The sequence below is a fragment of the Culex pipiens genome, chromosome 2 (assembly GCF_016801865.2).
Source record: "Culex pipiens pallens isolate TS chromosome 2, TS_CPP_V2, whole genome shotgun sequence".
In the NCBI taxonomy this organism is placed as follows: domain Eukaryota; kingdom Metazoa; phylum Arthropoda; class Insecta; order Diptera; family Culicidae; genus Culex; species Culex pipiens.
In genome coordinates, this window is record NC_068938.1 from 22,929,998 (window position 1) to 23,002,086 (window position 72,089).

Consider the following 72,089-nt stretch of genomic DNA (forward strand, 5'->3'; position numbering starts at 1 on the left):
AATAACATAATGGAGACGCATTGTGTTAACGCTAGATTAAGCTTTACACCGAGTTAGTTGAATTGCATAAATATCTTTATTAAATGGTGAACATTTAAATACATTGGCTACTTACATGTTTTACAACTTTTGAGTCAATTTTACCACATATAAATACTATATTCGTTTACAAACCTGCTAAACCCTATTTAGCAATAAGACAAATTTCTTCAAACTAGTACTCAAACATCTAACGGTACAGACTTGTGATAACAAGCAACATAAATGCAGGACTATTTCGGTAAAAAAATAAAATTTATTTATACATAAATTTATCGGCTATAATTTGGATTTATCGTAAGGAAGCTTTACAATTTTTGAACAGAAACTCAAAACAACTCAGCTATTCTTTCTCTATGTACACACAAAAAAGCGTCATTCTATCGCGTATAAATCGCATATAATAAATGATAACAAGGCACGTTCGTTGCTATATTAATCTATCTCTCCACTTGAAATGCACTAATCGTCTAGGTAACGAAAGCCCCTTCTTAGTCGTGGTTATGGCCAAAGTGCAGCGGTCCCGGTCGGTGCTTCCGGCTTTTGCGCGCCACCAGGTCGGACAGCGTATCGCGGTGCTGCTGGTGGCTGATGTATCCGAGGGAACCGGATCCGAGCGCGACTCCGTTGGGACCGTGGACGATGCCAATCGAGCCGGAACCGAGCGCGACTGGGCCGTGGTTCTTGGTTAGGAGTGGGGAGGGGGCGTTGTTGAGGGGCAGGCCGAAGCGGGGGTTGTACCCGAGGGTCGAGAGGTGGGGTGCGAGGTGTTGGACGGTGAACTGGTTGTAGATCGGGGCGGGTTTTCCGCTGAAGAAGCTGGACGAGGGAGCGAACAGGTCGGAGTGGAGGAGGCGGTTACGTTCGATCTCCTCCGGGTGGTGCTCGAGGACGGAGTACTGCTTGAGGATGCGACCGTCGGCGATGTAGGTGTCGTCGTCACGGAATCCGAGGGCGTTCCCTCCGAGGAATTGGAACGGCGCTCCGTAGTTGGAGTAGTCAAAGTAGTTGTGCTGCTTGTAGATACTGTCCAGCGAGGAGGAGTGCTTTGGGGAGATAAAGGATGGGGAGGGGGCGGGGAATGGAGCCGGGATGGGTTTGATTAGTTCGGGGTGGTGGTGGTGCAGGGAGGAGGTGGAGTAAATGGTAGCGGGTTGGTGAAAGCTTGGCGAGGGGTTATGGTGGTAGTACGAAGCGGAGTCGGTTACCGTCACAAGGGGATCGGACAGGTCGTACAGTAGCCGTTTCTGTTTGCCGGCACTGGCCAAAGCTGTACAGCTGAGAACCAGCAGCAACGCCAACCGGGTCGTCGTAAATTGATTCTGCGAACGAAAACAAATATCGATTAGTTTCGCAACTTCAGGTTTACTAATTTTCACGCAACTGCAACAAACCGATACAATTGGTCGTAAATTTTCACCCGAGATTTGTATGGGTACGGCCAAAGAACAAACATCGTGTAGAACACATGCAATTCAATGTGGCACGATTTGGTGACGACGAGGACAGCGCTTAAGATCTGCCAGATTAGGGCGAACAATTTTATAGAGCAAGTTTGCCCGCCGGGGGGAGAAGAAAATTGGAGCGAAAATGCATGCCAGGTGTCGTGGCCGAAGTAATGAGAAAAAGCATGGGAATGTGGAGCAGAAAATCAAACACATGTGTTCGGAATGGTTGGGATTGAGCTGCAAAACAATTATTACATTGCAACACGTGTTTCGAATGCGTGACATTAGCCTTGGTATTTGGCTTTAAGGGGATGTATCATTTTGGATTATTTTTCCCATACTGAAGAATGGAAAACCAAAAAACACTCAAAAAATGAACTTCCACGAAAAAAATTGTAGCCCAACCTCCTCATATCGACTCAAAATATTTTAAATCTAGGTGTCGTTTGGGAGATAAAAAATAGAAAAAATTTAAATATTGAAATAACAAGCCAAAATTTCAACATTTGCATGGAAAAAGTGTTCTAAAATGCATTTAACACTAGTTCAGTTGTTTTGCAATCATTAGTTTTCAAAAAAAAAAAAAAGATTTGACGAAACCAAAAATTTTAGCAAAAAAAAAAACTTTTTGCGATAATTAACAACGAAATTTTCAAAAAAAAAATTTTTTCATAAAATTATTTTTATTAAGTCGTTTTCGGTACTGGGACCTGGTAGGACCGAGTCGGCTTTTGTAATTACATTAATTTGACTTAATAATTACAGAGGATCTTGTGTGAATTTTCAAAAATTGCAGAGATCTTTAAATCAACCCAAACATGCTAAAAATGGTTCTTAACGCAGGGGAATGCATTTTAAATTGTTTTCAGCTGATTGCACTTAAATTTCCCTTGAAATTTTTAAGTTTTTTAAAAAAATATTTTTTTGCCCCTTGATTTTTCGGGCCAACTTTGAAAGGGGGAGACAAAAGTTGAACTTTGAAGCACTACAACTATCAAAAAGTAAAGTTTTTAATATTTTTTTTATTTGGACGGTGGATTTACATAACACATTTTGACATAAAATTTCATCCAAAAATTGTTTTTCGGAATTGCAAACTACAAATTTAGTTAATGTAGTTTATGTTTCAAAATTAGTTTTCAAACATTTAACGGTGCACATCAACCAGCGCTTTAGCATCCAGATTTTTGTTATAGATATTTTAGTATCTTCAAAACTACGCGAACTATCGATATATTTTTTATTACTCCCCTAAGCCGCCATTTCCATAGAGATTCACAACAAAAAAAAATATAGTCAGGATTGGTTCGGTAAGATTACCAATTTTGGAATAAGAAGACAAAAACTAACTTGGTTGCTGTGTACCCTTAAAGCTTTTGTCATCCCCCTCCCCCCCCTTAAAATTCGGCCCGAATAATGACAGCATTTTATTAGTTACCTGTTTATACTGGGCCACTTAGCTAACAATTGAATAAAATGGAACTTGTCGTGTTTCAAGAATGACTCATTATTTTCACCACACCACAAAGTTATTGATTATTTTATTTAATATTTACATTTTACATTTTTTAATGGAAATAAAAAAAACCGTGATGTTCCCTGGGCTTTGTCATAATGAGTGTCATAGGTTTGATGCTTGTTTGGCAAAGAGTATGATTTGATTCGATGTGGAATTAAAATCGAAGTGTTCAGTATATTGCTGAAGCTTCCATTTTTACACATGGACACCACTTCATGCTGCGAGAACCCACTTTGGCGTAGTCTCAGGGCTTAATCGATGGCCGGTAAGCTGTCATCGAGACAAGGAGGTTCTCTGATAGTGGAAATATCACATTTGTACAATGAACCGCTACATATGTGATTTTTCCCTATCTTAATGTGGGTGTCAGGTTAGGATGCGGGTTTTTAAAAATTTAGTTTTTGTAGAATTTAGGATTTTAACTATAAATATCAACTTTTTATACTTTGCCTTTAGTTATTTAGGGACAAAATTAGTAACAGTGAATTTAGTAATTCTATCAGAATCGGTGATTTTCATTCAAGTAGCATAAAAACCATTCTGATTTGTCAAAATTTCCATAGAGTCTCGATCAATCAATAGTGAAATGATATCGGACTAAATTCGTTGATCTGTTGAACTAACGGTTGTCGGATTATGATTGTATCGACCATTGTTGCGAATCGAGGATCTACTGGAATTCTGACGAACAAATGGTCGTCTCTTTTTCAATTCACGACTTGTAAAATATCAACTGTTATTTTTTTTGTTTTTTAAAAGAAGCCAGACAGGTTTTAAAAGAAACGTTTTTTTTTTTGGTTAATAATTAAAATGTCGGGGATTTGAGATAAGAGTAGCTTTCGGATAGGTTGCTTTAAATCTTGTATTCAATTCAAGTTAGGTAGTTATCCGCAAATGAATATTTGGACTTAAATGAATAATTGAACATTTTGGACTTATGAATAACACACAACTGTGCATTTATTCTAGAGTCAGATCCATACAGCGTCAGTGTTTATTTGGTCGAAGTGTACTAATTCATTGGCAGATCTGGTTCTAGTTGTAATGTACGACAAGACTACTGACGGACGTGACAGGACGAGGGCCCAGTTTAGAGGTTTCGACATCAACGATGTGCGGCTGGATCACCCCCCAAAAAAAAAAAAAGAAATAAAAAAAACCGTGATGTTTTTTATTTGTTTTATTCTTTTTTTTTAATATCAAATTCGAGATCAACAACCACATTACTGATCAAGTATTCCGAGAAAAACGCGTTTTTGTGTTAGTCATCAAATCATCGCCATTGCGATTTCAAAGGGGAATTCACTTTAATGTGATATTGGCAGTTAGGTTTTTCGCATAGGCAGCCCAAATCAAACAATGTTTTAATGAAATTGAAGTTTTGGAAAGTGCGTTGGAACATATTGATTTCGCCCAAATTAGTTTTTTCAATGATGTGTTGGGCAGATTAACAAATCTGGAGTTTTTTTTTAAAGATCCAATAAACCAAATTTCCAGTTTTTGCTTCTTGGGTGTTTTTGAAACCGCCTTGAGTCAGGGATATTAAAAAACACCCAAAAAGCAAAAACTAAAAATTTGGTTTATTGGACCTTTTCAAAAAAACTCCAGAAATGCCCTTTTCAATACTTCACCACCGCCATCTTTGACAACAAATTCCCAGATCAATCACTTTAGAGCGTTTTTCGTGTCATTAGCTCATCGACTATGATTCGACCATCCGATTTTTTTTTCCAAGTGCACTGTTCATCCAAAAATGCTAATTTTCGATATCCAAGGATTTCGGAAGTTCTAGAGCGTCCAATTTCCCGTCCCGGGAAAAAAATTCCCGGGAATTCCCGGGATTTCCCGAAATACAAGCGGAAGTATAAATTTTCATGCCTTTTTGGCACCAATGTTTTGAAATCAAACAAAAAATAATAATTAGAGAACCTTATTTGATTTTATTCATTTCAATCTATTGTTCATATTGAAATAATCAGCTTGTCTGTAAATTTCATGTCAAGGTTTAATTCAGATAATATTTATTTCTGAAGCATTCACAACTAGGAATATTGTTTGCTTATATGTTGGACAACAAAAATTACGCTATTATGGAATGAAGATTACCTATTTTATTTTTGACAACCTATTTAAACTATTTTTTGTTATAACATTTGAAAATAAGATATTCACCATTTTTTTCCATTGGCCAATTTTCATGAAACATTGAATTGCTATAATTAATTTAAAAAAAGGGTTTTTCGAGAAGAATTTTTTTAAAAGTATTCGAGAAATAACTGTTTGAAGTTATAAATTTTAAATATGAAAAAATATCGTTTAATTTCAACCACTTTTACACTATGAAAATTATTTTTATCTAATTAATTAAAATATTAGGTCATCTAACCATATAACTAAAATCATACCATAAAAGGAACCATGAAAAATTATTAAAAACAACTTCGTATCATATGAAATTCACCCAAAGAATGCAACCATTCCTCAAAAACTCACTTCAAATATTGCAAAACTTTGAGTTGTGATTTCATGAAATAGTGTTTCAAGTTAAACAACGCTATAAATAAGATTTTTAACGCAAAATTAAAGAATAACTATTTATTCACAGGTAGAAAATACTAATTTGCCATGAAAAACATTATTTGTGCATGATATTTTTTTCTCATTTCAACTTTATGGTCACTAAGCCAAATTTAAAAGCAATTTTATTGTTGTGGAGCATAGATTTTCACTGTTCAAACACTTTGATTAAAAAATACTTCTCAACAAAAAATCCAGTAATATTTTTTTTATTTGATACGATTCTAAAAACAGCTTAAAAATTAGAAAATTTATAACATTTTCTCAAAGTTGCATGATTTTTTTACAAGCATTCTAGCCATTAATTGATCCTCACACTCATTTTGACCATTAAAGTTGCTGTTCTATACAATTCTGTTGCAAGATATTCATCAGAAACAGGATCAGAATAATTTTCGTTTAATTTCAAATTTCCCGGGAAATTTGTTGAAAATTTCCCGTTTCCCGGGAATTTTGTAACCCCGGGAAATTGGACGCTCTAGGAAGTTCCCATGAAAATCAAGAAATAAACTAATAATTGCCTGGACTCGGAGATATACTTAAGAACATAATCAATAACAAACAAGTATTAAATTGACCCAACATAGTTTTGCTTAGTTTTACCGAACTTGTGTTATTTTCACCTGATTTGAAGAAAAACAAATCATTTTTTTAAATTTAAAATTCTGTGTGTTTGCAGTTTTTGTAACAAATAAATAAATTTAATAATAATTTACAACAGTCAAACTCCATCCTTCATCATTATTAAGTCGCAAAAACAACTTGTCCTCCCACTCTCAAGCAGTAATTCGTTTGAAAATTTTCCTGGAAATGCCACCCAGATCGAAACAAACCACATAATGCTGCCATTTTGCGGCACTGAAGTGGAAATTCTTCCACCCACAAACAATCCTGCCTGCCAACCTCAGAGAAACCAAGCAAACTTTGTTCCTCCGAAAAGGCCACCCGAGCACAATAACATTCGAGAGAGAGAGAGCAGTTGTAACTGTTGCCACGCGGTCTACCCTCTCAACACGTGGAAGAAGTAACATGGATTATGCTATCGCCACGTGGTGGTGAGTGTCATCCGAAATGGGAAGAAGGAAAAGTGAGTTAAGCTTTGTTGGGTGAATTGTTTTTTTCTGGTGTGTTGCTTTCAAAGGAAGAAAGAATTGTTTTCAAGTTATTTTTAGAGGCACTGAACCGTAATGGGGGAAACGCTTGGATGAACTTTGTCGGAAGTATTATCTGCTGTCTTCAAAGGATTTAATTTTCAGAAAGACTTGATTCCTGGGGATGAGTTCAAACAAGGCTTTTGTTGCAAAATTTGTTGCAGTAAGTTGAGAAGTCAGTGTACACACCGTGTCAACAAATCTACAAACAACTTAAAATATTTTCCAATATCACAATTTATATTAAAAGTTACGCGTCATCAAAACAAATCAAACTGCAACTGGGTCACGTTACATCTGGCTCACAAACCACATCATAAACTGCGGGAGCTCGTCGGGATGATGTTGTTGACAGGAGGGCAATGTGGTTGAACCACGTGTGGTTTATCTCCGGGGAACTTGCTATTGGAACCCACGTGTTGGCAGGATTTATGATTGGAAATTTGTTTTTGAGGAGAATTCATAGTTTGTATACACAGAAAAAAATTCATCAGGAAATGGTGACAGATTTTGTGTCGAAAAAAATGATAAATTTTACCCCAGAAAATGATGAATTTTCAACAGTTTTTGATGAATATTCATCAGGTTCACAGTTTTACACATTTTTATGTAATATTACTAAAAAAGAGGTAATATTCAACTTACCAAATTTCAACATTCCAAAATTTAACTTTTTTTTCTGTGTAGTTTTAATTTAATTGTATTTGTAGAAGTATTTCAGTATTCAGGATTTTTTTTAATGTAATTTTTATTAAATATCTACACACATTTTTTAATTTCATCTTTTGGTGACGACTTCCATTATCGACAATTATTTTTATTTTTATCATTTCGACGTCGTCGTGCTATCTTGTCACACCCGCCATTTTGACGATCCGAGAAAAAAGCGTTTTAATGTTTGGCCTTGAATATTCAAAAACGAGAGCACGCTATGTAAACAATAACAAACACGTTTTGTTTGCCTGACCATTCTGTGCATTGTCCCAAAGTTTGGTTGAAGTTGGTTGCTGGAGTCCCGAGTTATAATTACAAATATTTACGGTAGTCTAGCTTGTACGTGCGACAAACGCATCCTGACTTTCCTGGCCTGAAATCCCTTTGGCCTTTTGTCGCACTTACATCAATTTTCATGGAGTGACAAGATAGCACGACAAGATTGAAACTACTTTCATATGTAAAGTGACAAAAATGCACGGAGTTTTTTCGGTTTTTGTTGAATATCTCAGGATTGAAATCGAATTTTGGGGATCTGTGAAGGTCAAAAGGTGAGGCATTGTGAGCTGCACAAAATGGCGTTCTTAACTCAATTTGGCCCAAAATGCACGTACGACAAGTTAGCACGATGGCGACGATTTACATAAATTAAGCTTCGCTCCAAGTATTTGACAAAAATCCTTCTACAAATTCTTAACACTGAACAAATCCTTCTACAAAAATATGCACTGAAAAAAAAAAATGCAACAAATTTCCAAATTCTAGGAATTTTGGCTCCTTTCCTTATTAAGTAATCCAAAAACCCGATAACTAAAAAAGGAAAAGAGGCAAAATTCGTAGAATACAGGAATTTGATACTATTTTTTTTTATTTCAGTGTAGTAGTAGCTCTACGGGTTTTCAAATAAAAATCCAGTTTTTGATTTTTAAACAAATAAGGTCGGACAAGTTATTCCACAAGGCCCATGAACATTTTATAGAAAAAAATATTAATACCAGAAAAAAAATTTAAATCTTTTTTTTCCCAAAATAGAAGAAATATGTTTTTGAACGACATTTTATTGATAGCACTGACCAGAGTATTTCTTTACGAAATTGGCCGATTTCGATCATTTTTATTTTTTTTTGTATTTTATTATTCTGCTCAAACTTTGTGTGGTCCTTTCCTATGACCAAACAACCCATTTTGTGTCATTGGTTTACCAATACATACAACAATACAATTTTGTCAGCTGTCCATACAAAAATTTTACCGTCATCAGGGGTGACATTGGGTCTGGAAAGTGAGAGACCCCTGATGCCGGTACGTAAATATTCAGTAATTTTAACATTTTAAGGAATTTTCTGATCGATTTGGTGTCTGCGGCAAAGTTGGTATTGATAAGGAATATTAAAAAAATAAGTAAACACTGCAACTTTTGGGCCACAGAAATGTATGGATATTTTGTTTTGCCGAGTTATGGTTTTTTGACAAAAAAAAAAAAAAAGATTTTTTTAAATAGAAATTAAAGTCAAAAAATTCTAAAGGTTAAAAACTTTTAAATGTAAAAGCAAATTTGCAATCGAAAAATACTTTGAAGATTTGTTGATTTTTTAGGATAAGGGCGGTTTGTCGCTGTTGCATATAATCCAAAAATTGCATGCAATATGTAAGAGAAGCAAACCGCACAATTCTCCATACAAACTTTAGAGTTTTTCTTGGGACCCCAAAGTTCATACTTCCCCTCAAAATTGAAATGCGCAGAATTTGCGTCGGTTGGTGTAATCAAGGTGTTTGTGTTCAAAATAAAATTATTTGGTGCACCTCAAATATCGCCAAAAATATTAAATGTGAATATATGAATAAATTATAAAGTAATTCAAAAACTCAGACGCAGTTCGTGCACAGTAAAAAAAATCGTGGCAATATTACATCTGGGAAGGAGAACATCTTTTATGTCAGAAAAAGTGTGTAATTTTACCACTGACAAACCTTTTCAGTCAAAATTGAGGTAAAACTGCATCACAAAAAGTTAATATTCAGCCTTCCAAAATTACACCTTCCAAATTTAAACTTTCTTTTCTGTGTGGTAAGTGTGAAAAATTAGCTGTTTTAACACGAATTTATTTATTCCTGTAGAGCAATTCCAGCTCAAATCAGGATTTTTTTCTGGTACTTTTGTACCCGACCCTCTCCGATTTCAATGAAACTTTGTAGACATGTTATCCTAGGCCTATATAAGTCATTTTTTGTGTATATGGAGCCAATAGTACTCGAGAATAACATTTGAGAAGGGCGTAAGGTATTTAAATATTTTAGTATTTTGCAATTTAAAAATTACTGTATCTCGAAGCCGTTGCATCGTATCAAAAAGTGGTCAAAGACAAACTTGTAGGAAATTGGACGGGCTTTCTGATAAAAATACACTGAAACAAAAATACACGCCACTTTTATGTCATTTTTCAATTTTTAAGTTTAAAAGTTAAATTTGAAGGTGATGTCACGATTTTTTTTCGCTCAAAATTTTTGAGGAAATACCCTAAGATGTTACCAAAAGACTGACGAAAAATGCAGGATGGTATGTCTCTCCTAAAAAAATACAAAAATCATTTACTAAAACTGTTTTTTTTTGAAAATTGGTCTAAACGTCAAAATTTTTAAAAACCGGTAGTGGGAATCGATTCCCCAGATAATTTTACATAAAAGTCTCCATATTGACCATTGTCCTATGTCCAATCCTTGGAAAGATACAGCGGTTTTAAAAATAAAAATGTAAAAAAACGGGATTTTTGGTGGTTTTTGGCATTTTCTATATGACAGACTTGGTTTTTCAGTCTCGTAAATATTTTTACCGGAAAGCTCGTCCAATTTCCCATAAGTTTGCCTTTGACAGCTTTTTGATTTATATCGTTTTTATATTTACGTAATCAAATTTACTATCCTGGTTTCTACCACACTGAAAAAAATATTCTATTTTCAGTTATAAGCAATGTAATTAAGCTTATATCTGTAAGCCCTTACATCCAATTGAAATGCTGTCAAAGGCAAACTTATGGGAAATTGGACGAGCTTTCCGTTAAAAATATTTACGAGACTGAAAAACCAAGTCTGTGTTTATAGAAATTGGCAAAAACCACCAAAAATCCCGTTTTTTCAACATTTTTATTTTTAAAACCGCTGTATCTTCCCAAGGATTGGACATAGGACAATGGTCAATACGGAGACTTTTATGTAAAATTGTCTGGAGAATCGATTCCCACTACCGGTTTTTAAAAATTTTGACGTTTAGACCACTTTTCAAAAAAACAGTTTTAGTAAATGATTTTTGTATTTTTTTAGGAGAGACATACCATCCTGCATTTTTCGTCAGTCTTTTAGTAACATTTTAGGCTATTTCCTCAAAAATTTTGTGCGAAAAAAAATCGTGACATCACCTTCTAATTTAACTTTTAAACCTCGCTTCGAGATACAGTAATTTTTAAATTACAGAATACAAAAATATTTAAATACCTTACGCCCTTCTCAAATGTTATTCTCGAGTACTATTTGCTCCATTTGCACAAAAATGGCTTATATAGGCCTAGGAAAACATGTCTACAAAGTTTCATTGAAATCGGAGAGGGTCGGGTACAAAAGTATCAGAAAAATTCCTGATTTGAGCTGGAATTGCTCTGTAATAAAAATCACCACTTTGCATAAGGCCACTCTAATTTTTATAATACAAAAAATCTCAAAATGTCTTTTTTATAAATATAATATAACATAATTTCAAAAAACCTTCTGGGATGCCGCTCTTTTGAACGGCTCTTTCGCTCTTTTTCAAAATTTGGATGAAAAGGTTTTTTTAAGAATCGTGTGATTTTAAAAGTAAAAGTCCAATGTGAAATAACATTGGACTTTTACAAATTATTTGATAAAAAAAAATTAGAACTGAAAATGACAAAATGCCCTTGAAAATCATAGGTCTTGGCGGTCTCTATGTCAATATTTCTAAACATTCAAGTAATTGAATGGCACCCAAACTTAAATCTAGGGTGTTGGAAAAATCGCTTTTAATTTTAAATATGCGTATATTTCTACAAGAATTGAACTATGCTTCTGGCTAATTCTCTACCAACTCACACGAAATCGGGAAAAGTTGCCCCGACCCCGCTTCGATTTGCGTGAAATTTTGTCCTAAGGGGTAACTTTTGTCCCTAATCACGAATCCGAGGTCCGTTTTTTGATATCTCGTGACGGAGGGGCGGTACGACCCCTTCCATTTTTGAACATGCGAAAAAAGAGGTGTTTTTCAACAATTTGCAGCCGGAAACGGTAATGAGATAGAAATTTGGTGCCAAAGGGACTTTTATGAAAAATTAGACGCCCGATTTGATGGCGTACTCAGAATTCCGAAAAAACGTATTTTTCATCGAAAAAAACACTAAAAATGTTTTAAAAATTCTCCCATATTCCGGTACTCGACTGTAAATTTTTTTGGAACATGTCATTTTATGGTAAATTTAATGTTCTTTTCGAATCTACATTGACCCAGAAGGGTCATTTTTTCATTCAGAACAAAATTTTTCATTTTAAAATTTCGTGTTTTTTCTAACTTTGCAGGGTTATTTTTAAGAGTGTAACAATGTTCTACAAAGTTGTAGAGCAGACAATTACAAAAAAAATGATATATAAACATAAGGGGTTTGCTCATAAACATCACGAGTTATCGCGATTTTACGAAAAAAAAGTTTTGAAAAAGTAACTTTTTGCGTTTCTCTTTGTTTCGTCGTCCGTGTCTGTCGCGGGTGACCATGAACGGCCATGATCGACGACGACCAACTTTTTCAAAACTTTTTTTTCGTAATATCGCAAACACCTCTTTTTTCGCATGTTCAAAATGGAAGGGGTCGTACCGCCCCTCCGTCACGAGATATCAAAAAACGGACAAGGATTCGTGATCAGGGACAAAAGTTACCCCTTAGGACAAAGTTTCACGCAAATCGAAGAGGGGTCGGGGCAACTGCTGTGTGAGTTGGTAGAGAATTACCCTTCTATTTTATTTGAAGAAAGCATTTTGTGAACTCTTTTCTACATTCTGATTCAATCGATAAAGTCTATAAACGCAAATGTTTAATCGGACAAAAGGGTTTATTTTGCTCCGAAATCTCTAAACTGTTCAGTAGATTTTTGGTAATATTTTACCAATTATGCAATTTGAAATGCTCAAATTTGTATTCCAATAATACTTTTTTTCATGTTATTTAAAAAATCATTGACTTTTGGGATTAATTTTTAATCGCAATGAAATATTTGAAATAGCATTTTCAATTCTCAAATACACATTTAATACTATTTTTTTTTTGGAAATTGGAATTGGCAAATTAATTACAACACAAATCATGCCATCTTTTTTGTGAGCCACGGTTCTTTCGCTCTTTTCAGTGAACCGGCTCTTTGATCGGCTCGCTCTTTTTTTGCCCACCTCTAATGGTGGTGAGTCACCCAAAACCTCTTTTATGCAAATGGACCGACGTTTTACTACCCCATCCGATAGAAGGCACATCTTTGATCGAGTTAACATTGAAATTTTCAGTCGCGATTCTTGAGCCATAGAAATGTTCACAGTTTTTGCTACCTATAACTTTTATTCGCAAGTCCTCAGGATTTGGTTTTAGTTTTTTACAGGTTGAGATTAATTTTTTTTGTCGCACTTAAAGCAAACAAGTGTGGGATTTAATCTACCAACCCTCCGGCGCCGTTAATCTTCCTCAAATGCAGCACCTCTTGACATACGCACATATGGGGCGCGTAATTTATGCAAAACGTGTGCACATTTCGATCTCACGATTCCGCTCTTTAATCAATTCATACGATCAGGTTTGCAGCAGAGATCTCGTTCTGAAAACCATCAGATTTGATGCAGCCAGCTACCGATCGCAAACCAAACCCCTAACGAGCACTTTTACTCTCCCCCTCAAGATCTCAAGACCCCATCATTAGATACCTCGCTGAGCTACCACAAACCCACTGCTGCTGATCGTTGGTGGTGTGCGGTAATTGACTTAAGTACCGACAGTTTGGTCTCACGATCTGTGTGATTAGATGCACATGTTTGGGTTCTTCAGTCTCTTCTAACTTGGACCGCCACCGCCAATTTCGTGACCAGCAACATTGAAAGGTAATTTCAAGTTTAAAGTGACTTACCGGCGTTTAAACTCAGTGATCGACGCGCGCACGGTCGTCGAGGGGTGTGTTAAATGTTGAACCAATTGGGGCGCCCCTCACTGGAGGGACTGCTGGACAGAGAGCCCTTTTGCGGTGTGGGGTCTCACGGTGAGTGTTTGGTGGGAAAAACTCTTTTTTAACTTTTAATTTGTTGAAAATTTTAAGTGAAATTTAAACTTTTTTTTGGAAATGTCTTAACTTAAGAGTAAATCTTATTTTTTCTTTCCCAGTCTTCAATAACCAAGAAGTGGCCTACTGTTCCAAAGTTGAGGATCGTCGCCGTCAATGAAAACATCGTTTGCTGAATGGGCGCTTTGCTTTGAGAGAGCATTATTTGTTCACAATTTCAGGCCCCATAACTCACGCGAGCACTTCGTGGTTCGGTTCGTCAACCGACGTTGGTTCGTGCCTGATCACGGATCGTTAGTCGTTGATCTTTCAATTTAGCGTTCGCTTGACCGCGTGTTTCATGTCGCATGGTTATTAATTTTTTACAAGTACAAATAATTAAATATAATTAGACGAACCTCACCCTGATCGTACCGAACGAGGTTGATGAAGTTGTCCAAATTGTTTAGAGGGTTTGGTTTGACAAGGGAACAACACAAAAAACAAAGTCATCATTATTGGGGTTAGCAACTCTGCTCTCAAGTGGCCCAACGCCCCACCATCAAAGCTGATTCGCCGCTGGAAGTGGGTCACAAATTGTAGCAATTTGTTAAACGGTACAAGGACGGGAAAAGGGTTTAAAGCACCCTTTCCAATTGCAAACACACGCGTGTGCAGAGGGGATTTTATTTGATCGAATGGTGCAGTAAACTTTTCCACTTGATTGGAAAAAAGATTGTGGTGAACCATTCGAACGATTTCCTGGCATTAGGGAAAAAAGAAACACGACAATTCTAAGAAATGAAATGCGAACTAAATGTACCTTAATTGGTGCAAAAATACCACATTGTTGTCAGGGTGTTTCGACGGAATGCTTGTGCTTCCGCCTTGTAATTAAAGTAAATTTATTTGTAAATTGAAGAACTCTAAGATATGTGGATTATGAGTCAACTAACATTGATTCGGATAAATTTATATTGAATCATTAAAGATGTTTTTGAAACTTCGGAGCGGGTAACAAAAAAAGAAAATAACCCAAACATTGTTGTTTGTAAAGCTATATATTAAAGTTTCAGCGAACTAAATAAGTAAGAAAATAAAATCAAGATGAGAATATTAAAACAAAATGTTGTTGTCAAAACATGTTCAAAAATATAATAGATTCAAAACTTAAAATCACTGAAAAAGTAATTCAAAGCACACTATTCATGGCACAAATATTTTTATTAAGTTCAATTTAAACCATATTAATTCTGTTTCTAACTAAAATAGAAGGAAGAATCCCTCAAACAAATCCAACCCTACACTTACGAAATTTTGAAACATTAACAACTGGTTTATAATTGCTATCCATAGATTGCACTGAAAATGTTTGAGATCTATTATCATTTTTTATAATTTTTTTTTGTCTAAAAATAAAATGTAGATTTGAAAGGACGTTATTCTCATAAAAACATAATGCCTAAAAATTCTACATTTAAAAGTAGTTTTCAACAAATTAGCAAGAGTTTTTTGTAAGTTATTTAACTAAAGTTAGGAAAACACTGATAAAAACTTTTTTTTATTCTTCTCAAAGTGTCATGTTTTTCAAAAAAAAAAAAAAATGTCACAAGTTGTCACACCATCGGATTCTTTGAACATTTTGTGTTAATCTTTGTTTCGTCGTCCATGTCTGTCGCGGGTGACGATGAACGTCCATGATCGACGACGACCAACTTTTTCAAAACTTTTTTTTGTAAAATCGCGATAACTCGTGATGTTTACAAGCAAATCCCTTATGTTTATATATAATTTTTTTTTGTAATTTTCTGCTCTTTGTCGAACATCAGCCCTGCAAAGTTAGAAAAAACACGTAATTTTAAAATGAAAAATTTAATTCTAAATGAAAAAATGACCCTTCTGGGTCAATGTAGATTCGAAAAGTGCATTAAATTTTCTTTAAAATGACATGATCCAAAAAATTTTACAGTCAAGTTACGGAAAATGGGAGAATTTTTTAAACTTTTTTAGTGTTTTTTTCGATGAAAAATACGTTTTTTTTCGGAATTCTGAGTACGCCATGAAATCGGGCGTCTAATTTAACATAAAAGTTCAGGCTGCAAATGATTGAAAAACACCTCTTTTTTCGCATGTTAAAAAATTGAAGGGGTCGTACCGCCCCTCCGTCACGAGATATCAAAAAACGGACCTCGGATTTGTGAAAACCCTCATGAGATTTTTAAAACATCATAAAGAAGAAGTCTTAAGCTTTCAAATGCAACAAACAGAATGTTATTTTGTTTCCACAAAAAAAATACAAATATTTGAAAAAGGCTAATTTGAAAACGTAAAATTTCTCAAACTTTTGAACAAAACAGCGACTTTGTTTTTTGTCAAAAGACGCCTCTTTTAGTCTTCAAAATATGTTCCGAAGACACCAAAATTGCCAAAAATAATGCAAGAAAGTTATAGAATAAAAAAAACTTTTTTGAAGGGTAACCCTAGCACTTTTCATATAAAATGCTGTAGAATGAACAGATTAAGAGATAAAAATTTGGTGTCTTCAGCAAAGTTGTTCAGAATGGTTAGCCGAATAAAGTATGTCCCTATCTCATCAGGGTGCGGAGATAGATTTTGAAAAATTGAGAAAATTTTAGGACCACCCTAGTATCATCATGACCAAAAGTCGTAAAATTTTGTACTGATCAAATGCTCCTTTGATACCAAAACTCTAAAATGTTTCCCCGAAGCAGCAATAATTTTTTCCTGCTAATTTCACTTCTCAGACCACTGTGACCACTGACTGCTTATGAGGTGGTTCAAAACATTTAGTCAATTTTTCAAAACATCAGAGGATCTACAATTGGTGTCTTGGACAAAGTGTAGGTTATGATTAGGATTGCACACAACAATTGTCCGACTTTTTTTTATCTGATCATTGTTTTTCCAAATAACGTATTCATTAATTTTCGTTTTTTATAAGGCATTTTTGCGCTTGAATTGAGGTTAGTGCAAAATTTTCTACCAGAGTTGTACATTTTGGAAAATGTTTTGGTTTTTGATATAAAAATCTTAAAACTTGTCAAACATTGTGTGCATAGTTTTCAAATCATTTAAAGATTATTTTTTTCGAAAATGTTTAGGAGCAACTCTCTACGAAATCGGCCGATTTCGACCATTTTTATTTTTTGTATTTTTTGATTTGACTCAAACTTTGTGGGGGCCTTCCCTATGACCAAATAAGCTATTTTGCATCATTGGTTCACCCATACAAGTCTCCATACAATTTTGGCTGCTGTCCATACAAAAATGGTATGTAAATATACGACGTAAAATTCAATTTCAATTCTAAGGCAATTTTATAGCAAATTTTCTGAACTTTTCAAAAAAAATATTTTCAGAAATGGTCACTCATGGTCACTATTTTTAAAAATCGAAAAACTGCAAATATTTCGCTAAAATCAAACTTTCGGTGGCTATATCTTGAAAACGGAGCCCTTTATCAAAAAATCTGTAAAGTACTTTTCGATTGCAAATTCAATTTTGCATTAAAAAATAATGTCAAACTTGTTTTTACATGTTACTTCGATTTTTTCCAAAAATCACTATTTTTTCAAAAAATCATAACTCGGCGTCAGATTTTTTTACCATGTTTCTCTATAGCTCAAAAGTTGCGGATTTTTGTCCCCTAAAACATATCAAAAACTCGAAAGTCAAAAAAATACGTATTTTGGGAAATTGAGTTTTAGTGAAAAAAAAAGTTGATTAAAAAATCTGCAAAAAAAAAAATTCCGTGTACCTATTTTTTTCTCAAATGTCCTCAACAATACCTACAACTTTGTCGAAGACACCAAATTGATGAGAACATTCACTCAAAAGATACAGCTGTTTGAATATTTACATACCATTTTTGTATGGACAGCTGCCAAAATTGTATGGAGACTTGAATGGGTGAACCAATGACACAAAATAGCTTATTTGGTCATAGGGAAGGCCCCCACAAAGTTTGAGCCAAATCAAAAAATACAAATAAAATCCATTTCCGGTTTTGGTAGAAAATTGCTCTTAGTTTTTTTTTGCAATTTCAAAATACTACATTTTTTTTTGAAATTGTTGATCGGGCTGCTGATTGCTGTGAAACAAACGATGTTGTCTCAGTATCAACTAAATCGCATTCATTTTTCAGCTTGTTTTTAGCTTTAACTTGGAAAATAATGGTTCGATTTTCAATTAAAAAAATATTTTTTTTGGAAATTTTCCAGCCTTTTCTTCAAAAATAATTTTAAAATCGTAGAACAAAAAATAGTTTTGGACATTTTCAATTGTTGAGCTTGCTTTTTAAATTTCGAATTTATTTTTACAGAAAAGAAAAATGAAAATATCTTATTTTGCCTAAAGTTATATTTTTTGTATTTTTTTTTGATGGCAATAAGGATTTTGTAATTTAAAATTCTAATTTTGATAGCTTTTATGAGCTTTTGAAAACTGAGATTATTTATATCCAAACAAATAATGTTCTTTATTACATTTAGCTCTGTAACTTATGCTGGTGCTCTGAAGTTAATTTTTTCCGTTTTTTTGTTTTGTGGAATTCAGGTTGAATTTTGGAAGGTTGAAAATTTGGTTGGTTGTCAATTACCTCTTTTTGAGTAATTCGACCTAAAATAACGCTTCAAATTTCCAAAAACTCAAGGCATTTAAAATTAAACTTTATTCGCCACAAAATCTGTTACCATTCTCGGATGTAATCTAGCCACATTTTTTATTGATCATCCTCAGAATATTTCTAACAAGTTTTCTTTTGTTTAAACATATAATTTTAATTACAATTACAGACATTCGCACAAACTTGCTTCGCAACCTTATCTCCCCAAATGAATCTGAAACGCAAATCTTGAACTCCTGTTGCACCACTTCATTTCCACATGGACTGCGAGGGCAACCCAATCCAAATCGAAAGCGATTGACAGTGCGTTGTCGTCGTCCTATCATCACAGTTCTAGATACGTTCGCATTCGATTCAAAATCTCCCGCGGTCAATCTTTGACGGCCTCGCCCACAGAACCCACTCTGGACTGTGAATGAAACCCGATATTGGTCAGTGTCTTGCGAACCTTCGTGGTGAACGGACACTAGAGCTGCGGTATTTTTTACTACCTAAGCTCAGAGTTATTTCAAAACAAAATTCACAGTCTTTTTAAAGACTACCTGAGTTATTTTCCAAAATTCTAAACAGTCTTTTCAAGACTAACCCCACCTGAAATTTTGTTGTATTTTACAAACGAAGCCATCTTTTTAAGAGAACTTTGCTTGCAAAATGCGTCAAAACAAAGGTAAACGCAAATCTTCTGAAGATTTGGTCGTTACGTCGGTGAAGCGTTTGAACGCTAAACCGGCTAACGGAAACAGAAAAAGAAAACAGCCTCTTCTGAGGTCTGATTCTGATTCTGAATGTGAGGTCAATCCTCCAATTCCATTGACAAACAGTTTCGGTGTTTTATCCGAAACTGATGACAAGGAACCTTCTCCTCGTACTGAGCCTTCTGCCGTCGAGAAACGAGTAAAGGCTCCGCCAATTGTAGTGACTTCCGTTTCCGATTTGGCCAGCTTTCGAACGCAACTGAAGAATTGCAAGGAAACTTGCAATTTGAAGGTTTCGTTCCAGCTTGGTCGAAGAGGAGAATGTCGCTTGTTGACGGAATCTTTACAAGATCACCAAACTTTTGTTGGTTATTTGAAAAACCACAAACACAATTTCTACACGTATGAGACCAAGAATGCTCGGCCATTCAAGGCGGTCTTGAAAGGTCTCTCCAACGACTTGTCGGTGGATGAGATCAAAAACGAACTTAAGGTGTTGCTTGGCTTTGCCCCATCCCAAGTAATACCAATGAAGAAAAAATCAAACGGGAATATTTCTCGCTTTGGTTTGACTTCACAATTTTATCTGATTCATTTCAACAGAAATGAAATCAACAATTTGAAACTTTTGGACAAAGTACAGTTTTTGTTCCATGTACGGGTAAAGTGGGAGCATTTTAAGAAACATGGCGGTAATGGCCAGAATCTGACCCAGTGCCGGCGTTGCCAGGCATTCGGTCACGGTACTGATCATTGCGCCATGGTTCCAAAATGCATGGTTTGCGGGGATTCTTCTCACGATAAGGACAATTGTCCCGTGAAAGAAGTCACCCAATTTAAATGTGCAAATTGTGGTGGAAATCACAAATCAAATTTCTGGGATTGCCCCATCAGAAAAAAGGTTTTGGATTCTCGTGCTAAGCATCAGCCGAAATCCAAACCGAAATTTTCTCAAAGTCAGGTTGTACCTGCATCTTTAAATCAAACGTTCGTGCTGTCTCACTCGAACAATGCTAGAAATACCCCTACCGTGGAAAAGTTAGGTAACAACAATGGCATTTCTTATGCTAACGTCGTTTCGGGTTCATCCACGAATTTTAAATCCTCTACCAATCTTTCTGAAATTGGGCAGGTACCTCAAATTTCATTTGAAAACTATTCTGCTGGCAACGCTTTGGGATCTTCTGATCTCGGCGATGTTACGTTTGAAAAAATGACTTTTTTGCAAAACTCACTGTTTGGTTTGATTCAAACAATGAGTAATGCTACATCCATGATGGAAGCAATCCAGATTGGATTAAAATTTGCGAATGATGTTGTTCTTACCCTGAAGTTTAATCATGGATCTAAGTAATTCCATCAATATTATGAATTTTAATGCTCGCTCTTTAAAAGCGAAAGAAAATGAATTTTTCAACTTTTTACGAGTTCATAACGTGCATGTTGCTGTTATAACCGAAACATTTTTAAAAACTGGCACTTATTTGAAAAGTGATCCAGATTATAAAGTTATAACCAATAACCGAATGAATCGAAATGGCGGTGGAGTTGCAATAGTTATCCACCGTAGTATGACTTATAGCGCGTTACGTGACTTTAAGTTAAAAGTTATTGAAAGTTTGGGCATTGAACTTGAAACTTCTTTTGGGAAAATTATGATTGCAGCTGCATATTTGCCATTCCAATGCACTGGGGAAAATAAAAATTATTTCAAAGGGGATTTGAATAAACTTACTCGGCATAGATCTCGATTTTTGATCATCGGTGATTTTAATGCCAAACACCAATCTTGGAATAATTCAAAAGTAAATTCCAACGGTAAAATTCTATTCAGAGATTGCACTTCTGGTCTTTATTCGGTTTTATACCCGAATGGGCCAACTTGCTTTTCTTCTGTTAGAAATCCATCAACAATTGATTTGGTTTTGACAAATCAAAGTCAGTATTGTGGTCCTTTAGTGACTCATGCTGATTTTGATTCTGATCACCTTCCAGTAACTTTTTCACTTTCTCATGAAGCAGTTACCAGACCCAATAGTTCTGTGTTTAATTACCACAAAGCTAATTGGGACAGGTATCAGCATCATATTGAGAATAATTTAAATCATGATTTTGTTTTAGAAACCAAAGCTGATATTGATTCAGCCTTGGAATCTTTAACTAATGCAATTTTGGATGCTAGGAATATTGCTATTCCTAAAGTCCAAGTCAAATTTGATTCTCCCATTATTGATGACGATCTTCAGCTTCTGATTCGTCTGAAAAATGTTCGCCGAAGACAGTATCAACGTTCTCGTGATCCTGCACTGAAGCGAATTCAAAAAGATTTGCAAAAGGTTATTGACCACAGATTCACTCTCCTGCGAAATGAAAAGTTCGCAAGAGATGTCGAACAAATTAAACCTTATTCCAAACCTTTTTGGAAACTTTCAAAGGTTCTTAAGAAACCTCAAAAACCCATCCCTTCTTTAAAAGATGGTGATAATATTCTATTAACTAATGGGGAAAAAGCTCAAAAACTTGCTCAGCAGTTTGAGAGTGCTCATAATTTCAACTTGAATGTTTTGAGTCCTATTGAAAATCAAATTTCAATAGAATTTCAGTATATTGTTGAACAAGAATTTTCATCAGATGAAGTTTTTAATACGGATCTGAATGAAATAAAATCTATTATCAAAAAATTTAAAAATATGAAAGCCCCTGGTGAGGATGGCATTTTTTACATTTTAATTAAAAAATTACCAGAAGCAACTTTAAGTTGCTTGGTCAAAATTTTCAACAAATGTTTTGATTTGGCATATTTTCCCAGTAGTTGGAAAAATGCCAAAGTAATTCCGATTTTGAAACCGGATAAAAATCCTGCTGAAGCCTCAAGCTATCGGCCCATTAGTTTGCTTTCATCTATTAGTAAATTATTCGAAAGAATAATTCTTAATAGAATGATGACGCACATTAATGAAAATTCAATTTTCGCTGATGAGCAGTTTGGATTTCGCCTTGGGCATTCAACTACTCATCAGTTGTTGAGAGTTTCAAATTTAATTCGAAGCAACAAATCTGAGGGCTATTCTACTGGCGCTGCTCTTCTAGACATAGAAAAAGCATTTGACAGTGTTTGGCATAAAGGTTTGATTGCGAAATTGAAAAGGTTTAATTTTCCGATTTATATCGTGAAAATTATTCAAAATTATTTGACGGATCGTACTCTGCAGGTATGTTATCAGAACAGCAAATCTGATCAACTACCTGTACGTGCTGGCGTCCCTCAAGGAAGCATTTTGGGTCCAATTTTATACAATATTTTTACTTCTGACTTACCTGATTTGCCCCCAGGATGTCAAAAATCACTTTTTGCTGATGACACAAGCATCTCCGCCAAAGGCAGAAGCCTTCGTGTCATCACAAGAAGATTACAAAAAAGCTTGGATATTTTCAATTCTTATTTGAAAGAATGGAAAATTACTCCAAATGCTGCAAAAACTCAACTTATTATTTTCCCTCACAAACCAAGGGCTGATTTTCTTAAACCAAAAAGTCATCACATTATAAAGATGAATGAGGTAAATTTAAAGTGGGAGGATCAAGTGAAATATCTTGGACTTGGTTTTGACAAAAACCTTACTTACAAGGATCACATTGAAAGTATCCAGGTTAAATGTAACAAATATATTAAATGTTTGTATCCACTTATAAACAGGAATTCTAGACTTTGTCTCAAGAATAAACTGTTAATTTATAAACAAATTTTCAGACCTGCCATGCTTTATGCTGTGCCGATCTGGACAAGCTGTTGCTTAACCAGGAAGAAAAAACTTCAGAGGATTCAGAACAAAATTCTGAAAATGATTCTGAAACTTCCTCCCTGGTTCAGCACCAGTGAACTTCATCAATTAGCCGAAGTTGACACTTTGGATGTTATGTCCAATAAGATAATTGATGCATTTCGACAAAAATCATTGCAGTCTTCAGCTGCATTGATCCGCTCTTTATATAGTTTATAAGTTAGTTTTAAGGTATCCCTTTTCCCTTTTGTACATGTAGGACCTCCTACATTTGAAATCACTGAATAGCGAAAGCTACAATATTTCATGAATAAATGAAAGTTGCTAGTTTTTAAAATTGAGGTGAAAAGTCATCGTTTGTGATTGGACACTCAATAATATTTTAACTGAATGAATGTACATGGAAAAGAAATTTGAATAAATATTAATTTAAAAAAAAAAAAAAAAAAAAAAAAAAAACCGATATTGGTCGAGAAGTGGCCTACACCAGGCTCAATTTAGTGCCCACTAGACACAGTGTGTAAATAGCCTACGTTTAATAGTGATTTGCTGTCTCATTGCGGGCTTGATAAAAACGCAATTTCTGTCCGCACAATAATTGCTCGTGCTTTCACGAGTGCAGGGTCCACTTCAGCAGTCTACGCAGTATGGGGCGGTGACTGAAGTGGCTTTTAACCCTCTAATGGCTGAGGGCAAATTGAATTAATTTATTGTTCGTGGGCGAAGATTTTTTTGAAATCAAGTTCTTTTTTATGCTGTAAAATTGGAAAATTTTCCAGAACTTTGCTTCAATGTCCATTTGTGGCCCTTCGATCCAAACTCAAACCCATTTGAAGATTCGTCAAACTCGACCATGTGACAGGTAATTTCCCGTGGCAGGTTCGTGACGGCGGCCCGAAACTGGCGGTAGGTGCCCTCCTGCCACCTTGATTGCTTTGGGTAGGTGGTTGTTGCATAATTGGAATCGATTTATCTACGCGCCAAAGTGCACCGCCGCGGTCAAGAAGTGGTCAGTCACTATCAGAGCTGCGAAAGGCGCGTGAGACGACGCACACAGCTGGTTGATATTCTGGTTTGATGGAGCGAAGTGCACAGTTTAGTGCAACGAGAGCGGATTTTGGTTCTCGCGTTTGCATATTGGATTTTTATTTTTTGCTTCAGAAAGGTGTGCAGACGACCGTCGTTGAGTGCACTTTGAGATCAAGGCGAAAATCTGGGTCGAGCGCGAAACCAGTTGATAAAGATTAGATTGTAACGTTGTGGGGTTTGATCGGGCTTGGTTTCAGGTGCGTGCAGCGAAATTTATCAAAACATGATGGATTTGGTGATTTGGTACGTTTTAGTAGAACTTTTTAAAGTTATGATAATTATCTAGATTTTTGCTTTTTTTATTTACAAGAATCTTTTTCCATGTATCCTGCATGTCAAAAGGGGCAATTTCGCATCATTAATTTTTCAAGTTATCACAGAGTTTGATGATTTGTTTTGATGGTCCCCGAGAAAATTGGAAATATTCAGGGTGAAAAATCACTAAGCTTTATTATTTCTGCTGTTTTGGATTTTTTTTTTTATATTTTTGATTTTAATTTTTTTTATCTGAGTTGGAATTTTTGTAAGATCTAGTTACAAAATATATTTTTACTCCTTGATTTCTTTTTTATGAAATATTTGGTGATTTGAAGGTTCTCCAAAATGTCTAGTAAAATTCAAGCTATTTTTGATAGGGCAAAGCTGGGAATTCTATTTGTGATTAATTTAGAACGAGCTTTCCCCACGAGATCCCCACAGACCGTTATTATGAAAAAAAAAATTCCACCCAAACCAATAATTGGACATGGTTCCTGGGACCATTCTGCACCTCTGGGCCGAGTTTCATAATATTTGCCGGCAGAAATTTCGAATGCGGTCAGTTTGAGTGTTTCGAGTAGAAATTAAAAAGAAATCGCATGTGATTCCTAGAACTGCATTTTGCCACAAACGAATAATAAAATCCTGTATTTTTTTCTGTTTGCTGTAATCACTTTTTTAATTCAAATTTTGTATATAAAAAGTATACGAACTACGACAAAGTTCAAATAAATTTAAAAATTCATAAAACCCCTGAAAGGGCTTCAAAAAGTCAACAAAATGAATAGTGAAGCATCACAACTGGTCAAATTTAAAGGGATGTACTAGCAAATGTTTTGCAAGATTTTTGGGGAGCGTACCGTAAAACGGGACTTTGATAGGTTTGAGATTTTTCCGCAAACTGAAGAGTACAAATTAAATACGTACGGAATGGTATGGTATCATTCTGACCGTGGTAAAGAAGTGTTCAAAGTACTTCTAGAAGAAGTTTTCATAAAATTTCGAAAAAATTATAAAGTTCTTTAACTATAATAAAGAAAATGTTGATAAATAGCATTATTTTAATATTCTCAAAGTGTCATGATTTTCTCAATGAACCTGATTTAAAATAAGTTTGTAAATAATTGATATTATGTGTTTTGAAAACATAATTAAAAAAAAAATCTCCCGATTTATTGGCATTTTCAGTAGAACAAATTTCATTTAAAATGTGAAAACATTTGATTCTTGCTTCGATTTCCGTTTAAAGTGCAATATGATTCGATAATTTTATAAACAAAACTAGTTTTAAAGAATTTCAGCCAAAATTTGAATTTTATAACAATTTTACCTAAATTGCTTGTCACCCGGTATTCAAAATATGAATTTTCAATGCAACTATTTTTTTTAAACACAATTGAAAACACTTTTTATCAAAAATCGTGCATGCACCTTAAGTGGCCTACCCCAGTACATGTTTTAAAAATATTAATCTTAAGATAAACCTTACCAGTTGAAAAATATTCCAAAAATAAATCGAAATTCTATCAATGTCACCCCGGTTTACGGTACCATAAAATACAAGCCAGAATTTTGACATTTCAATAACAAAGTTGTTGTAAATGCGTTACAGCATAATTACAGTGCAGTCACTAGTTTTCAAAAGTAAAAGCTGTGATGATTTTATTTTGCTTGGGAAAAATAACTCTTTGGTGTTCTATACATAGAAAATTCAGTAATATCTGACACTTTCCGTGGTGTTTAAGTAATTTTAAGGAAAAGTTTTCAAAAAAAAAAAAAAATTAAAAGTTTTAATAAATATGATTATTTGGATTCTTTGGACAGTTTTCCACAAGTAAAAGATGGAATTTGTTATAGAAAAGATCGGAAAATTTCACAAATGTTACATATTTTAACATTGAAAATCGGACTATTAGTAACCGAGATATCGACATTTGAAAATGGTGGGTTGTTTGGGTGAGACTTAGAAAACATCAATTTTCCTGTTTTTAATCACTTGCATGGAAATATCTCAGCGACTAAGGGTCGTATCAACAAAGTTCAAAAAATTAAAATATAGGGAATTTTCTTAGTTTTTCACAAAAAAAAACTTTCAAAGGGCAAATGTGCACTAACTAAAAAAATAAAAACTTTTACTATTTTCAAAAAAGATACAAATAAATGGCTTGAAAACGGTGCACTTAATCAAAATTTCACTAAAGTACTTTTTGATTTCAAATTTGATTTTACATCGGAAAATGAAGTTGAAACATTTTTGCGACCAACATATCGATGTTTTGAAAAAATTAGTATCGATTAAAAAAATCATAACTCGGTCAACGATTTTTTGCACAACCTGGAAATTTATGAAAAGATGGCTTTGGATGACCCCTAAAACATATCAAAAAATAAAATAGTGTTTTTTGCAAATCAAGTTTTAGTGACAAAAAGTTAAATAAAAAATCACCAATTTTATTTTACCGTGTAAATTTTTTTTTCAGTGTAGTCCTTATCCATATATGGTATACCTACAACTTTACCGAAGCCACCAAATCGATCAAAAAATCTTTCTAAAGATACAGATTTTTGAATTTTCATACATCTTTTTTGTACGGACAAACTAATGATGCAAAATGGCTTCTTTGGGCATACCGAAGGAACCAAATAAGTTTCAGTTGGATTAAAAAATACAAAAAAAAATCGAATGACCGAAATCTGAGAGAACTGCTCAGCTAATCTCTTAAATAAGAAAACATTGGAAAAATGTGTTTTTGCATAAATTTGATTTTTTTCAACAATATCAATGCGTTATTTCTTTTCCCAAAAATTACGGTTTTTTTATCAACGATATTTACTTCGGTTATTTTCTGTTGAAAGTGGATATCATCAATTTAAAATGATGCAACCCGAACACCAAAAGCATACAACCTTTCCCAGCAGAGTTCATAACATGGACACAACATTTTACATTATTCATCTTGGTTGCCCGACAACTGGCTGCGCAAAACTTTCTGCTCCTCCACTCATTCCGCCCCTCAATGGAAGTGCATCGTTCTGCTTCCAACATAGATTACTTTCCAAAACTAGAAACATTGGACTGCTTTCAAAGCAAAGCCCCCGGGGGCATCTGGTACCAGAATTCAGCTGCGTGACAGTTACGCCGGTTCTGTGCGTGCAACTTTTCTCGATAAAATCGAGCCCACATTGCCTGGCCTCTGGTACCCGTGTGAACCAGATTTTACTCTCTGGGTCACTGGACCCCGGGCATTGGGACATACACACAGTACAAATGTGTCGCTGCGAAAGGGAAGAAATATGAACCTAACGCACTTTGCGACAAACGACTCCGAACGACTTTGCATTTGGTTCGATCGAAAGTGACCAAACGACTTTATCTTTGGTCGAAGGCGCAAGTGGAGCTTACTTTTGTGTTGTTTTCGCCAAGCCAAATAACTATTTTTACATCTAGTTGTCTATGGCATATTCTTCACACAGAGCCGCGTGTCACATCGGGCTCGTGTTCCCCCCGCCGAAGGTGATAAATACTGTCGATGCCGATTTGCAGCTGGGCCGATTTACATGCATAAAAAGGTGTTCGAGGTGGTACCCGTCCGTCACCCGGGCGAAATGTCCACCACATCCACGTCCTCGCGGATGGTCCAGTGCCTGTGTGGATGGAGGCCGGCTTACCGGTTGTGTGTTGACATCGGTAGAGATTACTCAATGATTGGCTGTTGTATCGGCTTACAACAACTCCGTAATTTATTGCAGGGTGAGTGAACTTGGGATACCTTTCGTTGTTATGTATGGAAATAATGTCAGTTCCAGAATGCTTGAATTCTTGTTGCGTTCGGGATCATTCGGCAAATTAGCCCAATTAATTCACGATGGGTTTGAATATCTGTGTGAAACGATCGGACTAATCGCTGGCTGCGATTAGTCGATTTGGTGTCTTCGGTAGTTTTTAGGTATGGATAAGGACTTCACTGAAGAAAAATGATACACGTTAAAAAATGGTAATTTTTAAGTTCAATTTTTGTTACTAAAAATTGATTTGCGTGAAAAAAACAATTTTTTAATTTTTTTAGGACATCATGCCAATTTTTTAGAAATGTCCAGAAAGAGCAAAAAATCTTTGAAAATCTACAGATTTTCTCTTTTCGATGTAAAATCGAAATTGCAATCAAAAAGTATTTAAGTGAAATTTTGATAAAGTACACTGTTTTCAAGTTATAGCCATCTTTAGGTATTTTTTTTTTGGTAATAGTTGCAGTTATTAATTTTTTTTAAATTAGTGTGTTTGCTTATCTTTGAAAAAAAAAATATTTTAAGAGCTGAGAAAATTCTCTACATTTTGCTGTTTTGAACATTGTTGATACGACCCTTAGTTGCTGATATTGTCATGCAAAGATTTAAAACACACAGTAAAAAAAATCATGGTAGTATGACATCTCGGAATCAATACATCTTGTATGTCAGTAAAAATGTGTAATTTTACCTCTGAAAATGAGTAATTTTACGTTTATAATGTAATGTCACTTTTTCAGTCTAAATTGAGGTCAAATTAAATTTTAAAAGAGGAAATATTCAACCACTCAAAATTGCAACTTCAAAATTTACACATTTTTTAACTGTGCAGAAAAATTGATGCTTTTTAAAGTCTCCCCCACAATTTTCTTATGTCGATATCTCAGCAACTAACGAATGGTCCGATTTTCAATGTTAAAATATGTAACTTTCTTGAATTTTCCGCTTTTTATCGTTTATATTGTTTTTCGCCCTTTTTAAATGTTAGTCTTGATAATAAAATTAGGAAAAATCAATTTTCCTGTTTTTAAATCTTTTCATGGCAATATCTCAGCAACTAAGGGTCGTATCAAGAAAGTTCAAAAAAGAAAAATATAGAGAATTTTCTCAGCTTTTCAAAATTTTTTTTTTATTGAAACATTGATTAAACATCGAAAAATGAAGTTCAAAATTTTTTGTGACCAATATTTCGATTAAAAAAACAGTACTGATTGAAAAAAATCATAACTTGAGCAATGTTTTTTTGCACAATCTGGAAATTTCTGAAAAATTGGCATTTGATGTCCCCTAAAACATGTCAGAAAAAAAAATTTGGGGTTTGTTTGCAAATCAAGTTTTAGTACACCCAAACGAAGGTCGCATGATTGTGATGCATGGCGGCATGAAAGTATATCAGAATCTGCATGAAAACTGTCCTCATGCATTTTTGCGATATAGGGGTATAACATTTTTGCCCGTTACCGAGAATTATCGACATTACCGACGGCGAACGAGGATTGTACCATCAATTTCTTGGTTATATATCCGACACGCTACCGCCGCGCCATGGACGCTTGATGAAATGTGAGTGAAAGAGCACCAACATATTCTTCTCTTTAGAATGTTGCTCGGGGACGGGCCAGCATTATATGTGTTGGTAAGAACTGCAGATCGCTGAAATGTTTACACGCGGGCTAAAATGATCTACGGCCTTGCTGCAAAAAATGTTATAAAATGTGACATTTTCTGCAGCAAATACACTGTTGCAGATTTTGAGATATATTTTTCCTTTTGGTGTAACAAAAAGTGAAATTAAAAATCACCAATTATTTTTACCGTATATTATTTTTTCAGTGTAGTCCTTATCCATACCTACAACTTTGCTGAAGACACCAAATCTATAGCGTCCATCCCGGGAATTCAAGGGACAAAAATCCCGGGATTTTCCCTGAACCGTGAATTCCCGGATCCCGGGTTTTTTTATGCTTTGTTCCGGGAATTCCCGAAATTGAAAAAAAAATCATTGTTTGGTCTGAAAACTTAGATTTGGTTTTTAAAGCATTAGCAAATTTGTATTCGGCATTTATCAACGTTTATTTGGCTTATAAGGGAAAATTATTACAATTTTAGTTTACGGCTCCGCAAAATGCCTAAAACTTAAAACATTTTTGATTAAATTTTATTTTTTTTATATGTTTACGTTTTATTTTTTTTATTTATTTTAAACTTAAAAAAACATGTTTAATTATTTTGCATCAAACATCGGCATCTGGAGCAAAGTAGGACAATAGTAACGAATTAAGACAGCATAATGTTCTGATATGTTTTAATTAACAAAACAATGAGTGCACCAATTTTCAAATTTATTGTTCTAAAATATCCTGTATCTATTCAGACTGCAGTCCCAATTTACCCCAGTTGGCGGTAAAGACTTAAAGATAGTTTGTAAAATATGTTTTATATAAAACATGAAATTCTAAACTGTCCTTAAATTTTACATTGGATGGTTTAATTTTATTTGCTTTTTTTTACAGTTTCAATGATTTTTTTTTAGTTTTTGTAGTTATTTCATATAAAAAAATATATTAATAAGATGTTTTTTGATTATTAATAGGAAATAATTTTAATCACATGGATTAAAAATTACGACTCATTCAAAATCCAAAGCATAAAAAAGAACAAAAAACATTTTTATAAATTTTTTAACCTAACTATAAACTGCTGTTCTTTTTCAGATTGAAGTAAAGATTATCTCCAATAAACACTATTTAGCTAATTCTATGATTGTAAGCTTGAAAAACATAACAAATTTAATGAAAACATATAATTTATGACTGTTTAAAAAAATCCCGGGATCTCGGGAATTCCAGGGATTTGAAAAATAATTTTCCCGTTTCCCAGGAAATTCAAAATCCGGGAAAAATGGACGCCCTAACCACATCGATCAAAAAATTCCTTCAAAAGATTCAGATTTTAAAATTTTCATGCATCATTTTTGTATGGACAGCTGCCGAATTTGTATGGAAAATTATATGGACAAACTAATGACGCAAAATGGCTTCTTTGGGCATACCGAAGGCACCAAAAAAAGTTTTAGTCGGATTAAATAATGCAAAAAATACGAATGACCGAAATTTCAGAGAATTGTTCCATTGATACTCGAAAGTGAAGTTTGAACGGGAAAAGTCGAAAAAATGTATGAAAACCCCAATTTTCTAACGGCTTTGTCTGCAGGGAGTGCTACTTCCATCTAAATGCTCCCAAAAGTTAGATTCTCAAAGGAAATTTAATGCTATTCTTTAAAGAACATACCAAATCTGTTAAATTCGACCCTGAAAAGTTATTAGCGATTTAAAAAAGTCATTTTTGTATGATGTTTTGACCAGCGCCGAAGGACAAGAGCTTTTCATGAAATTTGTACCTGACTAAACACAAAAAAATCTTGTAAACTCAACTGGTATACAGTCATCCCACATATTCGGAACGGTTTCCAGATCGGCCAATGTTCAAAAAATCATAGCAAATCGATAATTGAACTTAATGATTCGCTTTTACCTTCATTTGAAAGCTTTTCTTGCGATCTTTCGAATGCTGTATCGAACATCTGCAAATTTTAACTTTTATATGAAGTTTTTGAAGAATTACTTTGACCCTTGAAATCCACAAATTCGGAACACTTTTATCTTACGAATGTAAACAAACTTTGAATCTCTCCAGGATTACTTACACAGCAAAAAATAATGTAAAAATGGAAGCTTTAAAATGGAATGTTTAAAAAAGGAATGTGTAATTTTACATCTGTTTTAGACGAATTGCTACTGAAAATTTAGCCTGACACATTTTACTCTCTAAATGTTTATTATTTCGACGGAAGGTGCAATTTTTCGTCTTCTAAGATGCAATATTGCACACAATAGTGCTCGGAAGACAGCAAATTTTACAACTGTCAAAAGTTGTTGTTGTGGATGTTGGAGGAAGTTGCTGGTCGTCGCGTCTGGGAGTTTGGGCCGCTCGGGCAAACAATAATCGTGGCAGATTCCGCGGCCATCGTCGTGTGCGTGTGTGTTCGTGTGTTTTGGTGCTTTCTCCAACTTCCAGTTGGAGGAAGTTGCAGATTTCGGTCCGATTGGAAAAAAGTTTCCAGTCGCCGCATCCGGATGCCTGAGCCGCATCCGTAGCCGGTTCCGTCACCGTCGTCGTCGTTTAAAGTGTGTGCGCGTGTTTGGTGCTTCATCTGGTCCGGCCGGAGGAAGTTGCCGATCGTCGCGTGCGTAAGTTAGGCGGCTCGGGCGACCAATATTCGCGGCAGATTCCGTCGTCACCTGAAGAGTGTGTTTTTGTGTTTTGTTGATTCTTCCGGTCCAGTGAGAGGAAGCTGCCGGTCGTCGCGTCCGGGTGTTTGCAACATTCGTGGCAGATTCCGTTGCCGTCGTCTGCGTGGGTACGTGTGTGTGCGTGTTTTGGTGTTTCTTCTGGACCACTTGGAGGAAGTTGCCAGTCGTCCCGTCCGGGAGTTTGGGACGCTCGTGCGTCCAACATTCGTGGCAGATTCCGTCGATTGTCATAACAACCGGTGAAAACTCGACGATCATTCTGTCCACCAAAAACCGAGGACAACGAGGACTTAGATAAGTATTTTTTGTCTTATGAACATGACACTTTGTTAAAAATTTTGTAATTTTTTAGGTGAATATAATAATATGAATGAATATGAATAAATAACAAGTGTGATGATATCTCATGGAACTTGACTGCTGCTTGCATCATTTTGTTTGGGTAAGTAATTTTCTATATTTAGTTTGAGTTTTTAAAGTCACTTAACTGTTATCTGGGTGAATCGGAACAAAAAAAAATTCCACCCAATTTGCAAATTCTTACGATTTAAATAAATTATTTTAAAAATGATTTGGCAGAAACTTGCTTGATAACTACTTATTAAGATAATTATTTCTCGATATGGGATGAAAACGCGTTTTAGACTTCAAATAGTTATAATATGTTAAATCGATCAGTGATTCCAACAGTTGGTACCAACACCAAAAAACTATAATATTACTGCAAAATAAACGAGACCCAATCAAACAAATAATTCTTGCTTGTTTTTTTGGTCGCATGAAATTAGAATTTTAGAATTTAAAAATCTTAGAATTTTAGAAATTTAGAATTTAAGACACAGCTTTTCTTGCCTGAGATCTCTCCCACCCCGACCTTTCTTTATGAAAGACAAAAACTAAAAAAAAAGAAAATACAAATTTGATTTTAGTAAAGTTGTGAAAACTTAAATTACCAATAGGATTGGTCTATCAATCATGTTTTGGCCTAATCTGATTTGCGGCTGAATTACATTTTTTCAAAACATTGATTTGTAATAAATGGCCATTTAAAAAACGGAGTTTAGAGGCCTGTACTGAGTTCCAGATTGCTCAAAACATATTTTTTATGTTGCAAAAAAAAAAAAAAATAGCCGAAGTGCTATAAAAATCTATTAAAAATAAATTCAAACATTTCGGAAAATTGTTTCTGTTTGAACTTCTAAAAATTTATGTTTTTGCACTCAACGCAAGAATAATTCCTAATAATATTCTTTCGGCTAGGCGCCACCCATCTTGTACCACGCCACCGGCCTCTTCCACACCAGCGCTTGTATGACCATTTTGATCGCTAGCATGTCCGCCGTTCCGCAACCCACGATGCTCGTCGATGGGAACGATACAAAAGTGGTTCCCGGATTTCGTTGGACATGCCCCAGCAGACCCCATTTAGCCGCTCATTTCGTTGAGCACTCCGATGACCACCGGTGCGGTCCCGGATCACAACTGTGTCCTCGTTTGTCCCACTGCAAAGGAGAAAAACAAGAATCGACCCAACTGCAGTCATGGTGGCCAATGGAACCTGTCCGAACGGGACATAAATCTCCCGCCACCACCGCTCTTGGGCCAGATACGCAAGTCCTTGCTGAAAAAAACAATATATAATATAATATAATATAATATAGGACGGCGTTGGTGAGAGCAAAAATCAAAATAAAAGACTGTTTGAAATATGGCTTGTTTATGTTTTCCACAGGCAATGACAGTTCGATATCTATTCTTCCAACTCAGCAGAAAATGACTAAAATTACATATTTTTAGGTACAATTTTCCACATTCATCGGTAATTTTCGTCATTTTCTTGGGTAAATTTATAACTTATATGTGGTAAATTTTCATCATATATGAGGTAATTTTATACATTTCTAGAGGTAAAATTAAAGCTTTTTTCTGACATAAAAGATGTACCCCTTCCCAGATGTAATATTACCACGATTTTTTTTTCTGTGTATTTATTACCAAATAATGACTTCACACACTGAAACCAATGAAACTCAAGCTTAGTGATGTATTATACATGGTTTGATAACTTTTGTTGTGAAAATATCAGTTAAATTCAGGTGTTCCACAATTGTGGGAGGCACAATAACATCCCACAATTATGAAACAGGCCATTTGGAGGCAGTGTTTTGCTGCTCTGGACAAAATAGTCTTGGAATGAAGTTTTTTGTTCAAAAAGTACTACTTTTACTAGTGAAATAGCAAGATAATGTCTAAATGAAGGTTCTAAAAATAGTCGAGTCGACAGAAAAGCTACTTTTGGCATGCTATTGACAAATTATCATAAAAGTGTTCCGAATTTGTGGGTGTTCCGAATTTGTGGGATGACTGTAATCTGGTAAGCCATTTTCCGAAAGCAAAGAACAAAACATTCTTTTTCGAAAAATAACTAATATTTTAAGACCATCATTTTTAAAAAAATTTAATTTTGATATCGGATTACAGACGATTGTAAACTCGGTTTCAAAGAAAAATGCTTTTCAAATTCAGTAGAAAATATAAACCAATGCGGGGTGGCGAATCAAGTCGGGAAAGTCGGGAATTCACAGAAGCAGTTTGAAATTATAATTTATGATTTTGATTTATAAACGTGAAAAACAAGCAAAAAAAAAAAAAAGAAAAAAGTAGGATGTAGGATCATAAAAATACTAAAAAAGCAATAGAATGATAGGAGGTGGTTGAACAAGTCAAAAACTATAAAAAAACATTAACCAATTATTAATTATGTTACATTGCTTATATACTTGAAAAAAATTGGAATGAAAATTTTGGAATTTTCTTGATTAGTTTTCCTTTTATTTGAAGCTCTGTAAAGTGGGAAATTTTAAAATGGGATTTTAGCGACAACCTCGTTTTTGTTGTTCAGCTAACTTAATTGTACTGAGCCCACATGCTGTGGTCTCTGAGTAATCAATGGAACCTTACAGTTGTGTCAATCAATTCTTTGAACCAACGTCTCACCTGTTTTCAATGCCAGCCGATCTGGACAAAGACTCACGAGGACAATGTCAACAATTGCAAACAATCATGTTCAAACGAAAAAGAACCGCTCCACACCTTTCGATTGTGCCACAAGTTCAGTTCAAGCCCAGTAGCAAACAGTTCTTTCATCGACCAGAATCCAATCTGTAAGCGTTTTTTTTCGAACGTGTTTCTTCTTCAACCGTGACCAACTTTATCGTCTTCGGTCTTGACATTCTACTTTGAATGAAGGGTGGAAATTGATTTATATCAAAGCTTTTGATTGGATCTAAGATGCAAGATTGAATCATCGCGCGCGGTTTGGCAGAAAGTCAGATCAATTCATCATAATGTTGCTACGCTCGATGCCTTTGGGTGCGTCTTAAAGGTTTGCTTTATCATCGAGGCCGACCTATCTGGTGAAGCTTATTACATCCTCTCGGCAGAGGAACCAGACATTTCCGTTGAATTGTTGTTCCATGTTTGGCGCGTAGTCGTATAGTAATGCTCTCTTGACGAAATAAACATTTTGAGGGAAGGCGATATTTTGCGATGCATGAAAAATCTTCAACAAAAAAATCGAACTCATTTTTTTCTGAAATTGTCTATAGTGCCAAGAGACTACAACGGCGGGTGAAATCCGTAAGGTGCGAGTGGAAAATGCTTCCAACGAAGCGTTACACTGCTGTTTCATTATTAAGGTACAGATGGATGGCAAACATCAACGAGTGGGTTCACCGGAACACCATCAACGAATGAAAATTCATTGGGTAAATATAGCGTGCCGTGACTTGAGGTTTTTTCGTCCTTGCAGACTGTTTTCATAAAGGGAATTTTTGTTTCTCCAAATTTATTGGGAGAAAAGAAATAAAACTTTGTTTCTTCAAATTATTTTTAGATAGCTTTAATGTTCTGCTATGAATTTTAATACTTTAATTATGTAATCGGAAAAAAATCTTATAAAATAGATGTATGTATATTTCATTCAGGTAATTTTAAAAATCTTATAGAGGAGTTAAAATAAATGTTTATAATTTTGTTGTCTTTCATATACCTGTTACCTTTTTAATGCTGAAAAACAAAGTTCACCGGATGTAAACAAACCTTCTTTGAAAAAAGTTTTCCATTCATCATAATATTCATAATAACCTTTCTTCCACCCCGGCATCTAAGCGCCTTAGTTCTCATCTCGCAAAGTTCAACACGTCAATCACGTGGTGGTTATTTCTGGCATCCACGAGGCCTGTGATGGTCCAGAATAGAGCGAGTAAGTTGTTTTTAGTGTTCACGTTTCGTCCTGCGATTGTGACATGTATATTTAGAACCATTCCCACCGCAACTTCTCGCGCGAGGCTTCCAACATTATTCTTCGTCGCCGTCAACTTTAAAACATTGTTACAGACCCGACCGAGTTATGCAAAAAAAAAAGTTCTCAGGGAGCACCGTTTCGCCTTAAGGTGGCGCGCCGCATCACCTGGTTCTTAATTGGAAGTAGCAAAGATTTAGAGCTTCTGATGCCTCAAGCCATTGAAAGGCCCCTGTCGATTAGACCAATTGATTGTCGGCGCGCGATCGCGCTGAAGGAACAATACCTCAATAAAACAACCTTCACGACCGCGCAGGTGTCATTAGACGGAGAAGCTGGTTTGTGCATGCAAAAAAAAAAAGAAGTAAGAAGTGCAAATCCGCGACGATCCACTTTTATTTATTGACTAGTCGAGCCTGCCCCAGTTATAGGAAATTTTCTCAGCTTTCCAATGCTTCTTAAAGCGAAATGTTTCATCGGGAAATTTCTGAGATATCTTTATTTTTTGGTTTTAAATTCTTTTATTATTTATTGGAAACTTTATACTAACAGTTCAGAAAACTTATCAAATGATGTGTTTCATGAGTCATTTACTCATCAAAATGTTTGAACATTTTGATGAATAAGACAAGAAACAACTTTGTAGAAGGTTGCAATCCGATAAACATTTTGAAAATTATGTTTTGTCTAAGTTTTTGAATATATGGGATTTATTCAGAAATTAAAATCATAAAACAGTTTAAAAATGTATTTTTTACAAGAATTTTTTGATAATTACATATTTTTTGTGTACAAATATCACCTGTCTACTCTGATTTAGCTTGTTCAACCAAAACTTTGGCAGGTTTGTGATTGTTAATGGTATTATTGAATTTTAATGAATAAATTTGATATTTTCTTAAGCAAACGTTAACCAGTAACATAAATACAAATATGATTTGAAATCGAAAATGTACTGCATATTACTGTAGCAAGCTTCACAATTCATATTTTCATGAGTATAAAATAAAGATAAAATTTTATAAAATGTTTTCTGTAGAAAATGCACTTAAAAGTACCAATAAAACTCGAGTCTTCCAATTCAGAATTCTGAAAACACCGTCACAAACATTTATTTTTGTTTAAACAAAAATTAAATAGTATTTTAGCAAAAAAAAATCTTACAGAAACTTTCTTTCCAAACTATTCGAACAAAAATCAAGACATATATATTTTTTTAAGATAATATTGAAGATGAGAGTCTTATAAACTTCTAAAATATTGCCAATTCCTTGATCATTTAATACCAAAAAAAAAACTGAAACAATCATTTCATACTAATGAAAAGTATTTCTCCTAAAGCTAGCAACAGTAATTTGCAGTATAATTTCGAGTATAAAACATGTTTTGTATCCATGCAACTAGTTAGTGTTTGATTAAGGAAATATGATAATTATTCATAAAAATATTGTAATACCCTATCAATCTCAAACCTGTAGAAATTTCGGTTGTATCAGCTAATTCCAAGCTGAATCAGAGCAGACCGGTGTTATTTGTACACAACAATTATGTAATAATCTATTTGTTCTTGTAAATATAATATTTCAATACGGTTTTATTATTTTATTTGTTGAATAAATCCCACATATTCAAAAAATCGGTTAAAACTGAATTTTCAAAAATGTTTAGCGGTTTGCAACCTTCTACAAAGTTGTTTCTTGTCTTATTTTGCACATTTTGGTCAGTAAAATACACATGAAACACATCATTTGACAAGTTTCCGGGACTGTTATTTAAAAGTTTCCAATAAATGATCGAGGATTTTAAAAGAAAAACTTAAAATAGAGATATCTCAGAAATTTCCCGATGAAACATTTCGCTCTTAGAAGCATTGGAAAGCTGAGAAAATTTCCTATAAGACACATTTGAAAGTAGTGATGACTATTTTTTCTCCTTAAGGTTGCCCAGAAAACACGCCGTGAAAACATTACAAATATTGTATAAAAATCCTGATGGATTTCCAAAAATTGTGAATTTAAAAAAATCTGGAATGATTTTTTTTTTTTCAAAATTTGAGTTGCATTATTTTTTAAAGTTATTTTTCGGTTTTTAAAGTTATTTTTCGGTAAATAATGAAGCTTTACAAAAATGTAAGGTTCAAAATCCTTTATTCTTTCTATTAAAAATATTAACTATCTTTAATGAAGCTTGAATTTTAAAATGGTCCAAAATCACCGAATCATTTCTGGTATTGTTTGTTATTATAAACAAGAGCGCTACCTGAGATTATTTATTTCAATTTCAAATTCCCCATACAAATTTTTATGGAAAATTGAACCGCTTTGCGCAAAGTGAGTACTAAACCAATCGGTCCCAAACTTTGGGGAGTTGTTTAGAGCCCCAAAAGGAACTGAAAAGTGCTGTGCTGGAAAATCGATTTCGATATTACACGCTAAGGAAACATAATTGAAATTGTATAAAAAAATAATGTTTGTTTTTCAAATAGATTTTTATCTGAATGCGTAGAGTAATTAAATTAAATATTATGAACATCATAAAATTTTTTTCTCAATGTAAATAATTTGATAAGAAAATATTGCTTAAATAGACTAATATAATTTTTACACAATTTTTTACTGGTTTATCCCACCCTAAATTTACCATTATTCTGCTCATGATTCCACCTGCGCGCCTGGTGTCTCACAATCGACGATGACTATTATTGGATTTGTCGAACTATTACTGCTGCTGTTGCTGCTGCCGCCTCCTCAGAAGATGCTGCCGACGTCTGCCGAGTTTACAAATCTTCAAGTTGTAACCTTTCCCTCCTCTCACAGGGAATTCCACACCGAGAATGTCTGCACCTACAACACGTCTCGACGAACGGACGGGGCCGGTTGATCACGTTTTCCACCGTGGGGGCACTCGGGGACTCGGTGTTCTAGTTCACGACGTTTGTTCTGGCCCGATTCGATCCCAATCAAACGACAATACAAATAGTTCGAGGCACAACTCCCCTTGGGGTCACCACCGGCTGGACCCTCAAAAGGGTATTTGTTGCTTGATTTTTTTTCCGAAAATTAGTCCAAATTTTGTGTCACGATTTTCCTCACGATCACGATATTTGCACAGAACGCCCGTTTTCAGAACTTCAACCGCCCGTCCGTCCGTCGAGGACCTTTTCAAAAACTGCACTTTTGAACCAACAACACGCTCGCGCCCGCCCGAAACTCAAGCACTTCGAATTCGATCCGACCGACAGACCCACCGGTCGTTACTACGGGCTAGAAGTACAAATTTGCACTGGAAATGTTTGATCCGTACAAGTACACTTTATAATAGTATACTCTGGGCGCGAGACTTCTAAGTAGTTCGGGGGTTCGTCGCCACCGTTCAGCTCTCCGCGATCTCTCGACGGCGGCGATCGCGTGGGCTCTCTTTCTCTCATGAGAGAACTTGGGTCGGGTGCCGACAATAATGCCGGCAGATTTTTTACCTCTTGTTTTATTTGTTTTGTTTTGTTTTGGGTTTACGTGTTGGGCGCAAAAGGGTAATCGTTAGTGTTTTTTATTAATCGCTTCAACACTTTTGAGAGTTATGGGGACAGCCTGAGAGAATTACGATCGAACTGTTTTGAGCAGAGAAAATGTTTGTGCAAGGTTGGAAGGTTAATGTTTACATAGTGCTGAGGAATATGAAAAAATGAAATTGACAAAAATAGCAAGAATAAATGTAAGTATTCAATATCAACGTAAAAATAAGTTAAGATTATGAATATCAAACGATCAAAATTGTTCATTTCAACTACAAAAAATATAACCAAAATTCAGGGCTGAAAAAACTTAAATACAATTATCCGATGTTTCGATTTTCCGACGGTTTTTATTAGATTCTGGATAATCAAATCATGACCAAAAAGACATGTTTTCGTTTTTTTTTCTTACTGTCTATATCGAATTCGAGTTCTGCGACCCCATTTTAGTCAAATTTGAATGGTGATCGCCTATCAAATTACGAAATGCATTTTCCTAATATTTCATCACATCCATCTTGGATTTACAAAAATCTAAATCACTAGAGAGCAGTTTCAGCTCGCAATCGAAAATTGGTCTTCGAAAAAAATATTATACAGTATGTAAAAAAAGTATTTCACCCCTTGGGCACTATGCACATTTTGTGATGAAACATGTAAAAAAAATAAAGTTTGACAGGAACCTAGTACTACGTTTTGTTCAGAAACTCATGCCAAACATTTTGCTACAAAAAGCTCATGAAAAGATGATTTCTATAAAAAGTTATATAACAAATACTATTACGAAAATAAGAAGGTGCAAAAAAAGTTTGTACACCTTTCGAAAAATTAACATAAATAATGTTATTTGTTGACAAATCACCATAAATCCAGTCTCCCAACTCCAAATAGGCATCCTTGACTGATTATAAAAATAATTTGGATTGAATCAAAAAATCAAACCATCCACATTAACGACCTCCGGGTCTTTTGTGGTCTCTATTGCAAGTTTCTGCTCGAACCTAGGAGTCCGAAGGCTTGAATGGGGAGAACACCCAAACTTCTTTTTACTCCAAGGAACCTTCCACCCCAGTGTTTGAACTGACGACCTTTGGATTGCGAGTCCAACCGCCGCCAGCGATTCCACCGGAGTAGGCTTGGTTTGGTGTGTTGTTTGTACTTATGGCATGGAGACAACTCCTACACCTGGAATGACTTAACGGCCTAACAACCAAGGCCGGGACCGACATTTTACTTCCTCATCCGATGGAAGGTTGCAGCAGATGGGAATCGAACCCAGAATCATCCGCTTACAAGGCGGACAGCGTAACCATTCGGCCACGCACTGCCACAATTTGGATTGAATATAAAGTTTAATAACTACTTAGTATAAAAGTTTATATAACTCTGGAAATTCTGTATAAAACTTATCTAAACTTAATTTTGCAAACTTTTAATTCAAATAAATGTCAATATATCACCATAGAATTGCTAAATAAACATTTTGGAGTGGGTATAACACCGTTTTGGGGGTATTTGTTTCGATAGAATAGATTTTTCGTTGGAATTTCGTACCAACCCGGAATTACGTCATCGGAAAATCCGCCGGCATCCGAACCGGTCCACGATTCACAAGTTAACCTATGTGGAATCGGAAAGGGCATAAAATTTCCGATCTTTTGATACCCATACATCTACGTTTTTAAATACCTGGGCGACCACCGGTGCATAATATTTTCCAGATGAAATGATGAAAAAAGTTACTCAAATTTATTAACAATGCTTACTTTTTATATTTCTTTAATTGTAACATGAAATTCAATAAAAGTTTGAAAAAAAGATTTTTTTATTTATTGGACATGACTTTTGCATCCATTAACCCCTTGGTCCTTTCGGATTGTTTTGGTGTTTTGACGTTTATCTGTTTTTTAACTGGGCTACGGCCCAGTTATCGAGCGCCCAGTGAAAAAGCAAACCAGTTAAACAACGTCCAGTTACCGAACAACTACTGTATTGGAAATTTTAAAAGTGAAAGATAGGCCAATTTCCTGTTATGTAATTTTAACAAATTTTGTTTTTTTTTTGTCAGTTTCATATATGAAACTTATTGAGTCTTGAAAATTCATCTTGAATGGCAGATCAACAATAGTATCGAGTTGAAATATTTTAAAAAACAATGTTATGTGAGCAACTCTCTACGAAATCGGCCGATTTGGACCATTTTTATTTTTTGTATTTTTTATTTGACTTTAACTTTGTGGGGGCCTTCCATATGACCAAATAAGCTATTTTGTGTCATTGGTTCACTCATACAAGTCTCCATACAATTTTGGCTGCTGTCCATACAAAAATTTTATGAAAATATTCAAACAACTGTAACTTTTGAGTGAATTTTCTGATCAATTTGGTGTCTTCGGCAAAGTTGTAGGTATCGTTGAGGACTTTTGAAAAAATAGGTACAAGGAAAAAAATTGCAGATTTTCTAATCAACTTTTTTTCACTGAAACTCAATTTCCCAAAATACGTATTTTTTTTTATTTTCCAGATTTTTTGATATGTTTTAGGGGACAAAAATCCGCAACTTTCGAGTCATTGAGAAATATGGTCAAAAAATCTGCCGCCGAGTTATGAATTTTTGGAAAAAAATAATGATTTTTGGAAAAAATCGATTTTCAATGTTAATACATGAAACATTTGAGAAATTTTCCTAACTAACATTTTAAAACATTTTAAAAGGGCCATACATTGAATATTATGCCTATTTCTTAAAGCGGCTCTATCTCAGCAACCCGAAGTCCAATCTACAATGTCTCTTAGACAATTTTATAGCAAATTTTCTGAACTTAAAAAAAATATATTTTTAGAAATGGTCACTCATGGTCACTATTTTTAAAAATCGAAAAACTGCAAATATTTCGCAAAAATCAAACTTTCGGTGGCTATATCTTGAAAACGGAGCCTTTTATCAAAAAATCTGTAAAGTACTTTTCGATTGCAAATTCAATTCAAATTCGTTTTTTTCCAAAAATCACTATTTTTTCAAATGTTCATAACTCGGCGACAGATTTTTTGACCATGTTTCTCTATGGCTCAAAAGTTGCGAATATCAAAAAATCTCGAAAATCAAAAAAATACGTATTTTGGGAAATTGAGTTTTAGGGAAAAAAAGTTGATAAAAAATCTGCAAAAAAAAATACGTGTACCTATTTTTTTTCTCAAAAGTCCTCAAGAATACCTACAACTTTGCCGAAGACACCAAATTGATCAGAAAATTCACTCAAAAGTTACAGTTGTTTGAATATTTACATACCATTTTTGTATGGACAGCAGCCAACATTGTATGGAGACTTGTATGGGTGAACCAATGACGCAAAATAGCTTATTTGGTCATATGGAAGGCCCCCACAAAGTTTGAGCCAAATCAAAAAATACAAATAAAATCCATTTCCGGTTTTGGTAGAGAATTGCTCATGTCCTTTTGGGGTTGTAAAATGTGGTGGGATGAATAGAAATAAAAACGGTAAATCTTTACTTTTTCGTTTGCTTGGATAACTGTTTTTATCTGTACTAAATATGAGTCAAATTTGGTAAGGTTTAGGAGCCGTTGTAGAACAGCTTAGTTTTCTGCGCACTTGATATTCAAAAAGGTTATAAAATAGACTAATACTATGTCCGGACATTTCGTGTGACCCAATACTTATTAGGTGGAATTATTTTTTTTTGGGTAAATCTAAAATGTTGTACAGAGTTGGTGATCGATAAAAACAAAATTATAATCAACTAATAAAACATTGCTCTTCACTTCACATAATGGGAAACCGAGACACTGCAAAAAAAACAACCTTCTCGGCCCATTTTTGCCCTCGTCATTGGTCGTGTATCGGTTTTTCATTCAGCGAAAACCCAGGTGGTAAAAGCGGTAGGAGGAAGTGTTAATGAACTTGAGCCGCCCAACTCTACACGGTCAGTTATGGTGTGGCCCGGTCAACGCGAAGTGATGATTTATACGACATGTTGTTGGGCTCCGAGCTTGTGATAGGCCTCGGACAATAGAGGAAAACATCATCATGACCGTCTGTACTGAATGACATTGCGCTCGCGGTTTCGCCTCACAAATTTGGAGCTTTATGACCATATCATCCGGTTAGCGTCGGACCATTAGAAAAGGCGTTGCGAAACTCGAAATCCAGGGTCAATCATTGCTGGCTGATGGCAGCGGAACCATCATCAGAAGGGGGGGTTAAAGTGTCGACAATAAATCGAGCAGAAAAATAGGATCGTTTTTATTGACTGCAGTTTGATTGGACGTTAAAAGGGGCGAGGGGTAGGGCAGTGATGTGAAAAATATTTCTTGTCTAAACTTTTGAGATTCTACAACTCCGACATCAACTTCTGTTGGAGCTATTAATCCGACCAGGAATCCAGCTACTCCAGGTACAGCTACAGGGCCTACTCGATCGACTCTTACTCCTACTCAACAGCCCTGCAATTTTATTTGATATTAAATTTTGAAATTGTCTAAACAAAACATAGAGAAATTTCCATCACTGCCACCATGATTCATGCCACAACGAGCGATAAACCTTTCGGCGGATCGAAAACAGATTAATAATTAGCAGCGTTTTTGGCCCGAGGGGCGTGTACCAGCCCCAATGGTGTGCCATTTGACCCTTGGTCACCAGAACTATGTAGAAGGGTCCCCCCAGGGGCCGCAAAGGCATGCGACAAATGACAATAACCCGAGGACCACCGCCACGCAATTTTCGACGCACATTCGGGCGATTACCCTTGGCGACTTCACTGAACGGGGGCTTTTCATACCTCCGAGACTTGGAGCGATCAAGCCACGAACCGTTCACCGATTGCAATTAAGTTGAATAAATCAACGAGATGCAGCGCGGCTAGTTCAAACTCTCGAAAACCCATGGGCGACCCCTCGGAGGTGTGTAGTTGACTGTAGAGTCCGCGTAAAGACCTTAACCAACGACAAACGCAGGAGCAACAAGAAAATCAAAGATCTTCGGGCCGCACAGCAGACCGTCTTTCAGATCTTAGAATTTGAAGAGTGTTGCAACTTAATTCAATTTTCATATTATTTTGTACAAACATACAATATGTTACTTGAACTTTATAGAATTTTTTTGGACCAATTTTCGGTTGATCCCACTGTGCTCCGAGACTACGCGTTGACTCCGAGGCGCGTAGAGGTCCGAGTCAGTGGTGGGTCACATGCTGCCAACCGGCTGACCAAGCCAGTTAATCATAACCGATATTACTCAACCCTCCCTCCCTTAAAGCCTACCAGAACGGCCGGACGGACGGACCCGCGGAGATAGTTTTGTTTTGTTTTTATTCTAATTTGGCGAGCACGAGACATTGCGTGTGGGGGGCAGTGTCTACCAGCTAGTCAGTTGGCCTCTAGCCCGGAGTCGTGCGGACGGACATTCTATACGGCGACCGCTGACCGTTCTAACGAAACTTTGAGATAATTTTAATAAGCGAAAATATGAACGTTACTGAAGGCAAAACGGCTCCCCCACCAGAGATCGTATCTCAACGCGGGTGTCACTTTACAGTTGCTGCTGGGCACATTGTCGATCGTGGTTAGAACGGACTTGTTTGTGAAAGATTTCGACGCTCGCGTAAGGGTTCTGAGTGGGGAACCAAAGCTAACCAGACGATGAAGGACCAGACGGAGTGAATAAGTCGAAATGCTAAGCAGCCACGGAGCGTGAGGTGTCCCATTAGGGTTCATTAAACGGTGCACAGAAAATGGCTAATGGTTGTCTAATTAAATTAACTATACAATATACAACATTAAGCTGATTGTTTGATCGTAGAATTCAGTGACTCAAATTGATCACCTTAAAAACATTTATTTGACGCGAAATAAACAATTCACAGAGAGCAGTTCTCTAGGATTTCGGTCATTCGATTTTTTTTTGTATTTTTTAATCCGACTGAAACTTTTTTGGTGCCTTCGGTATGCCCAAAGAAGCCATTTTGCATCATTAGTTTGTCCATATAATTTTCCATACAAATTTCGCAGCTGTCCATATAAAAATAATATGTGAAAATTCAAAAATCTGTATCTTTTGAAGGAATTTTTTGATCGATTTGGTGTCTTCGGCAAAGTTGTAGGTATGGACACGGACTACACTGGAAAAAATGATACACGGTAAAAAAAAAATGGTGATTTTTTTATTTAACTTTTTATCACTAAAACTTGATTTGCAAAAAAAAACACTATTTTTAATTTTTTTTATTTTTTGATATGTTTTAGAGGACATAAAATGCCAACTTATCAGAAATTTCCAGGTTGTGCAAAAAATCATTGACCGAGTTATGAATTTTTGAATCAATACTGATTTTTTCAAAAAATCGAAATATTGGTCGAAAAATTTTTTCAACTTCATTTTTCGATGTAAAATCAAATTTGCAATCAAAATGTACTTAAGTAAAATTTTGATAAAGTGCACCGTTTTCAAGTTAAATCCATATTTAGGTGACTTTTTTGCAAATAGTCGCAGTTTTTCATTTTTTTAAATTAGTGCACATGTTTGCACACTTTTGGAAAAAATATTTTTGAAAAGCTGAGAAAATTCTCTATTTTTTGCTTTTCAGACTTTGTTGATACGACCTTTAGTTGCTGAGATATTGCAATGCAAAGGTTTAAAAACAGGAAAATTGATGTTCCTTTTCTAAGTCTCACCCAAACAGCCCACTATTTTTTAAATGTCGATATCTCAGCAACTAATGGTCCAATTTTCAATGTTAATATATGAAACATTTGTGAAATTTTGCGATCTTTTCGAAAACATTATTTTCAAAAATTTAAAACCAAGACTAACATTTTAAACGGGCCAAACATTCAATATTACGCCCATTTGAAATGTTAGTCTTGATTTTAAATTTTTGAAAATATTTTTTTCGAAAAGATCGGAAAATTTCACGAATGTTTCATGTTTTAACATTGTAAATCGGACCTATAGTTGCTGAGATATCGACATTAGAAAATGTTGGGTTGTTTGGGTGAGACTTAGAAAACATCAATTTTCCTGTTTTTTAGCCTTTGCATAGCAATATCTCAGCAAACATGGGCACTAATTTAAAAAAATGAAAAACTGCGACTATTTTCAAAAAAGTTACCTAAAAATGGCTATAACTTGAAAACGGTGCACTTTATCAAAAATTCACTAAAGTACTTTTTGATTGAAAATTCGATTTTACATCGAAAAATGAAGTTGAAATTTTTTTGCGACCGATATTTCGATTTTTTTAAAAATCAGTATTGATTCAAAAAATCATAACTCGGTCAAAGATTTTTTGCCCATTCTGGAAATTTCTGAAAAGTTGGCATTTTATGTCCTCTAAAACATATCAAAAAATAAAAAAAAATAAAAATAGTGTTTTTTTGCAAATCAAGTTTTAGTGACAAAAAGTTAAATTAAAAATCACCAAAATTTTTTTTACCGTGTAGCATTTTTTTTCAGTGTAGTCCATATCCATACCTACAACTTTGTCGAAGACACCAACTCGATCAAAAAATTCCTTCAAAAGATACAGATTTTTGAATTTTCACATATCATTTTTGTATGAACAGCTGCCAAATTTGTATGGAAAATTATATGGACAAACTAATGATGCAAATTGGCTTCTTTGGGCATACCGAAGGCACCAAAAAAGTTTCAGCCGGATTAAAAAATACAAAAATTAAAATTAAAGAAAAAAGACCGATTCCGTAGAGAACTGCTCATATGCAGGTTGACGTTTCTGCAAACAAATTCAGGCAAACTGCCAAAAATTGCGAGTTTGTTTGTTTGTTTGTCATAGTCTAATACCTGCTTAAAATACCAAAACATGAAATAAATTTAAGGAGGTAATTCAATCAAAAACTTTGTCAAAACCAAAAGTTGTGTGTGTAATTTTTCTGAGTGTAACTTTTTTTCTGAATAGTCCTAACCTACAACATTGCTGAAAGCACTAAATCGATAAGAAAATCGCTTTAAAAATGCAGATTTTCGAATGTTTTCATTGCATTTTTCTATGTACAGACTCCACATTTGTATGGAGACAAGTATGAAGAAATGAATGATGCAAAAAGGATTATTTTGGAAAAAAAAAGATAGACAAAGTTTCATGCAAAGAACAAAAACCGAGGTGAAATAGAGCCTTTCTTACAAAATGATGAAACTCCGACAAATATATTGGTGCAATGATTTTTTCAGAAACATAATGATACAACCCAGTAAGAATTTGACCTAAAGCTTCGAATCTTTTTAGGCTAAACCTCGAATGCCATTTTTTTTAAATCTCAGAGGTAAATTATGGGTCGCAAGATAATTATATTTAATAAAGAAAAACATGTTGGATTGACATTATTAGAAAAAAAATAAAGGGTACTCAGTCTTTCATGTTAGTCTATGATTAACTTAAAATAATATGTATCGATATTGCACTTTGTCGATCGATTATGAGAAGCCAGAAAGAACGACCATTTACGCGCAGCGTAAAATGCGCAAGCGTAAATTTGCTGGCGTTTATCCTTCAACTTGACGAGAACGAGCTGGGACTTTGAAATTGATGTTAGTATATGATTCTGTATAAAACCAAAAAATTAATAGAAAAAACTAGGATAAAAATAAGACGTAAAACCAGCCCTCTGGCACCACTGTAACTGTCTAGAACGTTTGACAGTTACCAAAACCTCGAAGAGCCCACGCATTAGAATGTGTGAAGAGCCCATCATAAACAAAGTATTGGATAGAGTATTTGCATTAGTATGTGTGAAGAGCTCACCATAAACAAAGCTTTGGATGAAGAAGTATTGGTGTCTTCTTATTGTTTACATCAAAATAGAGAAATAGCGAACGTGAAAAAAGTTAACCAAAAATAATATTCTTGTGTAATAAATATTACTAAATTCGGTTTAAGTGATTACGCGAGTGGTCCTTTTTATCTTGGTCATATTTCCGGACGAATATCGTGTGTGTATGGAGCCGGAATCGAAGGAGCTCTTAGATAGGCTGGCGAGATTAGCAACCGGAGAAGCAGAAATAATTTCACCTTTTCCGAAGACCGGTACCGGAACCGGTTCTCGTTGTTTCGAAGCAAGCACCCGTCAGGAAGCTGCGTTGAGTAAGTAAAGAACCTTATACAAAAGCAAAGAATGATGAAACAGTTTTAAGGATAATCCGAATCGACCGAGAAAATCTGGGACCGGGGAACGAAAATGTCTTGGAATCCACGTGGAAGGAACATTCTTAAAAGAGTCATGGACATGCGGCAAGTGTAACAAGAACATAATTTAAGAAACGTCTATGCACTTTGTTTATTATTCATAATCTGACAGTAGACAACTTCGAATATTTTGGTTTCATAAACATGGCGGCAGTGACAGAGGGCTGCGTAAAACACTAATAAAGCTATATCTCTAGAAATAAATTTTGAAAAAGCTTCAAATTTTGGGCCCAAGCAGTTTATGGCGCATGTTTTCGAATGGCTTTTTATTTGAAACTGAATTCTTTTAATTTAATAGTGTTATCTGTAAAATAGTCCAAAAAAATCCTCTAAAAATGTCTTTGACCACATTTACTGGTCGAAAATTGTGAATCAATAAATAAAATGTTTGTCTCCGACCCCACGGCTACAATTGCGGGTTTTCCGAGCGGTTTTCCAATGAAATTTTTAAGAGTGGATACAGACATCGCACAAGTATTTCAGAAAAGAGCTCTCAAAAATCAGGTTTTCAGTTCCGGGTTTCGGGCGGAAATTCAATTGAAAGAGCGGGGACGGTTCCCCGCCATGCACGAATTATTTAAGATTTCTGAGAAAAGCGTTTTTCCAACAGCAAACCTTAAACCTTTCTTTTGTAAGAAAGGCAAAAAGGAAAATTCGATTTGTAGTTTGCAAAATAGCAATCAATTCAAGAAAAAAATATTCCTAATGTTCTCGGTCTTTTTCATATCTTTGGTTCAAAATTTCAAAATTCACCTCATTTGACTAAAAAAAAAACAACAACAACTGCTAAACAAGTTTTTCAAAATATTTAGGCAATGATTGTACAAGATTTTTATTTAAATTTCTTCTGCAAAATAATATTTTTTTCCTCCCTAATAATACGAGATAATTCGGGGAAGGCAACAAATTATTCAGTGAAACCTCGATTTACGCCTAGGCGTTACGCTTTTTATTTCGTAGATTTCTCTTAAACCGTAGAATATTTTTGCAAGCTTCAAAATCTGTTTTGTAGATCCTAACAAAACCTACAAAACGCATTTAAAAGATTTTAAAAATGTTTCTGTTTTTGAACTTTTTTTTGCTTTTAAACTAAACATAATTTTTTTAGCTTCAAAGGACTGAGAAGCTATCTGACAACATTTTTGAGTAAAATTTGTATTGGCCTTTTCTTTTAACTATTGCTTCTAGATCTTGTAATAAGTGTACATTTTTTGTTTCATCTTGCTGCAATCTCCAACGACACATCAATCTTCGAGGTTCAAGTGTCTACTTTGCTCAGTTTTAAATCCCAGCCCGGTATGATGAATCATTTTCATTACTTTGCAAAAGCCAGCTCTATTTGCTCGGGCCAAGATCGCTCAGCTGTGGCAGGCTGATGTCCCAGCCCCAGACTCGATTGGCACCTGGACCGTCGTCGTCGCCGTCACCAAGAAATGTAGTCGTTATTCGACGACACATCGACACACTCTGACTAGAGAAAGGTGTGGCACCCGAGGGGGTTGGTCCCACAGATTTAGTTTTCAGCAATTTTCTGCATCTTGGCGCTGAACTGAACTGTGAGATTCTAGCATGTGCCTCAAAAGTATGTTTGTACAAATAAAGTTAAGAGGGTTCAACTTTCAGGATAAGTCAAACTTGTTCGTTCGTATGAGTGCCGCCTCTCTCTCTCTTCAAAGAACCACTAGAAATGCATTAAAACAAGTTGACTTTGTGGTAGATACCCCATTACAAACTTGTGCGGGCCCATCAAGTTATGTGAACGGAGCAACATAAGTGTCACTGAGCACTAAATCGAGCACATGATTTTGCACTTTGGCTCGGTGAACTTTGGATTTTAGAGATAGTTTGCAGATTTTGATAGGAATGCTCAACTTGCTGCACTTCTAGTTAGATATTGATGCTATGGTTTACAATTTCGAGCATCCCTAGTAATCTTGAAAGGCAATTAACTGACATTGCCTGCGGTTAAAAATTGAACAAAAATTCGCAAAGGAAATTAGCTCGCAATTTTCATCAACCATCAAAGTCGTGGAATGTTCGCGATATCGTGCGAAATGTTATGTCGCTGTTGACAATTCAATCTCCCCAGAGGCAGGCCTAATCGTGAAGAATTCGCAAAGTGCAATTCCCAGGCCATCAAAGCGACGATCTGTTTCGGACGTGACACTGCACTACTTGGAGCGACACTAAACTAGGTTCGACGAGATGAAAAGACCATGCTTCAAAAAATAACCTTAGGTTCTCGCGTGACTTGAAATGTGCACACAAAAAATATGCGAATTAAACTGGAATTGCAACCATGTAGAATGCACACTGTCGAATAATTCGATTCACATCATCTTTGGGCAAGCCAGCCGGTCGTGAAAAAGGATACTTTTTCGACCAGAATTATAGCCTTCGAGTTGAGAGCAACACTTATTCTGGGCAGCTTCTATTCTAGATCTTGATGCATATACTTCAACCCGAGTGCGTCCACTTATTCGTCAAGAATCAAATGCACTTAAAAAATCTTTTGTAAAATTTTCATAATAAAAGGATTAAACCTTAAACATGAAAACAAATGTAATGAGACTTTTTTTTATTTTTTTTATTTTTAACGAAAACTTTATTCGAAGTCAAAATCGTGATGCATTGGCAGCTGATGCGAGAGAGAGAGGCCATTCATGGTGCAGTGTCGGCGTGAACTTCTTACGGACGGTTGGCTCGACCGGCCTGGTGAACTTTAGGCCACAAATGGGCAAAAAAGAGCGTACAGAATGCGAAAATTGCAGCATGCGATGCGCGCTGAAGCGAAGGGATATAACTTGGCAGGCCCCTAGTTGGAGCTCAGGTTCAGGCTGGGCGGGGTCCATCTGTCCAACCTCCGAAGCAGAAATGTCAATAACGTCAGCTCGAAAGGGTGGTAAAATTGTGTCAATGATTGATCGAAGTTGAGGGGTGAGAATTGGACTGATGTTACAAGAACATCCACTTGAAATTTGAATCGTAGAATGAAACATTTTTAATGTATTTTTATTCGAAACGTGATTTGTTGGATATAGTATTCTAGCAGAAATGCTTGACTGTTCCAGCAGGATGTTGGCGGAACCAGCTGTGCTAATGGGCAGCGAATGACCGAAAGGTTAAAGCTGCCGGAAATAAAGTAATTAACAACAACAACAGCTGTGCTAAAATATTTCGTGACTGGGTAATATGACAATATGTTATCCAAGATGGCAACCAACCCCTCCTATTTGACTAATTGACCACAAAATGAAGTCGATTTTAACTTGAGAAATATGAAATTAGAAAAAAATTTATAATCATTTTTAGAACACATACACACATTTCATTGTCTTGGATTAGTGCTTTTATAATAATTGAAGAATAAAGTTGTTCTTTCAAGCCTGGTGATTCGTTAAGCCTGTAAAAAAACATGTGTTTGCTCGTTTAAAGTTTTAAGACTGTAAATTATCTCTTTGCAATTGAAATTAAATACGAAACAATATAACTAGGCTTACCGTAAACTGGGGTCGATTGGGGCACATGGAACGAATTGGGACAACAGTTTTATCCTTGTTGGAGCACAATATTTTGATTTTTTCTGGTTGGTTTCGGTTGGAACAGACTCATTCCAACAAAATGTGTAAATCCATTTCCAAATTTAAAAGCTTTAGGTGCTCTTAAAACTGCTGTCCCTATTCAGACTGTAGTTCCGATTCACCCCAGATTTAATTTTTCTTAAGGGGTTACATACATGTATATCGGCAAAAAGTCGGAGGTTAGTATGAGCACACACTTCAACTTTTTTTAATTCTTTTGTCAGGGCATTAAAATATACATTTTCACCTACTAACAAATCAAATTTGAAGACATTTGGTTGCACCATTGCCGAGATATAGCAATTTCATGTTAGTAATTTCAGAGAAAAACGCCAACAAAGTTTGACAGCCCGCTTCGCGCATGGCAAAATTTTGAGCTTAAATCGTCTCTTACTCAGTTTAATCATGAAATATCTTCATGAAACTTTCAAGAGTGATAAATAATCATCCTTTGAGTGGATTTAACAAATATTTTATAATTTAAAATTTTGTGATTTTCTACATGTATGTAACCCCTTAATTCCAAATACAATGAACTCTTTGGCTGTCGATCTTCTCGATATCACTATTGCTCCAGCTGTCTATACATTTTTCAGCCCCTTCAAATAGATTGCCTAAATTTTAATTTTTTTTTTTTAAATTAAATATGTCTTTATTGAACATTCTTATAATAATTACATTTCTTTTACATGATAAGTGGTATGGCCTAATGCTCTTCATCTTTGTTGTATTTTTCGTTTTATTATTAACTGATCATATTTATTTATTTGCTTCAAATTGTTTTACATTATTGCATTGAATTGAATACATTTGGGTAAAAAAGAAAAAAAAAACACTTTAAAAACTAATCCTGTGTGTGCAGTGTGTGCAACCAACCAAACGGGACCACGCGGTCGCTTCTTACAAATTGAGTTGTTTCCATGTATTTTTAGATCTACATTCTATACATGCAAATAACTCGCATAGGCATTTGGAAGGTGTTAGCTCTGCCGAGCTTCGGTGACCCATTTCTACGCTGGCTAGCCGAGCGCGAGGTACTTCAGCTTTATCGACAAGCCCCGCCCTGAAGAACGTTTGGACCAATCGGATTCAAACGTTATTTAGAACTTCCGAACCCTTGTCAAATGGACAAGGACCCAGCGCGTATATAGTTGATAGTAACAGTATTCCTAATTCCAGTCATAGCTCACCAAGTCGCGAAGGCATAGTGGTTAGCATTTTTGCTTACCAATCCAAAGGACGGGGGATCGAACCCCGACTCGAGCGATTTTGATTTTTCGTTCATGTTCAGAGTTTCAAGATTTATATTTCCTATACTTTCACGTTGGGAGCAGATGGGAATCGAACCCAGGACCATTCGCTTACAAAGCGAACACCGTGACCAGTCAGCCACGGCCGCTCCATAAACACTTTAAAAACTAATCCTAACCTAAAACTTAAAAAAAAAAAAAAAAAAAAAAAAAAAAAAAAAAAAAAAAAATACTAAAAAAAAAAAAAAAAAAAAAAAAAAATCCATTGAAATATTCAAAATCACTAGAACGAGTAAACTACGAACTGTATTTTAAGATGAATGCTCCAAGAGTTCTTACTTGTTCCTGGCGAGTTTTGCACCCACGCAGAGTTGTTGTCATCTCGATGAAAATATTCAGAAGTTCTTGTGGTGAAAACAGGTCACTACTGCCTTCACCCGTTGATGTTGGTTGGTTTTCCCTCGGTTGCTGACTGAAGCCTGGAGGTGTTGTATGCTCTGCAACTCTTTGCCGTTGATTCAACGGCAATGGCTGCAGATTTAAAACCACTCGAACAGATCCTGCTCCTGGTGACGCCAAAGCAGGAAAATCCACGTCCGTGAAAGTTGGTGGTGTTTTGCGACGATTTGGTTGGTGCCTCGTCGTCGCTTGCTGCCGAATTTTTACAAACTCAGCACGTTTTGGGCAGCTTCGATTCTTGGTAGAATGGTCGCCGCCGCAATTGAAGCATTTCGCTTCGATGTTCTCGTTGATTGTTTCACAAGCATGTGTTTTGTGCTCACCTCCGCAGGTTGCACAACGACTCTTGATGAAACAGTTCCTTCCACCATGTCCAAACTGCAAGCAATTCGAACATTGTGTCACGTCACGGTGCACTGGGCGATAACGTTCCCAAGTCACGATGATGTTGAAAATTGCCCGAACTGCTTTCAGCTCAGACGGCGTTGTCGATCCTTTCTCGAGATGAACCAGGTACAGTTGATCACGATACTTGATGTCCTTGTTGTGTCTCGTCATCTTGAAGACTTCGATCACGTTCAACTTCAGAGTTTTGAGCTCTTCTTTCAACACATTCACATCCATGTCGTACAGGCCTCGGAGGACCTGTTTCATGGGGCGTTTACCTGGATCGTCATGGCTGTAGTATTCAATCTTGGTGTTATTCAGGAAATCCCGAACGTAGTTGTAATCCTTTCTGGTAGGTAGCAGAATTTTGAGTCCATCAGCACACAAGCGAATGGAAGCTCGTAAAGCACCAGATTTGATAAACCCGGTCAGCCACTTTCGCACCGAATCCGATGACGATGTTTTCACAAAAATGGGTGGCAACTTTTCCCGTCGTTCAAATTCTTCCTTCTCGCTCACGTCCACAGGGAGGGTAGCGAACTGGTTTCCAGACAATTTTTGAGCGTCCTTGCTCAAACTGCCTGGTTTTGCAGGTAGCGCTTCGGCATTCTTTAGCTTCTTCAAATCTGCCGATCCTACTGGTGAGGACCGCCTCTTTTTCTTGCCCTGAGGCATTTTTGCACTTTTTAAGCACTTTTCAGGAGCTAAAATCCAGGAGTACCTCACTGAATGATGGTCCACAAAGGAATCATAGATTGCCTAGATTTTTTGTTCTATGAGCAATTCTCTACGAAATCGATCTTTTTTCTTCAATTTTAATGTTTGTATTTTTTAATCTGGCTGAAACTTTTTTGGTGCCTTCGGTATACCTAAAGAAGCCATTTTGCATCATTAGTTTGTTCATATAATTTTCCATACAAATTTGGCAGCTGTCCATACAAAAATGATGTATGAAAATTCAAAAATCTGTATCTTTCCAAGGAATTTTTTGATCGATTTGGTGTCTTCGGCAAAGTTGTAGGTATGGATACGGACAACACTAGAAAAAAAAATACACGGTAAAAAAAACTGGTGATATTTTATTTAACGTTTTGTCACTTAAACTTTTTAAACCAAGACTAGCATTTTAAAAGGGCGTAATGTTGAATGTTTGGCCCTTTTGAAATGCTAGTCTTGATTTAAAAAAATTAAAAAATATTTTTTTCGAAAAGATCGGAAAATTCCACGTTGAGTTGCTGAGATATTGACATTAGAAAATGGTGGGTTGTTTGGGTGACACTTAGAAAATATCAATTTTCCTGTTTTTAAACCTTTGCATGGCAATATCTTAGCAACTAAGGGTCGTGTGCACTAATTAAAAAAAAAAAAACTGCGTCTTTTTTCAAAAAAGTCACCTTAAAAATGGATTAAACTTGAAAACGTTGCACTTTATCATAATTTCACTGAAGTACTTTTTCATTGCAAATTTGATATTACATCGAAAAATGAAGTTGAAAAGTTTTTGTGACCAATATTTCAATTTATTGAAAAAAGCAGCATTGATTAAAAATCAAAACTCGGTCAAAGATTTTTTGCACAACCTGGAAATTTCTGAAAAGTTGGCATTTGATGTCCTCTAAAACCAGGGGGCGACATCTATATCTCACTACAGGCAGCTCGCCCGTAGCCAACACAAGCTGTCAACTTTGGCACCAGAACAAAAGGGAAATGCAGGGTTGTTACGGACGGCGCGGATCGCGCGGATGGCGCGGATGGCGCGTATCGCGCGGATCTGGCGCGGATTTGCTGGCTAATTTTGCTCAGGCGCGGATTTCGCGCGGATAGCAATTTTGATAAACAAAATAATTGAAAACGATAGAAATTCTTTCACATTACAAAGGAAAATATTATTAGGAATTAAATGAATTCAATCTTTTTCGTTAAGTGCGAAAATATCAATTTCTAAGAAGTTGTAAATGAAGAAAATTTTCTTCTAAAATTTATTGATTGCTTTTTTTTCTTAATACGAAACTTTGAAATAATCTTCAAGGAGCGATTTTTTTTAATGTATTGAGATTTGTTATATAAATTTAACATAACATTAGAACTCATTATTATTAAAACATCTGCTGTTAATTAAAAAAAATACCAATTTTATTAAAATCAAAATAACAAAATTTGAAAAATTACAGAATTTTAAAAATTTGAAGCTATGAAACTTTTTAGATTCTCTATGTTTTTTCAATATAAAAAATGTTTCTTTTTTAAAATTTTTGGTTTATTGAAAAAAATAAAAATTCTGTTGCCACTCTGATTCAGGTAGAATTGATTCTATTCCCAATTATCACAACATGACGAAATCCACTTAGAAATCTGCTAAAATCTCCGTCTAAAAGCAAAATGTAATGTTAAAATTAAAAAAAAAAAATCTGGAATTCAACAATTTGAAACTTCAGAATTTACAAGTTCAAATAATAAAAAAAGAATTCATAATTTGAACTTGTCAAAACTTACAGACTCAAAAAACTTAAAAGTACGAATTATTCAATTGAAAAATTACGAAAATATTACAATTGATTTTTTGGTTAATTTTTAATGTTTTAAGAAGAAATTATTGAATTATAAAATTTTTAAATTATTAAATTATTGTTAAACTATTTAATTATTAAACTATTAAATTATTAAATTATTAAATTATTAAATTATTAAATTATTAAATTATTAAATTATTAAATTATTAAATTATTAAATTATTAAATTATTAAATTATTAAATTATTAAATTATTAAATTATTAAATTATTAAATTATTAAATTATTAAATTATGAAATTATTAAATTATTAAATTATTAAATTATTAAATTATTAAATTATTAAATTATTAAATTATTAAATTATTAAATTATTAAATTATTAAATTATTAAATTATTAAATTATTAAATTATTAAATTATTAAATTATTAAATTATTAAATTATTAAATTATTAAATTATTAAATTATTAAATTATTAAATTATTAAATTATTAAATTATTAAATTATTAAATTATTAAATTATTAAATTATTAAATTATTAAATTATTAAATTATTAAATTATTAAATTATTAAATTATTAAATTATTAAATTATTAAATTATTAAATTATTAAATTATTAAATTATTAAATTATTAAATTATTAAATTATTGAATTATTAAATTATTAAATTATTAAATTATTAAATTATTAAATTATTAAATTATTAAATTATTAAATTATTAAATTATTAAATTATTAAATTATTAAATTATTAAATTATTAAATTATTAAATTATTATATTATTGAATTATTAAATTATTAAATTATTAAATTATTAAATTATTAAATTATTAAATTATTAAATTATTAAAATATTAAAATATTAAATTTTTAAATTTTTAAATTTTTAAATTTTTAAATTATTAAATTATTGAATTTTTAAATTATTAAATTATTCAATTATTAAATTATTAAATTATTAAATTATTAAATTATTAAATTATTAAATTATTAAATTATTAAATTATTAAATTATTAAATTATTAAATTATTAAATTATTAAATTATTGAATTATTGAATTATTAAATTATTAAATTATTAAATTATTAAATTATTAAATTATTAAATCATTAAATTATTAAAATATTAAATTATTAAATTTTTAAATTTTTAAATTTTTAAATTTTTAAATTTTTAAATTTTTAAATTTTTAAATTTTTAAATTTTTAAATTTTTAAATTTTTAAATTTTTAAATTTTTAAATTTTTAAATTTTTAAATTTTTAAATTTTTAAATTTTTAAATTTTTAAATTTTTAAATTTTTAAATTATTAAATTATTAAATTATTGAATTATTAAATTATTCAATTATTAAATTATCAAATTATTAAATTATTAAATTAAATTATTAAATTAAAAATTTTTATTATTAAATTATTAAATTATTAAATGATTAAATTATTAAATTATTAAATTATTAAATTATTAAATTATTAAATTATTAAAATATTAAATCATTAAATTATTAAATTATTAAATTATTAAATTATTAAATTATTAAATTATTAAATTATTAAATTATTAAATTATTAAATTATTAAATTATTAAATCATTAAATCATTAAATTATTAAATTATTAAATTATTAAATTATTAAATTATTAAATTATTAAATTATTAAATTATTGAATTATTGAATTATTAAATTATTAAATTATTAAATTATTAAATTATTAAATTATTAAATTATTAAATTATTGAATTATTGAATTATTAAATTATTAAATTATTAAATTATTAAATTATTAAATTATTAAATCATTAAATTATTAAAATATTAAATTATTAAATTTTTAAATTTTTAAATTTTTAAATTTTTAAATTTTTAAATTTTTAAATTTTTAAATTTTTAAATTTTTAAATTTTTAAATTTTTAAATTTTTAAATTTTTAAATTTTTAAATTTTTAAATTATTAAATTATTAAATTATTGAATTATTAAATTATTCAATTATTAAATTATCAAATTATTAAATTATTAAATTAAATTATTAAATTAAAAATTTTTATTATTAAATTATTAAATTATTAAATGATTAAATTATTAAATTATTAAATTATTAAATTATTAAATTATTAAATTATTAAATTATTAAATTATTAAATTATTGAATTATTGAATTATTAAATTATTAAATTATTAAATTATTAAATTATTAAATTATTAAATCATTAAATTATTAAAATATTAAATTATTAAATTTTTAAATTTTTAAATTTTTAAATTTTTAAATTTTTAAATTTTTAAATTTTTAAATTTTTAAATTTTTAAATTTTTAAATTTTTAAATTTTTAAATTTTTAAATTTTTAAATTTTTAAATTTTTAAATTTTTAAATTATTAAATTATTAAATTATTGAATTATTAAATTATTCAATTATTAAATTATCAAATTATTAAATTATTAAATTAAATTATTAAATTAAAAATTTTTATTATTAAATTATTAAATTATTAAATGATTAAATTATTAAATTATTAAATTATTAAATTATTAAATTATTAAATTATTAAAATATTAAATCATTAAATTATTAAATTATTAAATTATTAAATTATTAAATTATTAAATTATTAAATTATTAAATTATTAAATCATTAAATCATTAAATTATTAAATTATTAAATTATTAAATTATTAAATTATTAAATTATTAAATTATTAAATTATTGAATTATTGAATTATTAAATTATTAAATTATTAAATTATTAAATTATTAAATTATTAAATTATTAAATTATTAAATTATTGAATTATTGAATTATTAAATTATTAAATTATTAAATTTTTAAATTATTAAATTATTAAATCATTAAATTATTAAAATATTAAATTATTAAATTTTTAAATTTTTAAATTTTTAAATTTTTAAATTTTTAAATTTTTAAATTTTTAAATTTTTAAATTTTTAAATTTTTAAATTTTTAAATTTTTAAATTTTTAAATTTTTAAATTTTTAAATTTTTAAATTTTTAAATTTTTAAATTTTTAAATTATTAAATTATTAAATTATTGAATTATTAAATTATTCAATTATTAAATTATCAAATTATTAAATTATTAAATTAAATTATTAAATTAAAAATTTTTATTATTAAATTATTAAATTATTAAATGATTAAATTATTAAATTATTAAATTATTAAATTATTAAATTATTAAATTATTAAAATATTAAATCATTAAATTATTAAATTATTAAATTATTAAATTATTAAATTATTAAATTATTAAATTATTAAATTATTAAATTATTAAATCATTAAATCATTAAATTATTAAATTATTAAATTATTAAATTATTAAATTATTAAATTATTAAATTATTGAATTATTGAATTATTAAATTATTAAATTATTAAATTATTAAATTTCTAAGGTACTAAATTATTAAATTTTTAAATTATTTAATCGGGTGTTTTTTTTTAAAGTTCCAATAAACCAAATTTCCAGTTTTTGCTGTTTTGGGTGTTTTTAGAACCGCCTTGAGTCAGGGGTATTGAAAAACACCCAGAAAACAAAAACTGAAAATTTGGTTTATTGGTCCTTTAAAAAAAAAACTGCAGAAATTATTATTTTTTTGCCATTTTCTTAGTTCGGATAATTTTCGGAGTCATATTTTAGTTTAGAAAAATTTAGAGAAGAAAATAATAGAAATTTCGTGGTTCGATTTTCCAGAGTTAAGTTTTGGCGAGAATTATCAAGTTTCAAGTCCCTAGATTTTATAATTTGGTGATTATGGCTTTAATTTTTTTTCCTGAATTTGTTTTTAAAGCAACGATATTTAAAGTGTTGCAAAAAATGCTAATATTGTTTCAGAAATGGCAATAAAGGTTCCATTTGGTACAGGTGGGATATGAATCCACAACTGATCAACGGTACCGATCCAAATGCCTTCTGTATTATTCTTTTTTCGTTTAAAATTTCATTCATTATGTTACTCTCTTCTATGTTTGTCGCAATTTTTTTTATATGGCGCGGATTTCGCGCGGATTGGGTTTTGGGGTCGGCGCGGATCTGGCGCGGATTTTTTTTCGACTTTTCCGTAACAACCCTGGAAATGTCAACTTCGGCTCCAGCTCAAAAGAACAGCTGCTCGTTACGGAATCAAAACAAAGCAACTGCGCACTGTAAAAAAAGTACAAAAACTGCAGGCATAAAATGGAAACAAAGTAATTATTGTTTTTATTTAAAATTTTACCGCAATGTACGTTTAAAAGTTAGTGTATGTTTGTGAGGTGATTTTTATCAATTTATTTGCAAAATAAACTACTAACGTAGGGATTATTAAGCACACATCGGGCAGATGACCTTTTTTAAAGTTGTACTTTTATCACAAGAAACGTTTAACTTAACTACTGTGTAAATTGTGATTTTTACTACAGTAATTCTTATAACAAAAATTTAAATAATAATAAAAGAAATATTTTTGTTTTCACTGTGCGCAGTTTGCGCGCGTTATCAATCTCAAGCACCCAAGATGGCAACCTTTAGCATCCCCCTGTCTAAAACATATAAAAAAATGAAAAAAAAAATAAAAATAGTGTTTTCTGCAAATCAAGTTTTAGTCACAAAACGTTAAATAAAATATCACCAATTTTTTTAACCGTGTATTTTTTTTTTCTAGTGAAGTCCATACCTACAACTTTGCCGAAGACACCAAATCGATCAAAAAATTCCTTCAAAAGATACCGTAAACCGGGGTGACTTTGATAGGATTTCAATTTGTTTTTAGAATATTTTCCAACAGGTAAGGTTTTTCTCAAGATTATTATATTTAAAACATGTACTGGGGTAGACTACACAAAGTCCATGCACTATTTCGGAAAAAAAGATTTTTCAATAATGTTTAGAAAAATAGTTACGTTGAAAATTCTTACTTTTAATTCCGGGGTGACTTTGATAGTCATAGTTTTTCTTGTTAAAATCATATTTAAGTTGATCAATCTTTATTTGTACGCTAAATGTACCATCACTAAAGTAGCTGATATAGTTTTTAAGAAAAAAAATCAATGTTTATATTTAGTTAACTAAGTGTATAAGCTTTTAAGCAAAATACATATAAATTTTTGGTAAAATTGTTAAAAAGTCGGAATTTTGCCTGAAATTGTATCACAAGTTTTCACATTTTACATGAAATTTGTTCAACGGAAATTGCCTATAAATTTTGAGATTTTTTTAAAAGTGTGTTTCAAAAACACATATTATTTATTATTTACAAACTTTTTTAACCTTCTCCTAATGGAAAATTGTCCAAAGAATCCGAAAATGCATTCCGTTTTCCGATTAAAAATCATGTTCGTTGAGAAAATCATGACACTTTGAGAAGTTTAAAATAATGACTTTCATCAACATTTTCTTAACTATAGTTAACTTACTTTTTAAACTATTCCTAATTTTATGAAAAGTTCTTCTTGCGGTACTTTGAACACTTCTCTACCACGGTCAGTATGTTTCTAAACCATTCCTTACGTATTTTAATTGTACTCATCATTTTGCGGAAAAATCGCAAACCTATCAAAGTCTCCCCGGATATCAAAGTCACCCCGTTTTACGGTACAGATTTTTGAATTTACATGCATCATTTTTGTATGGACAGCTGCCAAAATTGTATGGAAAATTATATGGAGAATCTAATGATGCAAAATGGCTTTTTGGGCATACCGAAGGCACCAGAATTGCTCATCTACAAAAAGTGATATTTTTCAAAATTCTTTTTACCGATCTTTCGTGCGCGAGAGAGGAGAACATTGCTCCTCCGTTCCGATATTCACTCTTGATAAGTGTTGAAAGATTTTGTTTTGCTGATGATTCTTCCATCGCTGTTACTGAGGAAAGATGTGGCTAAGCTACGTACAAATAAGGAGCCTTTACCACTCTCTATAGAGCATCAATTGTTTAGCCAGGTGAGTAGGTAAGTGGGACATCAATTAAGTTCCCACTACAAATTCACCAGATGTCACAGCACACACTTTTTCAAAATGGTCCATTAACCATCCATCTCCGAAGGCTTGTTCCACGGCAGCGTCTTAATGAACTTATCACATTAACTTGTTTCATCACCCATGTCAACGAACCAGTTTTGGCCTGGCCAATGTGAATCAACCGGTCGCGTGTGTAACAGTCCCATTGAGTTTGAGCTGAGCCTGCGAGAGAAAGGTACTTACGATACCTGAATGAACCAACCAACGCCCCTTTTTAGGTTGTTTGTTTGTTGATCTGTCGAACGGGTGTGACAAAGATGAATATCACAGCTTTTCTTGATTTATTCTAGAGCCGTGTATAAATATGCACATATGTTTGAGAAAGGTTTGATGTTTAGTATTAATAGAGTGGTAACTGAGGCGTTAAATTAAATCCCAGCAATTTCAGACTGAAGAAAATCATGAAGAACTCGTTCAGCGTTCAGCTTCGAACCTTTTACCAACGTTTCAGTTGTTCATCCAAAGAAGGCATCAACAACAAATACCAATTATAATTGCACCGGCGCATTGCTCTCAATTCCCAATCGAGTTGGAATTTATTGCTTCGGGACATATTTGGTTTCAGCAATCCCCTCGTCGGCAGAACTCGATCACTTGGGGAAGATATGATGGAAGGCCGGTCAGCTGTGTGTTCTGCCATGCGATAGTGGCTTCTCAGTTTCAGCAACGGCGCACAACACGATCTTCATGGGAAAACTCGGTGGCGCAATTGGGGTTCCTGCCGTGAGCGCGCACTTAAGCCTAATTTCGGTAAACGACATACATTACTGCCAACAACAAAGCCGGTCTACGCGTCTATGGTGAGAAATTAATTATCTAAATTAAACTTGACTGACTTTGAAAGCTAAACCTTTCGTCAAAACTGTCACCCCAGCAATACTTGACCTTTTAAGTAATCACGTCGTTGAAAAGTGTTGACGGCAAGAATTGCTCATGTTGTCACCGCGGTCAGAACTGCCGCCATTCAGGTACCAGCCTGCCCTGGTATTGCCTCAGCTGGAGCCGTCGACAGTCTTATCTGTCCGTCCAGGCGTTATTTGAGGAAATTGTTTGTCCGAAGGTGACTGCAATTTGTGCACTGCTAACTAACTCAATGGCTTGTTGTCCATGAAATCAAGTCCAGAACAAAGGGTTGGGTTCACTCGGCCGGATAAAGGTTTGATAGTGCGGCAAACAACTCGGCAATTCCATTTCCAGAAAGACCTTTGAACTCTCGGCATTGGGCGTAGGATGAGGGTGCACTTTGGTGAAATATGTTCTCGAACGAGCTTTTTCTCGTTTCATTTGCGAAATCAATTTATTTCTGATCGAAACACATTCAATCTGAATAACATGGAGTTAAACTTTCTGTTCAGTTTAGCATGGCAGCCTCGAAAGTTCCACTCCATGTTGCACGGTACCCGAGCATGGGTAAATAACAAGGGAAATGCGTAATAATACCTTTCTCTGGTATCAATACCAAATTTTGGTATTCCTGGACCCTTTAAAATTTGTCTTAAGGATTATGCAAGAGCAAAATGTGGTATCATACCAATTTAAGGTATTGTTTTGATATTGCAAAATTGCAGAATTTGTCAATGATCGAACACCACATTTTGGTATTCTTTTGGTATTACAGTATTTTATCAAATTCCTCTGCAACTATGGGAAAATTTTGACCAATTTTGACAAAATAATTAATTTTGCGCTAAAATGATGTCTCAAAGCAAATGCTTTAATTGAAATCCGGAAATTTCAAACTTGATTTTAAACATTTTTGATATACCCCCTATAGAAATGACTTGAAATTGTGGAAAATATTCTAAGTCAGGATGGCACATTTTGGTATTATTTTGGTATTAAAGTGTTTTATCAAATTCCTCTGAAACTATGGAAAATTTTTGACCAATTTTGACAAAATAATTAATTTTGCGCTAAAATGATGTCTCAAAGCGAATGCTTTCATTCAAAACCGGAAATTTCAAACTTGATTTTAAACATTTTTGATATACCCCCTACAGAAATGACTTGAAATTGTGGAAAATTTTCTAAGTCAGGATGGCACATTTTGGTATTATTTTGGTATTAAAGTGTTTTATCAAATTCCTCTGAAACTATGGGAAAATTTTGACCAATTTTGACAAAATAATTAATTTTGCGCTAAAATGATGTCTCAAAGCGAATGCTTTCATTCAAAACCGGAAATTTCAAACTTGATTTTAAACACTTTTGATATACCCCCTACAGAAATGACTTGAAATTGTGGAAAATTTTCTAAGTCAGGATGGCACATTTTGGTATTATTTTGGTATTGAAAGGTTTCATCAATTTTCTCTGAAACTATGGGAAATTTGTTAAAAAAATTTTACGAGTTAATTAATTTTGCGCTAAAATGACTTGAAACCCAAAAATGTTAAAGATGATTTTAAAAATTAGTGTGATATACCCACTAATATTTTTTTCAAAAACGTTGAAATATCTCTAAGTCAGGATAACCAAATACTTTGAAAAAAGAGTCAATCGACAGATTAATGAATTTTGGTGAATTTCAATTCAGTTTCATTTTTATAATACTTATTTTTCAATCTTGTTATTTTTCAGAAGCTTCAAGAACTTCAAGCACAGGCCGTTCATCAATGACAAATGCATTCGGTGTGGTGAAGAATATCACTAAGAACAACATGGAATCATCAGGTGAGTAGATTTGGCTGTTGCATATGAATAATTTCCGTTTTTTCACTAACTGCAACTGCTGCACTAAAAATGGTATGAAAATACCAAATTTTGGTTTTACTTGTTCAAATACCAGCGACCATAATGTGCTCTTGGTTGCCCAGTAATAGATGGTAAAATACCATGAAATCATACCAAAATCATATATGTGAAAGACCACAGAAATACCTAAATATGATTTTCCAAGGGCGCGGGAATACCTAAAAATAAAACCATGGCAATACCAAGTTTTGGTATTCAAGCAATGTTCAAAAATCCAGAAGACCTCAACTTGGTATTGAAATGGTTTTATTTTGAGGTATTATTTTACCCTTGGAATAACATGGTTTGGTATTGTTGTGCCCTTACACATACAAGACTTTGGTATGATTTCATGGTATTTTACCATCTATTACTGGGCAACCAAGGGCACATTTTGGTCGCTGTTATTTGCCCAAGTAATACCAAAATTTAGTATTCCCGTGTTATTTACCCCTGCTCGGGATATCTGACAACAATTTGTGTTTTTTATAGAAATATACTTCTGTTTTAATTTTAACAAATATTTTCAGTCCAAACACATGTTTGCCTTCAGCGCCATTGCCCACAGCTCGGTAGCTGACACATGTGTCCAGAACCAACACGCGATGACATCGGGCGCGATAAGCTTTCGTGGAGTCCACCGGTGGTTGTCGTACACACAAACACTTCCAATTACGAATCGTGACCGAAATTAACGATTCGACAAACCAGATTAAATATCTGTCATTTCACGGCATCGACACGTTCCAATCGAGTCCCAAAGTTAGCTCCACAAACGCTGCTGCTGCGTGTTTTCCGCGCCTAATTGCAACTTCCACTCCGCATCTTTGCTGACACCTTTTGAAGTTTTCGAACTGGCCTGAGGAAAATTGACCGACTCGGCCATTCTCACGGACTCTGGCGAACCGTGGCCACCTTCCTCGATTCGGTTACGCAATGGTCAGCTGATTGTAGGAAATTGTCCTTCCTGCTGTTGGTGGCACATGTCACGAACGGAGTAGGGGGTTGTCCACGATCAAGTTCAATGTCTGAGTGGAAAATGTGCGCCCAAGGTCACCGAAGAGGAGGGTGCGGTTCGTGTTAAGTTTTGGAGGTTATGAGTATTTATGAGCGAGCTTATCACTGTTTGCATGGGTGAACTTTAGATGATTTATGTCGGAAAACTGTGGAGCATTCTTTTTATTAGAGAAAACGATGCTTTTGATCCAATCAAGTGTGAAGAACTAAGCAATGATGATCGTTCAAATATTTTTTTTTCATTTTCAAGGATAATACGTGATGAGGTAGATATTAGAACCTCAAAACAAAATTAACAGAGTTCACAATCGACATAAAATAAAGGTAAATTATCAGAAATCAAGATATTCCATTAGTGAAAAATGCGTTTTTCAAATTTCTGAGGATTTTGATTTTCGGTGCGAGTTTTAAACTGACATCGCCTTGTAGGTGAATTGATCTTAAATAGTAGTTTATGCAACAAGTTGCAAAAAGAGGATTTTTTCAGCACGAGTCGTACATTTATCCAACGTGGTTCACCGAGTTGGATAAATACGAAGAGTGCTGAAAAAATCAAGTTTTGCAACGAGTTCCATACAACATTTTTTGCAATTCCAAAAAACACACACTGAGTGAAATTTTATGTCAAATTTTCATGTATTTTGTCAATAAATCGTTTAAATCAAAAAAAAATTGAAAAGTGTTACTTTTCGAAACAAGTGCTGAAAAGTTCAACTTTTCAGCACCCATTTGAGTGCTGAAAAGTAGAACTTTTCAGCATTTATTTTGAAAAGTGTTGCTATTTGATTCTGTTATTTTTGGTACAGAAAAGTAGGCTATTTCGTCGTTCAAGAATGACCGGAAAAGTAAGTAGTTCACGCCAGAATTGCAAAAAAATATTTTAGTCAACAGGTTTGTAGAGAAATCTCTTATCTTTAAAACCTTTAAATAAAATTTGTACCAGCCTAAAAGGTTATGAATAAAAGAAGAAACAAAATATTTTCTGTGTACCTCTATTATTTTGCTTAAGAAAGTTTATCATAAACTACAATGAAGACACCAAATCATTCAGAAATTCTCTTCATACAGTATGGTATTGTATGGAAAAACTAATAACACAAAATGGCTTCATTTGACAAAAGGTCATGGAAAAAGTCTCAAGAAAAATAAAACTAATCATAGAAAATTACTCATCTTTAAAATTCATAAGGCAATAGATTTTCAAATACTGTTTTTAAATAAAATATCAAAAACAAAATTCAAAATGTCTTTTTTTAAATTAAGAAGTGCATTGCTTTTTTAAACAATCTGTAGTTCATCTACCTTTGTTAAAATTATCTTTTCCAGTCGCAAATTAAAAAAAATCCTAAATCTTTGTTATAATGCTGAAAATGTGGGGTCCGCCTTTTCTGTAGTAAGTGGACTTCGGAACAAAAATCGAAATATGATGAGAAGTTAGGTGTGGACTCATTTTTGAAGAGAAATGATTTCCGAAACACTATATTTTTTGAATTTTGGGATGTGATATTTCTACAGAAAACTTGTGTTTAAAAAAACTGAGCTTGTTCACACATTTGGACATTTAATTAAGATTATTTTTTTCAAACAGTTTTTTATCTTCCTTTAATTAATGGTAACAGTGTTGCCTAGTGCACATAACTAAGTCTAAAATATGGATCGATATCCTTGGAATATCCTCACTAAGATCTGGAAAAATATAGATTTTTCTATCAAAACTTCATATAAACTTTCTCATTCGCTCATCTTTTCTATCTTTTTTTGTCATATAAAATAAGTGAATATTTATCATATTTTGAAAAGCTGATGATTAGAAACAACTAAATTTATTTAAATGGATGATATACTTCTTGAAATATTTAAAATCTAGATTTGAATTAAATGTAAACATTCAAAATATTATTTTTCCAATCTGAAATTAAAAAGTCCAATTTAAATAGTTATTTAATGCAGAGTAATTTTAAATTATTCCACCACTCTACTGAACGTTTTCCTGCACTCAACTCAAGCGGTCAAAAAGTTCGCGGTTCCCAAAAACCCACACTGATTGAATTTTTCGCCAAAGGTTGTATGCAGTATCGGGGCGACTCATCCTTTGTACATGGTACTAAAATTTTGCTTGCCACCGCAAACTTAAGGCCACGGCTTGAGTTGAGTTTTGCACAGATATTACTTCGAGTTGGACGGTGTTATAGTTGGATTCGGGGAAGACATTTGAAAAGGAAGTCTCAAAATGGTCCAGCTTGAATCGTTCACCGCGGTTGTAGTTTGTAAATATAATCCTTTTTCATCACATGCCGTTGATATTCCGCTCGCTACACTTCTAAACTAGCTCTCGTAAAAATGTCATAAGCCACTCGTTTCCTTGCATCCTGCTCAGTCCGCGAGTATCGTTGTACTTGTCGTGACTCTCGTTTCTGGGGGGTTTGCTAAACTCTAGAACTAGGAAAAAATATTTCCTTTTCTGCTACGACTAAGGTATGTTCTCAAAAGGGTGTAACACTTCAGATCAAGTCGTTCATCCCGCTCGCACTAGTGAATATTTGCATCGAGTGTGAGCGAGATGAGCTGCTTGCGACATCCAACGTTATCCTTTTTTTACTGTTATCTGATTATGTTTGCTGCACGGAAATAAAAACCATTCAAGGAATCGTGAATGGATGTTCATGAAATTGTGAACAACGGTGTTATGCGTCCAATTTCATGAACTTACGTTTACGATTTCGGGAACGGATTTAATTCCCTTGTTTCTGCTACTAACGCTACTGAATACTACATCTAGTTTGTAATCGATGCTTCAACATTGTGGTGGACCTCGCCGTGGTGCTACTAGTGTGTACGAATCAGGCTTATCTGGAGGGAACATTATAAAACGTTTATTTTCGCCCAACTTCACAACTTGATGACACCGGAAGGATGTCATCTGGGAGATAAAGTTGAGTTGCCACATTTTTCCATGCGAGATCACATGAAAATTTCTCTTCCCGGTGTGATTCCAGCCCAGGATTGATGTTACGGTTACAGTGATGCGAAAGTTTTTAATCAACCAGCGTGAATGTGGTTTCAACACGTGATAGACATCGAGATGTGCTAAACTAGTAGCAAAACGAGTGAGGAGGACAGCTTGAGTTGGCGGAACCACTCGTATTTCCCAAGTGCTGGATCAACAGCACTGCTCTCCCAGGACACGTTCGTTCCAGCTGGTTGCTTACAGGATTTGCGGCACGATGTCGTGCTTGTCCTCCTCGTCGCTGACGTACATCCTGGTAAGGTCGGAGGCGACTGATGCTGTTTCACAGTCACTGTTGGTTGGTTGGAACGACACGACGATGGCGGCGGCATACCCGGCAAACGATACAACAAGTAAGGAGGTACAGTTGGTTTGTTGGTTTTTGTGGTTTTTCGCGCTAGTGGATGATTCTGAACACGAAAAAATTTAGACTTGTACTAAATGCTCGTTTTTGCAGCCAGCCAATTGACTTGGTATGAGTTTTTAGCTTAAAGTTTGTTTTGTTTTAGCAGCATGCCGATTAGTAACGCTTGCATTCAATGTTTTTGGAACGGGAGTCTAATTGGAGATTGTTTTTTTTTGTTTCAACAGGTCTAAATTTTCTCGTGTACCAGCTGCTGATTTATTAGTGTTGACGGAATGCTCTGGGGACGAGAGAGCGCGATGACGGTTGTAAATGTAACGAGCTTTGCTTCCAGTTACGGCTACGCTATCATGATAGTTCAAGCGTTAATATTAAGTGCAACTTCTGAGCTTAATTAGGTTATTTTTATTAACGAGCTGTAGTCGCAGGTTGATTATATCTAGCACCATCTGATTTTGGGCAGAATTTACGAAATGATAACATTGCAGATGAAATACGTATCATAATTAGATTCACTTCAAAATATTAATAGTCAGCTTCTAAAATTTGCTAATAAAATTTATTTCCTTAAAACAGTCCGAATTTTTACGTGAGTTTTTTCATTCTTCATAATGAGCAGTCATTTGAAATAAATAGCAAAGCTTCCAACCTTTTTGTAAGGTATTTCTATTCCTTTTTTTGTAATATGTAATGAGTTGGGGACCATCCATAAACCACGTCACCATTCTTGTGGACAATTGTCCATTAAAAAAATCTTTCATTCTTTAAAATTGAAAACTGTTCTTGGTGGTTGTAAAATTTTTGTGAGTTTTTTCATTTTTTCAAACATGAAAAAAAATTAAGTCCTATAAAAAAAGTTGTAGGGAAAATTTACCCTTTTTAAGCCTAATAAGCGGTCGTGTTTGAATGATACTGGATAATCTGGAGTGTTCCTTTACATTTACTAAAACCAAGTACACCAACGAGTAGAACAACTTTTTGTGAACATTTCTGTTTATTTTCACTTTTACTAAAAGTTATTCCATTCCTTTTACAGGCAATTAAAATAAATATTTCCCAAATGTATTCTAATCAGACGAGAATGCATTGGGCCACGCCCATTTTTCTATTTTCAGCTTAGTTCTGTTTTCTTTCAGCGCTCTTTTGGGTCTGCTTAGTGCTGCAAATTTTGATGAAATTTTAAGCGAAAAGTAGCATTTACAGAGAAAGTTTCCTGGCGTCACTGGCTCACTCCATCAGGCGCTGCTGGTGGTGCTGGTGGTCACCATTTGTTCTTTATTTGCCTTCGCTTCTCGCTCGGTTGTCTTCAGCCTTCGAATGGAATGGGTCGTCAAAAGTCAAACGTCAAAAGACTAGGCACGTTTTTTTTTTGATTGCGCTTGCTAATTATTTTCATGTTTGGGGAT

At 33.8% G+C, this 72,089-nt stretch overlaps 2 protein-coding genes across 14 annotated transcripts in view; both read right to left on the reverse strand.

Annotated features, from left to right (window-relative positions):
- Window positions 1-375: 375 nt before the first annotated feature.
- On the reverse strand, window positions 376-39,867 carry LOC120422388 (uncharacterized). Of its 2 annotated transcripts, none has more exons than XM_052708295.1 (2): window positions 39,254-39,867; window positions 376-1,361 (listed from the first exon to the last, which is right to left on the reverse strand). In XM_052708295.1, exons 1-2 carry the CDS (start codon window positions 39,266-39,268, stop codon window positions 531-533), a joined length of 846 nt encoding a protein of 281 aa, XP_052564255.1. In that variant the 5' UTR covers window positions 39,269-39,867; the 3' UTR covers window positions 376-530. The 2 variants fall into 2 exon arrangements, with proteins under 2 accessions (XP_052564255.1, XP_039441731.1); XM_039585797.2 differs by lacking the exon at window positions 39,254-39,867 and adding an exon at window positions 1,424-1,855.
- Window positions 39,868-68,853: 28,986 nt separating this feature from the next.
- The window catches only part of LOC120422390 (protein timeless), a 27,011-nt gene continuing 23,775 nt past the window's right edge, over window positions 68,854-72,089 (reverse strand). For 11 of the 12 annotated variants that reach the window (XM_039585811.2, XM_039585809.2, XM_039585808.2 and 8 more), the window contains one exon: window positions 68,854-70,611. In XM_039585811.2, the coding sequence (XP_039441745.1) occupies window positions 70,518-70,611 (94 nt within the window). In that variant the 3' untranslated portion in view covers window positions 68,854-70,517. Of the gene's footprint in view, window positions 70,730-72,089 lie in introns of all 12 variants that reach the window. The other variant, XM_039585807.2, reaches the window with a different exon arrangement.

What these genes read in the sequence shown, in the direction of transcription:
- LOC120422388 (XM_039585797.2), bottom strand. Translation starts at nt 1,495, where the DNA reads ATGTTTGTTCTTTGGCCGTACCCATACAAATCTCGGGTGAAAATTTAC. An exon ending in AATTGTATCGGTTTGTTGCA is followed by an intron (nt 1,362 to 1,423) that starts GTTGCGTGAAAA and finishes TTTCGTTCGCAG; the next exon opens with AATCAATTTACGACGACCCG.